This window comes from Nicotiana tabacum, chromosome 24 (genome assembly GCF_000715075.1).
Source record: "Nicotiana tabacum cultivar K326 chromosome 24, ASM71507v2, whole genome shotgun sequence".
NCBI lineage: Eukaryota > Viridiplantae > Streptophyta > Magnoliopsida > Solanales > Solanaceae > Nicotiana > Nicotiana tabacum.
The window spans coordinates 5,072,522-5,144,610 of NC_134103.1; the positions used below are offsets into that span (position 1 = coordinate 5,072,522).

The window sequence follows — 72,089 nt, forward strand, 5'->3', positions numbered from 1 at the left end:
TAATGGTTTTGGAGGTAATTTATGTCAAGTACCGCCAGTAATTCCAAAATCGACAAAAGTAGAGACTGTAAAAGCTAGCTTGCTAGAGTTATACTCCTGGTCTCAAATGAAAAAGATTCAACTGACAAGAAATATAAAGTAAGAACATATCCAGTATTCAATATCTTCTTGCTTCGTGTCGGAAACGAATAAGAGCATCCAATAAAAGACGATTTGGTTCTTCATGAACACTTGGTTATCAATCCTAATGGTAATAGTAGTGCATCTAATAAGAGAAATATTTCTATCATTAGATTAAAACGCAATTTGTGCAAATCGCATGATAGAATTAAATAAGATATCTTAACTAACAAAAATGAATATGTTGATCAACTAAATAAAAGGTTGATTGCAAAATTTTATAGTAACAAAAAAGTTTTTTCTGTTTTTGGCTCAGCAGGAAATGATACCAATAATTACTACCAAGAAGAATACTTAAATACTTTAATACCAGATGGCCTTCTACCATATACGTTTGTTGTCAAGTTTATTATTTCTTACGTATGTTAGTGTCACCGTATATATAATAGACTAAGTTGATCTTCCATTGTATATAGGTTGATTTTGAAAAAAAATATGCATGTTATGCTACTGAAAAACTTAAATACGCCGAATAACTTATGTAATAACATACAAATGGTATATAGAAGTTTTGACAATAGTGTTACACATGCAAAAATTACGATACTGGTCAATGTGCTTCTAAGTATATTCTTATCCCTAAATTCAACTTTCGTCTTCCGAAACTAAGGAATATCCCTTTTAAATTTGTGTGAAAATAATTTTTAGTATGTTTATATTTTACAGCTATAATAAATAAAGCACAAGGACAAATATTCTAAAAATTAGACTGTATTTACCGCAATATATTTTCTTGCACAAACAACAGTATGTTGCACTTTCAAGAGCGGACACAATAACAATGAAATCAAAAAGTAAGAAAATAAGATTGTATTGAGTTTTATATATAATGTAGCGTAAGTTTGACAGAATATTCGTATCCTTTACAATGATAACTGAGCCCACTATTTTATAGCTATGAAGGAAGTCCTAAGATCGTGCCCTTCTTTAATGTCAATTATGAGGGACGTTGATGAAGATGTAACTGTGAACATAAATGCTAAATTTCCTGTAACGGGTAATTGCTCTTAATGTCATGGAATATTCTCTATTAAATGCTACCAGGCGAAGAGCATTTATCACATTTTTATGAGCGTTATTCTTTCCGATGACAAACGAAACAGTTGCCTTCGGTCTTTGGCCATCTCCCCGTCTTGGGTTCCACGTGTCCCTTTTTTAGACGGCCACGTGTCATAGCATATTTTATCCTATACAATTGTTCCTTCATATAAATAAATATTTAAATCATCATGTGCCATTATTAACGTGCAACACACGTTCACAGATACTAGTATAAAGAAAATCACATAAATTGGGTGTAAAATATGAGGACGAGAAAAATAACACGCTATATGAAAGTTAACAGCTTGTTTGGATGGTTGTTACCTATTGTATTGTATCGTATTGTTACTTTAAGTACAATATTTGTTTTGATTGTTACTTAAATTTTATTGTATCATATCGTTAAATTCGTCGTTACATAACGACGAAAAGTGCCAGTTTACGTAATGACGAATTTGGTGTGGTGGCGTCGTTACCTTATTTTTTCTCTCATTTTGCCCTTCTTTATTATTAAATAATTATATTTTATCTTTTACCCTTTTTTTATATAATAATTCTACTCCGCGTCCTATTTTTTTCTAAGTAATGTTGCAAGTTTATTTTTTATATTTTTGGTGCGTGATATCAAGAAACGATGACAAACGATACAATCTATCCAAATATTGTATTCATCAAACAATACAATATAATATAATATAATACGATATAATATGAAACGACACGCAACAACCATCAAAACAAGCGGTAAGGGACGAAAAAGAAAGACGAAAAATCAAGGGGCTAAAACAGTTAGTTTAAGAATTGTTTATTTATTTTTTTGGTTTTTTTATCAAGTGTATGGTATCCACATATATCGTAAATTATGCGGATGAGGGAAAGAAAAGCTATATGAAAGTTGAGGGACGAAAAAAGAAAGACGAAAAATCAAGGGTTCTAAAACAATTAATTTATGTTTATTTATTTATTTGGTTCTTTACCAAGTGTCTGTTATTCGTGTTGAGGTCGAGATTAATCCGGATTCGCTCCGTCCATTATTTGATAATCAAGTTTTTAATTCCTAATGTTTGAACCTAAGATCTATAATTAAGAGAAATGGATTATTTCCATCCCGCCACTAACCTTGACGATAATTTTAAGAATCATCTTTGTGAAAGTTCAAACCAGCAAATCCTAAAGGAGACTAAAATAAAAGCAATAGTGAATAACTCAAACTAGATTGCAAATACAAAGTAAGCAGTAATAAATAGAGCTTCGAATTAGATTAGAAACTAATTCTATTTGAAGATCACGAAAAAACATATTATTGTTAGGACTTCTATATGTCTTCATTAAATACTTGAATAAACTCAATATTTCACTCATCTCTTCGAATAGTAAAAGGAAAAAAGAAAAAAAGAAATAAGCATTAATCAGTTTTGGTTAGTTAGCAGTGCTAATGATACTTTGACCAAAAGAACTTTTATAGCAAATAAATTAAAAGAAGTTTTCCAGAGAATAGTTCAATTATCAAGAAATTATAACATCATGTTACGGTTCACTTGAAGATGAATTTCGAAAATTTTTTAAAAATTTAAAAACTCCAAAAAGCTATTTTTTAAAATTTTCACTTCAAATCACTCACAAAAATTCAAAAACTGTCCAAAATTATATTCATGTCCAAAAACAACTCCAATTTTTACTTGAATTTCTTTTTTCAAAATTTTACAATTCTTATGTCCAAACGCCCCACAAAGAATAGTAGGAATCAAATGTTACTTTACTACCAACTTTATATCCAAAAACATAAAATTATCTTGTCCTTTTCTTTTAAAAAAATGTTTTGAAAAATTATAGTATAAAAAAGTTACACTACATATAAAAATCAAAATATATACGTATTTTGTACAACAACAATAACAACAACAACCCAATATAATCTCACTAGTGGGGTCTATGAAGGGTAGTGTGTACGCAGACCTTACCCCTACCCTGGGGTAGAGAAGTTGTTTCCGATAGATCCTCGGCTTCCTCCCTCCAAGAACTCCTCATCTTGCTCTTGGGTTACTCGAACTCACAACCTATTGGTTGAAAGTGAAGGGTACTCACTACAAAATATATAAAATATATATTTTGTACGTGTATATTAAATATTAAACATAAAATTTTTGGCTATTTTGACTGATTTAATACTTGCGTTTAAACTAATGTAATTCCATGGTCGTTTTTTTTGACTGATTAATACTTGTGTATAAACTAATATAATTTCAAGGAAATTTATTTTGACTGATATTTTCAACCTGTCACTATCCTTATTCTGGTGGTAAGCTTAATTTTCCAAATACCAACCTCAATCACGCACGTGCCTTTCCTTTTCCCCACCCCCACTCATCCAACACATCATTCTGCTGACGTGTCCCACATTGCCACGTGGCCAACTATATATTGCTACCTCTTTATCCGTCCGATTTAACCCCTGGTGGAAACCTATACATACACACATTATATTTATATACATACATACAAAAACAGTCACGCCAAAAATACATGGAAAACAGCAAATTTGCAGATTGTGAAATCTGAATCTGAAAATCACAAAAAAAAGTTCGAGAATTGTGGTAATATAAAGAGTTACCGAAATGGCGACGCCATTAACGACGGGAGGAATACAAGGCGGAGGAGGAGTAGCGGTAATGGCAGGGCCGAGTGTAGGACACGTGGATCAATCAGGACCGTTAAATAATAGACCGGCGACGGGACTTAAAGGTACATCGCCTATACGGATTTTCCTGTTCTTCCATAAAGCTATACGTACGGAGTTGGATGCGTTGCATCGATCGGCGATGGCATTTGCGACGAATCGGAACAGTGAAATTAAGCCTTTTATGGAACGGTGTTACTTTTTGAGGTCGATTTATAAGCATCACTGCAATGCTGAAGATGAGGTTCGTTTATAGTAGTTTTATATACTCAGTTTTTGCAACTCGAATTTTTTTAAATAATTTTGCAAAATTTTATATGCAGGAAGCTTCTGGTGAATAATTTTGAGCAGCTTAGCAAGTATATACTCACAAAAAAAAAATTGAAATTTTATTTTTGGTTTTGAGTTTCTCCTGCTCTGGAAACACTGTGTGGTTTTTGTATCTGGTTATGTTTAGTGAACTGGATTAATTTTAGTTGCATATGTGACATTTCCAATATTTTACTGAGTTAATAGAGGATTAGTGACTTACAAATTCAAATAAATAGGATATAATTTATAACAATAAGATTGAATTATGTTGTAGTTGGTAAAATCTGATGAGACTGAGTGTTTTTGCATCTTTAGTTCAGTTTTAGTGCAAATTGTTCTGCTTGAGTTCATTTCTGGACCGGGATTTTAGTTGATCCACTTTGGTTAGTGTGCTTGTGCTGGTGAGAGGTAGTAGGTACCCGGTAGAATAGGCGAGTTGCACGCAAGTTGCTTCCGGACTCCACCGTCATTAAAAAGATTCCTCTTTGGTTTGTCTGGTGCGTCTGAGGTGGTGGGAAGATGGATAAGTTTTGAGTTTTTTGTAGCTCAAGAGTTCAATTTATTTCATGATCTTATCTGAGATATATAGAAGGTGGTTCGCTTCTTGATTTGCTGCTAGTGCAAGTATTGGTTGTTATGGGAACTAGAAAACAAATATCAAATGTGAAGTAGAAAATGAAAAGAAGATCTTTAAAAACTGCTTTTGCTTCATGCCTTCTTTAGTTGGATATACAATGTAGTTTGTCAGGTCTCCTGCTGGTTATATTATTATTTTTCTGCAGAGTTACTATAACTTGAATCAGTTATATAGCTGTCTGCTTCCTGGCAACTGATTCTCAATTTTGAATTTCTGAAGCTACTAGTGACTGTGAGCATACATATGCAAAGTCGAATTTAAATCTGAATTTTCAGTTCTCCTGCTCTTGAAATGTTTATGATTTTTGTCTGTTTTTGAACTGGAGAAGTTCTTGCGTGAAATTTCCTGATGTTTAAACGTCTTAATTTCATTTTTTTAGTTTATTTTAAAAGTGAGACTTAGTAAATTATAAAAAGATAAATAAATGGTCTGAGAAATTGTAACCAAAAAATTGGATTTGTGTTAACTTAACTAATGCGGCTGGCAGTATCTTAATTTGGCTTTAAATTTCCTTTTCTGTGTTGGGAATTCTTTCTAATCCTCTTTGATCAGTGGGGTGTATGGAGAAGTGGTGCAAAGAGTGCTGGTTTTAGAATTTGTTTGTAGTTCTAGCAATATCTTCATGTTTTTGGGTTGAAATTTTCTTTATTTATTTACAAAAGAAAGGGTTCCAGCATTATGTTTTATAAGAGAGGCAACATTCCATATGTGAAATTGAGAGAAACAAACAATTTTAGGAACTGTTTTTCAGTACAGTTCACAATTGTGCTTCTTGCCCTCTTGGGGTAACACATTTTGCTTCACTTGCGGACTATGAATTTTTGGTCCTGGTAGCTAATTGAATCTCAAGCAACTTTATTTTAACTATCTTTGATCAGTTTATTTTATGGGAACACTTTCCAGTAATGGATGTTAAAAAGTGTTTCTCGGTTTTAATCGTGGAATCTCTTTTGGTGTTTGGACCCCCTATGTTTTCTTTGGATTCAAACCCCATTAAGATCCTCTAAGTTTCTCCATTTCGCCCCACGAGATAAAGAGAAACATTCCCACATTTTACGCCTTAAATTAACTTCAAGGAAATCGTGCACCTAAGGGGATCTATTACTTTCTTGCATGTTGAAACTACATTGTGGATTAATTCAGGGGATTTGTGCCTTCCCTTTTGCACCCCAGCATAGGAATGTAATTTTTTTCTTTTTTCTTTTCCTCCAATGGTATGGCATCTCCTTTTTTGATAAATAAATATTTCATTAGTTACAGAGCAAAAGGGCTACTTTATTACAAAATAGAGCAAACTTGATATACCGCTTCAAACATCATAAGCATATCTTTGTGTGAATGACAGGTTATTTTTCCAGCACTTGATATACGTGTGAAGAATGTAGCACGGACTTACTCCCTTGAGCATGAAGGAGAAGGCGTGCTTTTTGATCATCTGTTTGCGTTACTTGACTCAGATATGCAAAGTGAAGAAAGCTACCGCAGAGAGTTAGCTTCCTGTACAGGAGCTCTTCAAACATCTATTAGCCAGCACATGTCTAAGGAAGAGGAACAGGTATCCTAGCAGAGTTTTACCTTTATCTTATTTGATGGGATGTGTGATATGCCTTGTTTTTCTATGAAATTAATTATTTTGTTGGCGTGAAAGGGAAAGCCCTCGGGATGTAGATCGTATGCATATATCATTATCACTTGATATGATTTATGTTTATTATTATATTTTTAATAACTGAGAAATGCAAGAGCCAATGTCGCACAGTTCGAACTCGGTGAATAATGGGCCTGTCCCTCTACCCTTCTCCGCTTGATTACTAGGCTTTTTGGCGGTAGGGTTCGAACCTATGGAGTGTGCCTAAACCGCATATCATGTGCTGCATCTTACCATTATAGACCAAAGCCTTGGGCGGCAGATGTTTGTTTATATAGTAGTTAGAAATAAAATTGAAGATAAAATTATCTAGTCTTGCTTTTTCAGTTAGACATACAGTTTTAGTGGTTTCTAAAGTTCTAGTTGTTCAGAATATTATAAATTGATTTGGTATCACAATCCCTCTCTCCAGATCCTCATCTCTTTCTCTTCTCTCTCTTCTTCTCATTATTATTCTCTCTTTTCTCCCCTTTTTATTTCTTTCCTTGCCCTTTCTCCCTTCTCCCTTGTGTTGCAACATCAATCTTAGTATCAGAAGCGCCTCCTTTCTTTGTTACTAGTGAGGTTTCTACTCTTTCAAACTCACCATCAAGGAGTGTGGCGGATAGATGGTATCCCTCCACTTTTAACCAGAGATCTCAGATTTCAGCCCTGGGAATGGAGAAACCCCCGGTAGATAGAGCTTCCCCCTTTAATGGACTTACATGGTGAGAATCTTGATTAATCGGGTCGTGGGTACCGAATACCAGATGGTTATACCAAAAAAAAGCTCTCTTTCATTCTTTTCTTTCGATATTCTCCACATGAGTGCGACAGGTATTGCTTCCCATGCTTGTTTTCACGGTGTGATATGCCGAGTCCCCTAACAGAGGAAGGAGGGATGGGTGGGGATTTGGCGGAATTTCAGTTAGTTAAGTTAAACTTTCTAGTGTGAAATTTATCCTTGTTATTTTATTTTCTTGATTAGTAACTTACCCTTGTATTTTATTGTGATGATTGTTTCCTTTGTTATTTATTTGATTGGTTAAAATTGTTCACTTAATAGTTTATGTTTTTCTTCTTCATTTTATTGTCACTTATATTGCTATTTGTTGTTATTGTGCCATTTTGCAGGTCTTGCCGTTGCTTATGGAGAAGTTTTCATTCGAGGAGCAGGCATCATTGGTATGGCAGTTTCTGTGCAGCATCCCCGTGAATATGATGGCTGAATTTCTGCCTTGGCTTTCATCCTCTATTTCGGCCGATGAGTGCAAAGATATGCATAAGTTCTTACACAAAGTAATTCCGGATGAGGAGCTTCTTCAAGAGGTGAGTTAGCTTGCTTATAGATGGTAAAGACCTTTGTTAAGTATAGCATAATTGATAAAATTCCCCTTTCATGAAGATTATGTTTACCTGGATGGATGGAAAAAAGTTGACAAACAAACGCAAGGCTTGCGAAGGGAGTACAAAGCACCATACTTCAGATTCTGTTGTTAGAGGCTTAATCAGTCAGGCGGAGGATGCTCCTTGTCCTTGTGAATCTTCTAGAAGTGAATTTCTAGCCTCAAATTTCAATCTTAAAGAATCCACTTTAAATCGTCCAGTTGATGAGATACTGCATTGGCACAAGGCTATTAGAAAGGAATTGAATGACATTACAGAAGCAGCTAGGGAAATAAAGTTGTCTGGGGATTTTTCTGATTTATCCGCTTTCAACCAGAGGCTTCAATTTATTGCTGAAGTTTGTATCTTCCATAGGTACGTGACATCATTAATATGCATAGCCGTTTGAAGTTTTGGCTTTGAACTAATTTTGATGGATTAAGATAACTGCTAGTGTGCTTGAATCTGGTTCATTCATACTGTTTGCGTAATTTGGCTGCAGCATTGCCGAGGACAAAGTTATATTTCCTGCAATAGATGCAGAAATATCTTTTGCCCAGGAGCATGCTGAAGAAGAAAACGAGTTTGATAAATTTAGATGTTTGATAGAAAGCGTTCAGAGTGCTGGATCCAACTCAACTTCTGTAGAATTCTATTCAAAACTGTGCTCACAAGCTGATCATATAATGGAGACAGTGGAGAGACACTTCTGTAATGAGGAGGCTCAGGTGAGTAATCTTAGAATTGCAAAGATTCTGCAAGTTCAAGGTCTCTGTCTATAAATATCTCCCCAAGTAACATAAAATAATTGTTTCTAAAGTGATGAAAGCAAGCGTGGTGTCTTCTTGCTATCTGAAATACTCAGATGTCCTTGTTGCCGTTGACAACTTAAAAGCCAAGAGTTAATAGTAATTGATCTTGATTATTTGGATTCTGTGTGATTCCAGGTTCTTCCACTTGCACGAAAGCATTTTAGCCCCAAACGGCAGCGGGAACTCCTTTACCAGAGCTTGTGTGTTATGCCACTTAGACTCATCGAATGCGTCTTACCTTGGTTGGTAGGATCATTAAGTGAGGAAGAAGCAAGGTCTTTCCTTCAGAATATGCATATGGCAGGTAAAGCCTAATTTCTACTGTTTGATTTAATTAGAATTTGGTTTCAGTGTCGACAATGATGGAAAGTAGACATGTTTACCCCATCTGATTCAGTTTTCTAATGCAGCACCAGCATCAGACACTGCTTTGGTCACACTTTTCTCAGGTTGGGCATGCAAAGGTCGTCCAGCGGACAATTGTTTTTCTTCAAGTGCAATTGGTTGCTGTCCTGCTAAAGTTTTAGCTGGTAATAAAGAGAACTTAGGTAAATGTTGTGGTATCTGCACTTCTTCAAGAAATGTCAATTGTAGCATGTCACATAGTGAGCAAAGTAATGGTGAAAGGCCAACCAAGCGTGCAAATTTAATGTCAAAGGAGAAATGCTATCGTCATGATCCTTCAGGAGGTTTAGAATTTCGGAAAGGATCCACTGGCAATCAGTCTTGTTGTGTTCCTGCATTAGGCGTCAGTGTAAATAAACTGGGAATAAATTCCCTAGCTGCAGCAAAATCATTGCGCACTTTTAGCCCAAGTGCTCCTTCTCTGAACTCCTGTCTTTTCAACTGGGATACCAGCTTGATTAATGGTGGATACGCAACACGGCCAATTGATAATATTTTTCAATTTCACAAGGCTATTCGAAAGGATTTGGAATTTCTGGACGTTGAATCTGGAAAACTCACTGATTGCGATGAGACTTTCCTGAGAAAATTTTGTGGTCGATTTCGTCTCTTGTGGGGACTGTATAAAGCTCACAGTAATGCAGAGGATGATATAGTATTCCCAGCTTTGGAATCAAAAGAGACGCTTCATAATGTTAGCCATTCTTACACCTTGGACCACAAACAGGAAGAAAAGCTATTCGAGGACATTTCATCTGCACTTGCTGAGCTTTCTCTGCTCCGGGAAACTTTGAATGGTGGGAATTCATTTAAAGGTCCTTGTAGAAACTCTGGTTCTTGTGACTTAAATGAATATTCAAGAAAATACAATGAGCTAGCAACTAAAGTTCAAGCTATGTGCAAATCAATAAAAGTAACCCTGGATCAACATGTTATACGGGAGGAAGTTGAGCTATGGCCGCTGTTTGACCGTCATTTTAGCATTGAAGAACAAGACAAACTAGTTGGTAGGATAATAGGAACAACTGGGGCAGAAGTACTTCAGTCAATGTTGCCCTGGGTAACTTCTGCTCTTACTCAGGAGGAACAAGAATAAGATGATGGAGACATGGAAGCAAGCAACCAAAAACACAATGTTCAGTGAATGGCTCAATGAATGGTGGGAGGGAACGCCAGCTGAAACTTCCCAGACATCAAGCTCAGAGAACAGTGTACGAGGTTGTTGCCATGCTTCTATTACTTATTAGTTTTATTCATGTCCGTTCTCCGCTCTTAAGATGTTGCATAAGATATTTACATTAGACAAGGCTATTATTGGAACTGAATTAGCAGATCTAGAATGACTTTTTCTCAATAATCTTTTTAGCATCTAAAATTATGTCTTTTCAGGGTATGAGTTTCCTGAATCTCTAGAACATAGTGATTCCACTTTTAAACCTGGATGGAAGGACATATTTCGGATGAATCAAAATGAGCTAGAGTCAGAGATACGGAAGGTCTCCCGAGATTCTTCACTTGATCCGAGAAGAAAAGCATATCTTATTCAAAATCTTATGACCAGGTTTGTTTTCAGTGAAGCCATCATCTAAAACCTTTGTGATTGCTATCTTTGTTATTTATTCCATGTAACCTATTGAGCATCTGTTGTTCAGTCGCTGGATAGCTGCTCAGCAGGACTCTGAAGCAAGATCTGTTGAAACTCCAAATGGTCAAGATGAAATTGGATGTTCACCTTCATTTCGTGATCCAGATAAGAAAGTGTTCGGATGTGAACATTATAAAAGAAACTGCAAGCTCCGAGCTGCTTGCTGTGGCAAAATATTTCCATGCAGATTCTGTCATGACAAAGTCAGTGACCATTCTATGGATAGGTAAATCGTTGGCCTCGTATTTGTTTCTAATAAAACTCCATTCCATGTTTAATTTTTCTAGTAATTTGCAGGAAGGCGACAACTGAAATGATGTGTATGAACTGCCTGAAAATACAACCAGTTGGACCTTCTTGCACGACTCCATCCTGTAACGGCCTCTCAATGGCAAAATATTACTGCAGCAGCTGTAAATTTTTTGATGATGAAAGGTGATACTTCAGTGACCCTACTTGTTTGTAGTTGATGACTTGATGTAGTAGGTTGAATCGCATAATGAACACCGAGTTATAGGATTTACACTATTGGAAGATTAGACCAGGCTCTGCTTATTTTTCTTGGTTGTTAAACATCATTAATAAGATATTCTGCTTATCATTACAATTAAAAAGAATGATAGTCTCCTTACAATATTTCCTTTTCTGCAATATATTACTTGCTTCATTTAGGTTTAAAAGAGTGAAAGTTCTCCCTACACTCAATGTTTTAAGAGGCATGCTTAAGCCTGGAAGCTATTTGCAGCACAAGTTGGAGTATCGCCTCGTCTAAGTGGTGTTTCAGTGCAAGCACCAAGGAGCTAAGGCAAATGTGCCTCAGCGTCCACGTGCTTTGTCTTGAAGCGAGCGGCACTAGACAATAAACATAAACGGCAAGTGTTAAGCAATTGTTATGGATGAATATGTTAGCGATCCGGATTAGGAAATTAGAAACTTAGTATAAAGAAAATTAGTCAGTGGATTTGAATCAGAAACTTAAACAACATCGTTACATTTGAATCAGAAATTGTTTTTACTTCAAATACTTATTCAACTGTTTCTCCAATTTTTGTTCATATAATTATCATTTGTGATTATAATTACTTTTTTGCGCATCACAAACATATATCTTAGATGGGCTATGCACTTAAAGTCCCAAAAGATCTTTAGTGCTTTTCTTTGCTTTTCACCTTTGATAACACCGGCAACATTTGAAAATCATTAGATTTTGATGCCTGAATGTAGAGATTCTAGAACTAGATTCTAAATGCTACAACAGGTGTTCTCCAGTCTTCCGTTCAAAATAATGGCCCTTCTATTTATTTTTGAAGTTTTTCTTGAAGCCAGTAATGCATAACTAATTGCTTACACAAATTCTTGCTAAGTCAATTTCCTAAAACATCACACCCTGCCCCTGCATTTGTAAAGGTTTGTTTTGTCAATTTTGAACAAACTCACATGAAAATCATTTCAATACCTGATTCAATATTTCCTAAAGTTCAAGGATGGAGTCTTTTACGTGTTGCAAGATGATAAATACATATCTCTAATAGAGCTTTGATCTTGATTTTCTCTAATTTCTATTATTTCCTACTTCAGGACAGTGTATCATTGCCCGTTCTGCAATTTATGCCGGCTGGGGCAAGGACTAGGTGTTGACTTCTTTCATTGCATGACCTGCAATTGTTGCCTGGGAATGAAACTTGTGGACCACAAATGCAGGGAGAAGGGTCTCGAAACCAACTGTCCAATATGTTGCGACTTTTTATTCACGTCAAGCGAAACTGTCAGGGCTCTGCCCTGCGGGCATTTTATGCATTCAGCATGCTTTCAGGTCTGTTCGTCACTTTTCTGCTGGGTTTTGCTCATACATTTGCTGTCAGAAAGGATATTGTGTTGTTTATTAGAAATCAAGTTTGAACTAAAAGCAATCTCTTTATTTCCTCAGGCATATGCTTGCACACACTACATCTGTCCCATTTGCAGCAAGTCTATGGGAGATATGTCGGTAAGCGATGTTCATCCTTCATTAGATGAATGTTTTTGCAGAATAGTGATGGTTGTTTGTGTAAATTCATAGCATCATATGTAGACACAAGAATATTGTGTATAATTCGTTAAAGTTTTGAAACAGACTATAAAAATATAACATACTGTTTAATTTTCTTTTTCTGGTGTAAAGAATGAACTTCCAGGTTGCATTAACAGTTGCTTTAATTTTTCAGAGGGCTAGAGTATAGTTATATTATCTCTATGTATAGTCAACACTAACTTGGTGTGTTTGTGATCAAACTTATTTGATTTAAATATTTCCTTTCTAGAAAAAGAAACTGCATCAAGCCTATAAAATGGGACAGATGAAGGTGCATGTGTTTGTCAAGCTAACTTTTTCTTACATAAACAGGAGTGCTTGGTTTTTTGTTTGTGAATTCTTCTATTAATCCGCCATATTGTACTCAGTTATAAACCTTGCCTGATCCGCGATGAGTCTTATCTATTTGTTAGAAAAAGAGAAGTATATATATTTTTTTGAAAAATCAATCCTGTAACTGAAGCATGTAACATCATACTCTTATTATGCTACTCTCTTTACCTTGTTTATGAACGTACTCGTGGATGTACTTTTATTTTGACCTGGTGTCTTATTTAATGAAATCGTCTTATTTAATGAAATCTTAGTCATATTAAGAAAGAAAAAGAACGTTGTCTTTGACCATATTCTATAAAGAAGTCACATTGTCTACTCATTTCTTGTGGATTTTAATAGCATGTAGCCCTATATATTTCTTACTTCGAAACCTTTCAATCTTTATGTATCCTTTTTTTTGGTTCCGTTCTATTATATTTTGTGCTCAGATGAAGAATGATCTCAACTTCTGTCTTCTCTTGTAGGTGTATTTTGGGATGCTTGATGCTTTAATGGCTTCTGAGGTGCTACCGGAAGAGTTTAGGAACCGATGCCAAGTAAGGAATCTCAGTTTTATTTCCTTAACAACTTTTATGCGTATTAAATTATTGAAACTTTTACTCAAGATTTTTATATGAAATTTCTCTAGGATATATTGTGTAACGACTGTGGTAAGAGGGGAACTGCACCATTTCATTGGCTATATCACAAGTGTTCATCTTGCGGATCCTACAATACCAGAGTTATAAAGGTGGAAACAAGTCCTAATTGCTCCAGCTAATGTTGAAGACCTGTTGGATTCCCCTCAGAGAATTACGTACTTCTATAAATCAATACATAGGTTTGTAAAATATGAGCACTCACTGTCACCAAAATTTTGTCATTGTTGTACACGATATGCTGTTTCTGCATATTCACGTTACAAGCATGGAGTGTGTTACTGGCCTTTTCCATTCTGTAATGCATAATGCATTCCTACTGCATACTACAGAGCCAGGGACTGTGATATAAAACGAAGAAAAACAGATAGAAGCCACATTTGAGGCTTTTGGCTTGTAAGTACCTATTCTTTTTCTTTTTCCCCTCTTTAAAGAGGCAGCAAGATTCTTTATGGAATGATTTGGCACAGGACAAGGAGGGCCAATTCAGAACCGAATGTTATCATTTGCTTTCGCTGTTGTATCATTCTCTAAGTCCAGTTATTATGATCATGAGTTCTGTGGACAGAACTTGAATATTATAGTACTCTCTGGATCCTGTAGAAATAGAACAAACTCATTCCACAAGTAAAAGGGTTTCTTATTTTATGCATTTTGTTATTCATATAACTCTGGACCAAATCAGTACACAGGTAGATTTGCCTAAATCTGGGAAAAATTCAAGTGGTATTCTATGAATAAGAACATTACTTTCATAAAATATGATACGGTTTAGTTAGGTTTGCTTGACATCTAATGGGTGTGGTGTGATAGTTTGGAAATCAAGAAAAAGAGATGCAAAAAAAGGGGAAGAGATATAGGGAATTCGAAATGACCATGTCTAATAAACAGTGTTCCATTAATCTTTGGAAAAAAAATACTATCACAATTTTTGCGTACAATTTAATTTTCACTCTTAGACGTAAGTAGAAGAGTCGTAACTTCCTTATTAAGGCAGCAATATTTTCAATAATATACAATTAACTAATCAGCTATTAAGTTCTGAAGTTCAACATCAGAAACTGACCCGAAAATCTCATCTTTTGCTAGTAATAAAGAAAAGGAATCTGGAAAAAAAAAAGAAGGAAAGGAATAAATATTTCTGTGTTTTTTTCTTAAAAATAAAGCTGTACCAAAAATCAGGTTGTTTACCCGTAAAACGGTACAGTTAAATTTATACGCGGTTTATAGACAAAACGAATTAATATGATCCTAAAATAATAGAGGAATTCGATAAAAATGCAATACTTAGCTTTGAGATGGAGATGAAATAGCTGAAATAGTAATTCCGGGAGCGTAGGGCTTACGAGCACAACAACAACAATATCAAAGAGCAAGAAGATAAAATTATATTAAGCTTTGAATAGAGTATAGCGTATGTTTGCTAGAAAATTCGTGTCCCTTACAATGATAATAGAACTCACTATTTTTAGCTGCACCTAGGGGACAAGGTCTTAGGATCAGACCCTTCTTTAATGCCAATTATGAGGGCCATTGAAGAATGTGTAGCGACGGGCATGAATGCCATATTCTTTTGTAACGGGTAGTGTACTTAATGCTGTAGAATATTCTTCATTAAATGCTACCGGGTGACAGACATTTATTTCATCTTTATGAGTATCATTCTCTCCGGTGACAAACGAGATCGTTGCCTTCGGTTTCAGCTATCCTCTATCTTCGACTCCACGTGTCACTTTCTCATGCGATCATTTAATATAACATATTTTACCCCATACAGATAGTCCCCATGCTTTCCGGTGGCATAACCTTGTGTCACCGGGAAGTTGGTAGAAATATTTTTTTTGACGGAAAATTTACTAAGCCCCTCTGAAAAGTTTCTGACATTTGATTAGACGCACGTCTCTCTGCATTTAATGCCCCGAACACGCGTCATCCCACGATTTAGCATACCTTTTGCCGATTATTGAGGTAATTATGGCCACGGGTTTAGCCGCCTATACTTTTACTCATACGCATCAACTTCCTTCATTTAACTTCATAATACTCTAAATTTTCTAAGACTTTCTTTACTCAACTCATCCTTCGACTTTAACCTTTCTTTAGCTTCCTTCTTTGAGAGAAAAAAACCACTATCTCATAAACATTGGCCTATTTTTCAAGAAAACCTAGTTCTTCAAAGAACAAAGGCAAAGTTGATGATGATGCTCCCCCTACGGTGAGTACCATCGTCCCAAAGAACCTGATTACTACCAAAGATTTCGAAGAGAAGTACCCTTCTGCTCACCCTCGTACGTGGGCTGTCATCGTATACCCTTCTTCTATCCGTCCTTCCAGTATCTCTACTGTGAAGGACGACTTCCATTGTCAGGATTTGGATATTATCGCTCCCGACCTGGCGGAGTAGATAACTTTACCCAAGAAGGGTTTTACATATTTTTACACGTATCCCTTCACTTTGGGAGCATTTTCTTTAAGCGGGGAGCTTGACTCCGTCATTGTGGAGTTTTGCCTCCGCTATCAGATGTGCTTGGCATAGGTAAGCCCTTCCGTGAGGAGGACAATCGCCTGCCTTCGGCGCCTGTGCCAGGAGACGGGAGAAGAGTTATCCTTAGCTCGAGTGATGAACCTCTATTCCCCCAAAATCTTCCGTGGGGAAATGATTAATTTCAGCAAGCGTGGCCACCATGCACTGCTATCCATCACGGATGATGATAATGACCGTGGGTGGATGGAACAGTTCATTTTAGTCGCCACCAGTGATATCATCCCGGCTTCGGCTCCGTCTCCGTCTTTCCTAGAATTATGGAACCGCATCGTAAGTCTATCATTTGTTTCTTCTTCTGTTAAAGATCATTCCTCGTCATTATTGACTCTTCTTCCTTTACATGTCTCAGTGACTCGGTGGGTTCCCCCTAGGGTTGAGGGTTTAGACCAATGGGTCCAGAATATTTTGGACGTTACTATGCCCGAAACCCGCATATGGAAAGAGCTATCCTTGAAATACGGGTAAAATGCCAAAAATCATGGTAAGTCGAACTCATCTTGTTTTTACCTTCTCATATAAGGAGGTTGTTTGACCATTCTCTTCTATTGAATTCAGGTCTACCCTTGGCTCAGTTGTCGTCCCTGAGGAAGACATTTTGGCTAATCCTGCTGATGCGACGAGGCTACTGTATGAGGCTATTACACAGACAGGCATCTTCGAGCCTGCTTCTGGTGCGAGTGCTTATTCTCGGAGTCCCCGGCTAGAGAGAAAGCAACCAAAAAGAAGGCGTTCCTCTGCAGCCGGGGGAAAGAATAAGAGGGTGAAGAATGCCGCCCCCGAGTCGTCTCCGAAAGTTGTGGGGACGAGCCCCCGACGGCTCGGCCATAGATACCATGGTGATTGACCATGATGGAGAAGCCAGCGAGGAGATGGCTTCTCTACACAGAAGACGACGACCTTCCTCAGCTCAACAGACTGCTCAATCTGTTGAATTAGTTACACCAACCGAGGATGATGTCTCAGCGCTCTGGGGAGAGTTTGAGATGGTGGAAAATGCCAACTCCCGTTTTTGGATCCCAGTCGTTGCGCCCTGTCACGCCCCAAACTCGGGGAGCGCGACCGGCGCTCAACCGAGTGAACCCGGCCGAGCAAGCCTGTTAGATTTTCCTCTACCCAAATTCACCCATGAATAAAGAGGAAATGTATTCCATTAATCAAACACTGAAAAGATTTCATTAACGACCCCCATTTCATTTCCATTAGCAGCTTCATTCATAATTTCCAAAATATTACAAGTTTATAGATATAATGAAAAATAAGTTTGCCAAAATACCAACTCATCTAGTTCGATTCCCAACATCAAACACCACCACAACCTGTTTACGGAGTCTCTACATACAACCGAAGAGTAGTATGGAAGTGCCGGCAACAAGACCCCGGCTATACCTCAAAACACAATGTACAACTCAAATGACATCAAACACGGAATAGAGTAGGGCTCACCAAAACCTGCTGATTAGAGAGTGACTGCTAACGAGGACCAAAGCTGCCTGCTGATGAACCACATGCATCCATTGAAGATGCAGCACCCCTGGCAAAAGGGACGTTAGTACATATGGAATAGTACTAGTATGTAAATCTAACTGTCCTCTTTCAAAATAGAATACCAATGTAAGATAGGGAAAACTATAGAAACAACAATCAACAATCATGGATATCCAAATTCCAAGTTAAAACATAGTAATTTTCAAGATATGAAGATAATATTATTTTTGGTTGGGAGATCTTTAGCACCGATATACCATTGTTTACAATACCAATACCACTGTACTTTTAGCACGGAGTCCGATCACGACCCGATCGGCTAGGCCATCTCACCACAATGCCGTGTGGATCGACATCATCCTTTTCTATCAATCATTTTATCCCAAATAAGGGGAATAATTTTATCACATCAATCTCATCCCAAATAAAGAGAATAATCACAATACACTCCTACACCGGCACATGTAGTTTCGGAGTTAGGTTATTTCAACCTACCCTTCCTCGGTGGCTATCGATACTCCCAATTTTTTTTTTGATTTGCATACAAAGGAAACAGAAGTACAAATTGCATTTTACCTCATAACCTTTCATACCGTATATAGCTTCATTGGTACTTTCAGCTACTTACAACATCATCATTTCATTAGCTTTCTTGGCCATACATATGATTCACCATTCATGGCTTTCATATTCCACACTTTCATTTCTTTCCTTTCATGAATCGTCATCATAAATATCAACATATATAATATTCCGAAAATCACAATGTTAAGTTCATTAGAAATGAAGAATTTAAGCACAATAGATTTCTTTCCAAGAAATAGAGTAAAATGATTGGCAATCGATACGCAAGTTAAAATCATAAATAAGTAACACACCATTTATTCTTGAAATACTTTTCCTCAAAAAGGGCAATACACAATTTCCACTCACGAGTATGTGAGAACACAAAATACATTGAAAATACTCATAAAGCATAGCATTAGTTAAAACAGCCACATTGGGGCATGACTTGAGGACATAAGCTTTTAGGCAAATCTACTTTAGAAGTAATTTTGGAACAGTTGAATCAAGGCTCATTTCATAATCTTTCTCACATCATCTCATTTCATTGGCACCTCTAGCCACAAGTATAACTTTTATTCTTGGCACGGTGGCCACACTTTATATCTTCAACTCACTTCTTTCACTTTCGAGCATCTTTATAAATTACCAACAACAAGGCATTTCCAATCAAGACTTTAGGTACACATATGAGCAATTAAGAATCTTAAGCATATCGAGTTTTTCTCACACAATTTGGCATACTAGCTTTTATTTGGAACACGACTCAAATCTATAACATTTTAATACACAACTCGTAGTTTTAACATATATCTTTCGACATAAGGCTCATTCGGAATAGTCAAGTTTATAAGGAATAACTCGGAACATAGGAATTGGGAACTTGAGCCAACCATGCTTGAAACTTACGCGAACATCATGGAATTTAATTCTAAGAGAGTAGTTTAGCCAACATACCTCGCTTTGAGCTTTCCTTAAATTACTACAATGTTCCGAAAATCCTAGCAACTTCAATTTATTTAGAAACATAACAAAAGTGAATCATAATTAGGAAGATATTCTTGGGTTCACCTTGTTTAAGCATTTCATCAAACACTTGGTGTGCAAATTTGACTACAAGGTTCTTCTATAAGATTTCTTTTACTTCACAACCCAATCTTTTACCCCAAACTCGAAATTGAAGACTAGGGTTAGAATCTTACCACTTGAGTGAAGATCTTGTGAGATTTCCTTGTTGGATTTCAAGATCTTGATGAACAAAGCACTTGAACTTCTTCCTTTCTGTAGAACACTCTCACTTCTCTCTAAAAATATCAGATGAAACCCTTAAAAATGACCCTCAAAGGCTATTTATCAAAATGGGGTCGGGTTATAAAAATCAAAAAAATAAAGCTCCGAAACACAATCTGCGGTCGCATAATGACCGCAGGATGAATATGCGGTCCGCAAATCGGCCACACAATTGGTGCCCATGGGACTGGAAAAATACGGGTTGGGTCTGCGGTGGTTCTGTAGCCCGCAGACCTATTCTGTGATCGCATAATGCACTGCAGACCTGGTCTACGATCGCATAATGCACCGCAGACCTTCCTCTAAACTTTTTCAGCCACTGTTTCACTCTACGGCTATTCTACGGTCCGCAAAGTGATTCTGCGATTGCATAGTGGGCCGCATAAATGTCTTTTTTCTGCCAAAATTTTTCCTTTACTCCCCAGCGCATTGTTCAACCCAAACTTTTCCTCAAACACGTAAGCCTGCTTCGGCACCACGAAACTTAAATTCCTTTGCGAAATTTTACGAGGCCTTACACACCCCGTACTATGAGGCTGAGTACCGGGTCCCTACCGTCTTCGGTTGACGAGCAACCAATACCCAGCAGTCCAGCACTGCGCTTGCCACAACCACTTCTCTTCCTTCAATGCCATAACCTTCATCTCCTTCATCACCGACTCTTCCACCAGCAGCTACTACATCATCTCCACCGGCCGCATCTGTCCGAGAAGAGGTTGTTCTTCTCCCCCAGTCCTCCGTTCAAGGGAATTTAGGGCAAAATTATGCCGACCCCTCAGAAAATCCGCAAAGAAGGAGGAGCGTTACTCTCTCGGTCTCTACCGGGTGCAATCTATTGTCCCGACCGATGAAACTTGCTAACTATCTGAAGCCTTTGGCTTCAGAAAAATATTGGAAAAAGATACAAGCTCTCTCTCGAGAGTGCTTGTTGAACAATGCTATGCATAACGCCGCAGCGGTATATTCTTCACTTCCTTTGTCATCTCTTCTATCTTTGATTTACTAGTATTTTGAGTTTGCCTTTTTTGTTTCGAAGGCCAATTTCCTTGCTTTCGAGGGCCTTCAAATGTTGATTCGGGAAAAGGAGGAACTTACCTCCGAACGGGATCAACTTTTGGTCGAGCGGGACCAAACTATTACTCGTTTCTCAGAATTGGAAGCCAAAGTTGCTGAGGCTGTTGTGTTGGAGGCTCGTTTGCAGCAAAGCAAGCAAGAATTAGAAACCCTTAGCCAAGCAATTGCCCTGCTGAGGGTTCAATTTGAATAGGCTAGGGCCAAATGGGCTGAAGTCCATAGTGTCGTTCTTGCTGCATCCGATCGCGAGGCTGCCTCTGCTGAAAGATTAAATAATTTGGAGGCAGTCTTGAACTCCAAAACTGAAGAGCTTGCTGCTGCTGGGGTGAAATATGCCCTATTCGAGGAGAAGTATAGGAGGACCATTGAGCATAATAGACTTTTTAGCTCTACTGTCTATGATCTCAATGTCAGCCTCCGGTCCATTAGATCTGCACGAAAAAATCTTTTTGCCGAGGTTGACCATCTTAAAGAAGAACTCAAGCGTCGAGCGACTTCCCTCGTTGTTGAAAAAATATATGTTATGTACAGCATGAGGAGAAAAACCTTGGAAGAGGATAAGGCGGGTGTCATCGACTTTGATGCCGAAATCGCTAAAGCCCGTGAGCTGGAGTCAACTACTAAAAGGGGTCTTCCAGCTAGGCCTGATGCTTCTGGTTTTTCTAGTTCCGGTTCTGAATCCTCGGGAACTGAAGAGGAACCGGAAGGCAAAGATGTTGAAGGCCAAAATGATGAAGGTCAAGATATCGAGTCGGCGGCGGATCTACCCACTTCTCCTGGGGGGCGCGAATGCTTCTCTTCCTCCGGGTTCCGGAGATGCAGCAACTTAGCTTTTCATTTCTTTTCCCAAATTTTGTACTTGTTCCATTTTGACATACTTTTTGTAAATAAAAACACCTTTTGCTCAAGCATTGCATGAGTCTTTCTGTGTTCTTTTGTTTGAACATTTATGAAAGTCTAAACTTTGCATTCTTTCTTGTTTAAGTGTTTTGCGCAAGTTTTACTGTTTGCGTCTGATTGTGCAAGGATTTTGGGCATAACCTCTTCCGAAATAAACCCTTTATCGTGAGGGTTTTCATAAGAGAGTGCCCTTTTATATTTACGGTGCTCTTGAAGAGGACGTCTCATGTTCATTACGACACTAGCATTTGAAGTACTTCTTTAACTTTCAAATGACAAAATTAATTCACCGTCCAGACAAGAAACAAGATAGAAATAAAAGGACTTTACTTTATTTCTCCCCTTTTCAAAAGTACATAAGCATTCGTTATGCTAAAAAAAATTATCATTTCTTGTGGCTAACTTGTACAACTTGTTTCTACGGGGCTGGCGGCGCAGTCCCCGGTCCCGATGATACAACTATATTTTCGATTTTCGTATTCCGGTAGATGTGACAGTCATTGTTGCCATACCCTTATATCATTCCCCCCTCCCCAGTGTTCGAATGCGAAGAATGCGAATTGGAAGACTGGAAGTTTTGCACCTTCGAGGATTCCACTAATGAATTGCTAGATAATCTTCAGTTCGGTAACAAACTTCACTTCCCCTTAGGAATTTGTACAATCGAGCCAAATACTATCTAACAATCCCCTAGTGGCTTTTCACTTGTGAACAGTCGGGTAACCTTTGTTCGATAGCAAACTTAACTTTCCGATGGGAACGTTGCTACTGAGCAAAAGATTATCTAACCGGTACTGAGTGGTTCTTTGCTTGTGTGCCTTGCTATTAAAAGGTCTTATTGCTGCTGTTAAAACCTACTTCGTAGTATGCTTTCCATTGCTGCCTCATTAAAAATCTTACTAGAAAAACTCAATTGGGATAAAAACTGGACGAAGTGAAAAAAAGTGCGGCACATACTTTCAGTATAGGTGATATTCATCAGCAATAGTATCTCTTGAGATACACCACGTTCCAGTTTCTTGGCAACTTTTCTCCATATTGATTCTCCAACTCTTATGAACCTTTTCCGGTGACAGCTGAAACACGGTAGGGGCCTTCTCATGTTGGACTGTTACACCCTATATTTTTGTACGTGAAACTACGTCGTAAGTCAATTGATGTAAGCTTGAAAATGAGATCCTCTTTGAAAGTATATAAAGTGATTTAATGATGTTACGTCCCATTTTCGCAAGCCTTTAAGAGTTATCACTCGGGGACAAATGTTTCTAAGGGGACATGTTGTTATACCCCGTACTTTAAACGTCATTGTCATTATAGAATTATCTAATGTAAGCTCAAAAAAGACGAAATCCTTCTACAAGGATAAAAAAGGTTTACCGAAGTCTTAAGTAAGTTAAGATGAATATGAGACTTGTTAATCATGATTTAAATGATTTTAAAGTTATTATATGACTATATATGATGTTTGGATATGAAATATAAAGTTTGAAAAAAATCGGATTTAAGTTGCGGAAAAAATACCGACTAAGGATTTGTCTTGTAATGAAGCTTTTTGAGCAATACATTTCGTAAGCTTTGTGATGTATTTTTGGGACATGTTATATATCAAATTTAAGGTCTTTGATTCTAGTTTCTAACGTATTTAATCATCCGTCGATATGATATCGGAGTAGAGAGATATTCACGTTTTCGCGAGACTGCGCAAGCAGCACCCATGGGACCCACAAAGTCGGGGAAACATTCCAGCTTGTATTCCGTCGTTTTAACTCATTTTTCTGGTCCAAAACAGTTCCTAAATCATACTAAATGCTCTCCAATGTTTCCTCCATGATTCTAGGGTGAGAACCTAAGATGAAAACATGAATCCAACGCTAGAAATCTCGTGGTGCTTGCTAGATCGTAGTTCTTCGTCTTATGGCTGTTTTGGAGGGTTCTTCAAAGGTAAATAACCTCAGATTTCGTATTGTTCTTGTTGATTAAGGTAATAATCAATCCCTCCTTCATATATATTAGATTTTCAAGGTTAACTACAAGTGTTTACACACCAACTTGAACACCAAAAGTTGATACAAGAAGAGAATACAACACCTATAGTGTTGTGGTGTTATTGAGGATAGTTGTGGGTTGTGATTGGCTAAAATTTCATTATTGTTTCTACTGTTTAAGGTGAGTATAAAATCCTACTACATGTACTTGAAGTTGTTTGTGTGTTGGTTTCATTATTTGAGCAAAATACTACAAGAGGAGACTTAAAATAGTTTGAGATGTTATGGGTTTTAATGGACTGTTTTGGAAAGTTGTTTCCATGAACTATAAATGGCTGGAAAATGGGAAAAATAACTTGATTATGATATGTTTTCTGTTTTTATGCATGTCTATATGTTTATCAAGTAAATTGGTGAAAGAAGCATACGGAACTTGAGATTGGAAGTGAAGATTAACTTAAGTCACTTCTATGGTGTTGTATGGCCATTGAGGGCTATTGTGAGCTAAGTTGAGATAGGGATTCGAGTTGTAGCTGCTGTCCAATGTATTAATAACATCTTCTTGATTGTGCCTAAGGTTAATCCTGTATTGGTTGTGTTGTTTGAGTGAAAAACCATAAGATAGCACTTGAAAGAACATGGGATATGGTTGTCTTTTTGGTTGGACTATTTTGTGGCTAAATATATGGTTTGTGGTGGATGAAAATTATGAGAAATAATTTGATAATGTTGTGTCTGCTATTTTAAAGCTTTTTTAGGTGTTAATTAAGTTGATTGAAGAAGAAATATGAAAAACAAGTGATTGACGATAAAAATCAAGGTGCTAGACGTATGTGGCTGTTTTGGAAGGCATTTTATGGATGTTTTGAACTAGAAATAGTATAGTACATATAAGTATGATGTTCTGAAGGTTATAAACTAATTTATGGAATAAGAGTTGGATTCAATTTAAATCTTGTTATGAGTAAAAACGAGCTTGCCGCTCAATATGATTGTTAAGATAATCGGAGAAACTCATATTGGATTATATTGTTGTTGTTGCTATTGTTGGTTATAGTTGTTATTGTTGGGCTGTTGATAACCCTTAGTGGTCTTTGGGATGTATTAAAAATAGGGGAGTTGCTGCCCGATTTTCCTTAAACTATACGACTAGCCAAATACGATGGTACGACATTATATTTTAACGGCAATATCATTTCACTTGTTGTAAATGCAAGAAGATATGTTGAGCTTGGTTGAGTAATAAGGAAGAGATCATACCGGTATGTTAAGTATATCACTTCTTTACTTTTGGCATGATCCATATGATACAAACGAAACAAGCAAACACACAACTTTCATAAATGACTCTATTCTTAGAAGTACTAGGGGTGCCTATGTTCTTGATTCCCCATGTATCCTTTTATTATATCTTCTGTTCATGGGTATCAGAAAAAATACGTAAGTTGCTAAAGTTTATCCGAAGGCATATTAATCTTTTGACATTTTGAGAAATCTTACTGAATTACTTCATTATGCATTTCATTCATTTATACATGTACATTGACCCATGACCAGATGGAGTTATATATGTTTATATTATATGTATATAGGATATGGGAAATGGTTATGGTGTTATATACGCACCACCACCTGATCAGTTGGTATACGTTGATGATTTCGCCCACAGAGGCAAAAATGATATGTTGGTATGCCCTCAGAGGTTTGATGATGTTATGTACGCATATACCTATGCATGGTATGGCATTTATACGCACATGCATGACATTATAAATTTTTTTATGATTCACAGAGCTTTTCAGAATTACAGGTTGAGTTTTTTACTCCATGTTTCTTTCATGTCTTTTATATACTACTATCATGCCTTACATACTCGGTACTTTATTTGTACTAACGTCCCTTTTGCCTGGGGACGCTGCGTTTCATGCCCGTAGGTCCCGATAGACAAGTTGAGAGTCCTCCTAGTAGGTTATCAGCTCAGCGGAAGGTGTTGGTGCACTCCAATTGCTCCGGAGTTGCCTATCTGGTCAGTATAATTTGGACATGTATTTATTGGTATGGCGGGGACATATCTCTAACTTTATGATATTTATGTACTCGGTGAGGCTTGTAGACAGATGTCATGTATATGGATACTTGTATGGCCTTGTCGGCCTATGTTTTGAGTATACAAATGATCATGTCGGCCTTATAGGCCCGTATTCCGCATGCATAAGCTTTTATATTATGTTGGGTCATCCCATGTCGAGTATTCTCTTACGACCTTTCCGGTTCATTTACCCATGATAGTATGATAAGAAAGATACGTTATGTTGGTACTCGGTTGAGTTAGGCACCGGGTGCCCGTCGCGGCCCTACGATTTGGGTCGTGACAAAAGTGATATCAGAGCAGTTATGTCCTAGGGAGTCTACAAGTCGTGTCTAGTAGAGTCTTGTTTATGGGTGTGTTGTGCACCACACTTATAAGCAGAAGGCTACGGTGCATTTAGGACTGTCACTTTTTCTTCTTACTTTAGATCATGTGGTAGAGCTCAGTTGTAAGAATTCAAAATCCTAAATTTTATTTTATTCGTAATACAATGATACCTACATCCAGAAAGACAGTTGGTAAGAGATTGAATGTGGATGTGGAAGAGATGAGTCAGAGGAACTCGATTTTGCATCATGCTTATGATGAGTAAATGTGAGGTCTTCAGCAGATCATGTGTGTACTAAAATGTGTAAGCTTCTTGATAAGAAGCCCTAAGGCAAGAATATCTATCCACCCATGTGGTAAAAAGAAATAAGAGAATCAGAAGGTAGATACAAGTTTCGGCAAGTAAAGGAAGCAAGATGAAGAAGGGCATGAGGTACCTAGTTAATGAAGATTATCAGTATTTGCAATTCAGACAGAGAAATATAAGCATTATGAGTTACTTTCAACAATAATAGAGTTATATACAATTGGCCACACTCATCTTAATTATGCCATATGGGAGCCAGCAGATATAGTTAAGAGAAGGATATGATATCATGATCCAGCTGGAGTTAAAGTAACCCAAAAATGGTGGATGGATTGTTATCATTAGCTAACATTTCCAAAGATAGTGCAAATGTAGTAATAGATCTCCTTGTGAGACACCTAGATGGTGAACTCTAGAATAGTACAGTCAGGTATGAATACTATAATGTTCAGAAATTTCAGAAGATAGGCAGTGGAATCCTAAAAGGGATAAATATTTACCTTAGTATGACTCCAGCCCCGAGTAAATAAAAAAGAGAATGTTAGGCATTACGATGAGCCAGTGAGATGAAGCAAAGGGACGTAAAAGTGAAAGAACGTTTTGTTGAAGTTTTCAGAATAAAGTGATAGACGAAAATATTATCCGGAGAATAAGAAGAGAGTAAATAAAGCATCATGAGTAAGATGTGATATATGGGTGATAACAGTAAATCAAAATATGACACGATGACAGAGTCTATAGTCAAGTGAAGGAAAAGACAAGAAGAGACATACCTTGAAACAATAAAAGAGTATAAGCCATAAAGTCACATCCTTATTTCGAGAAATAAGTTGGTGACTCCAACGTGATTACTAGAAGGAAACGTTAGACCCCAGAGTAATAGAAATTAGTATGAGCTGGTGAACAAGATAAAATGAATATGAATTAAGGACCGAATGATTTGACAATAGCCGGCATCATGAGAATTTCAGAGATCGCGTTCTGACGATAATAGAATGGACAATAGAAGAATAACCTTTAAAGGTCATTCAGGAAGACGATTCCCTAAAGCGAGCACAGTGAGCAAAGTTAAGCTTAAGGGATTAAGTGTGCCAGTTACACTAGGTGTCACCCTCGTGCGTAAGAAATTTAGTTATCCTTGGTACATAAGGGTTACCGCAAGGCGGGTAAGATATCAGTAAAGATGTGAAAAGATGCCAAAGATGAAGAGGTAACTATGGAATAGTAAATAAAGAATGCGATAAAACGGTAAAAGGAATGAGATTACATTTATTCAAATCCTACAGATATGATACGACTCCAGAACATTATACAAGCATGATGCCGGGGAGAGGCAGTAAGGGTTCCGCACCAGATGATACTGATAAATAAGTGGGAATGAACACTCAATACATAAGGAGCCAGTACGAGAGGTAAGTTAAGACAAATGACATAACCTAAGAGGGGTTACGCAGAATATAGATATGAGAATGGACCAACAAGTAGTATGTAGTGGATTCAGGAAGAGTCTAGTTATGGCTAGACCAGAGGATACAAATAAATCAACAGATCATGCAAGATAAACATAGTGAACCCCAACATAGGGAATCCAGTCTCGCAGATACGAGATCGCAATTGTTGAAATTTTTGTTGATAGGAGTTGGGGTAGTTAAAGGTATTGTATAAGTGTTCCAGAAATAAAAGAGAGTGTCACTGGGGAGACATTCAAAATTTTAGTTCAGAAGCAACACTACGAGCACAAGGGCGCGGAGGTATGTAACTAAGGATAATTATAGGCGAGTAAGAACATCAACGATTCCTTCGGGTATGCGATGTAATAAGCTTGTAGCTTTACAGGAGTCAGAGGGTCTCCACTATGTACTACCCCGAAAGACTAGCTGAGGAAATAAGGAAGAAGGCTTCAACCTAAGCATAGTGACATAAAGAAGAAATGGTCTTGTAATAATAGTCTCACTACAATATTGTATACACTCCATAAGAAAGTGGCACCATCGTGTCTAATGAACGGGAAGTAAAAATCAAAGGTGATATTTGAGATCATATGAGTTACAGGAAATTTTAGTATTCGTGGGCAACAAGATAAGCCAAGTATTCATGCAACAAGTGGTAGAACGACCAGGAAAAGTAATTGCTTACATTTAAAGACAACGGAGAAGGCACAAAAGGAAATCTATGGTGCTAGCAATTTAAAAGAAGATTGCGAGTAGTATAAATAGATATGTGTAGGTCGCAAGCTAAAATATGATAGAGCGACAAGGTTTTAGGTAGACAAGAGTAAGGTTATGAAAATATGAGTGAGAAGTTGACGAGAACAGGTAAGGCCTCGAGATTAAGCCTATCAAAACAAGAGAGCTGATGGTTTTAATAAGTTATAGAAAGCTCGGTACAATCTAAAGGAACTCAGAGGAGTCTAAGAATATGAGCAATTAGAAGAGATAAAATACTGCCCTGGTAGCAGAATAAGGGTGTAATGGTGATAGATAAGAGGATGAGGTTTAGGATTTTGAATGAGTAATGATTTTAAGAAAAGGGATTTCATGAATTGCATGGGATTAGAATACCCATATAAGATGAATCACGTCAGGATGCTATGAAATACAGTTATTGAAGTATAGTATCACCCCTAGGTGGATCAAAAAAATCACTTCAGATATTCCCCGATGAGACGTGAGCCCTAATGATAATGTATTACGTAAGAGGTCTCAAGTTATCAGTGGTAGATATAGATCAACATTAAGGTAAATTAACAATAGATGGATAAAAATTCCAAAGTATAAGAGGAAGTTATGATGCCATTCTTTAGATGAACAGTAATAAGGAAGCATTAAAGGACTTAGATTTATACATATGGGATAAGCAGTGATAGAGTAACCTGGAGTGGGGTAGCAGACCTCGGTAATAATAAACTGAAGTAAGTGTTATAGTACGGTATGACCAACCTAGATACACTAAATTCATAATGATAGATAACCAAGGCTAGGAAACAAAATATAATAATAGTGGTACATTCAACAAAGTACCAAGCGAAGAACTTCATTATACCTATAGATGCCCAGAGGGACAACTTGTCGTAGTCCTGTATATGTTCATAAAGTGATGCCTAGAGATTGGCTAAAAACTGGAGGAAAATGAGAGAAGAGCCGCATAGGCGTACATACAAGGACAAAGTCGTATAGACTGCATGATATAAGGTAGCAATAGTTACGAGATTGGAAGAATTCTAACCACGAGTCGTGGCGTGGGAAAGAGGCCTAAAGGGGGGAATGCCCTGGCCTTTGGATTTATTCATAGAACAGTTGCCTAGATGGCAAAGGACAATATTAAAGTATTCATAAGAGCTATAGGTTATGAGAATGATAAGTGCATCAGTCAACATTCAAGGACGAATGTTCCAAAGGGGGGAATGATGTTACACCCCATATTTTTATACGTGAAAGTATGTCGTAAGTCAATTGATGTAAGCTTGAAAATGAGATCCTCTTTGAAAGTATATAAAGTGATTTAATGATGTTACGTCCCATTTTCGCAAGCCTTTAAGAGTTATCATTCGGGGACAAATGTTTCTAAGGGGACATATTGTTACACCAGTACTTCAGACATTACTGCCATTATAGGATTATCTAATATAAGCTCAAAAAGGACGAAATCCTTCTACAAAGATAAGAAAGGTTTACCGAAGTATTGAGTAAGTTAAGATAAATATGCGACTTATTAATCATGATTTAAAAATGAGTTTAAAGTCATGATATGACTATATATAATGTTTGGATATGAAATATAAAGTTTGGGAAAAATCGGATTTAAGTTGCGGAAAAAATACCGACTAAGGATTTACCTTGTAATGAAGCTTTTTGAGCAATACATTTCGTAACCTTTGTGATGTCTTTTTGGCACATGTTATATACCAAATTGAAGGTATTTGAGTCTAGTTTCTAATGTATTTAATCGTCCGTTGATATAATATCGGAGTAGAGAGATATTCATATTTTTGCGAGACTGCGCAAGCAGCACCCATTGGACCCACAAAGTCGGGGAAACATTCCAGCTTGTATTAATGTCAATTCTCCGTCGTTTTAACTCATTTTTCTGGTCCAAAATAGTTCCTGAATCCTACTAAATGCTCTCCAATGGTTCCTCCATGATTCTAGGGTGAGAACCTAAGATGAAAACATGAATCCAACGCTAGAAATCCTGTGGTGCTTGTTAGATCGTAGTTCTTCGTCTTGTGGCTGTTTTGGAGGGTTCTTCAAAGACAAGTAACCTCATATTTCGTGTTGTTCTTGTTGATTAAGGTAATAATCAGTCCCTCCTTTATATATATATATATATATATATTAGATTTTCAAGGCGAACTACAAGTGTTTACACACCAACTTGAACACCAAAAGTTGATTCAAGAAGAGAATACAATACCTATAGTGTTGTGGTGTTATTGAGGATAGTTGTGGGATGTGCTTGGATTAAATTTCATGTTTTTTCTACTGTTTAAAGTGAGTATAAAATCCTACTACATGTACTTGAAGTTGTTTGTGTGTTGACAAGAGGGGACTTAAAATAGTTTGAGATGTTATGGGTTTTAATGGACTGTTTAGGAAAGGTTATTTCCCTGAACTATAAATGGATGAAAATGGGGAAAATAACTTGATTATGATATGTTTTCTGTTATTATGCATGTCTATATGTTTATCAAGTGAATTGGTGAAAGAAGCAGACGAAACTTGAGATTGGAAGTGAAGATTAGCTTAAGTCACTTCTATGGTGTTGTATTGCCATTGAGGGCTATTGTGAGCTAAGTTGAGATAGGATTTAGAGTTGTAGCTGCTGTCCAAGGTATATATAAAATCTTCTTGATTGTGCTAATGTTAACCTTGTGTTGGTTGTGTTGTTTGAGTGAAAAATCATAAGATAGCACTTGAAAGAACATGGGATATGATTGTCTTTTTGGTTGGACTGTTTTGTGGCTAAATATATGATTTGTGGTGGCTGAAAATTGTGAGAAATAATTTTATAATGTTGTGGCTGCTATTGTTAAGCTTTTCTAGGTGTTAATTAAGTTGATTGAAGAAGAAAAGATGAAAAACAAGTGATTGACGATAAAAATTAAGGTGTTAGACGTATGTGGCTGTTTTAGAAGGCATTTTGTGGATGTTTTGAACTAGAAATAGTATAGTACATATAAGTATGATGTTCTGAAGGTTGTAAACTAATATATGGAATAAGATTTGGATTCAATTTATATCTTGTTATGAGTAAAAACGAGCTTGCCGCTCAATATGATTGTTAAGATAATCGGAGAAACTCATATTGGATTATATTGTTGTTGTTGCTATTGTTGGTTATAGTTGTTGTTGTTGGGCCATTGATGACCCTTAGTGGTCTTTGGGATGTATTAAAAATAGGGGAGTTGCTGCCCGATTTTCCTTAAATCATACGACTATCCAAATACAATGGTACGATATTATATTTTAACGACAATATCATTTCACTTGTTGTAGATGCAAGAAGTATTTCAAATACTTCGTACAGTGCCCAATAAATTATTGGGGGTTCTTTTAATGGTTTCAATACCTGCGGGATTATTAACAGTATATTTTTTAGAGAATGTTAATAAATTCTAAAATCCATTTCGTCGTCCAGTAGTGACGACTGTCTTTTTGATTGGTACCGCAGTCGCCCTTTGGTTGGGCTTGAGCTTGGTTGAGTAATAAGGAAGAGATCATACAGGTATGTTAAGACTATCCCTTCTTTTCCTTTGGCATGATCCATATGATACAAACGAAACGAGTAAACACACAACTTTCACAAATGACTCTATTCTTAGAAGTATTATGGGTGCCTATGTTCTTGATTCCTTATGTGTCCTATTATTATATCTTCTATTCATGGGTAACATAAAAATACGTAAGTTGTTAAAGTTTATCCGAAAGTATATTGATCTTTTGACATTCTGAGAAATCTTACTGACTTACTTCATTATGCATTGCACTCATTTATACATGTACATTGACCCATGACCAGATGGCGTTATATATACGTATATTATATGTATATGGGATATGAGAAAAGGTTATGGCATTATATACACACCACCACCTTATCAGCTGGTATACGTTGATGATTTTGCCCGCAGTGGCTGAGATGATATGTTGGGATGCCCTCAGAGGCTTGATGATGTTATGTACACATATACCTATACATGGTATGGCATTTATACGCACATGCATGATATTATAAATTTTTCATGATTCACAGAGCTTTTCAAAATTACAGGTTGAGTTATTTATTCCATGTTTCTTTCATGTCTTTTATATACTACTGACATGCCTTACATACTTGGTACTCGGTTGAGTTAGGCACCGGGTGCCCGTCGCAGCCCTACGGTTTGGGTCGTGACATGGACCTAGCTTCCTTGTGTTAAATTCTGGGGTGTTTGGAGTTACTTTCTTTAGAACCAAGTCTCTTACTTTGAAATAATGGAGGTTGGCTCTTCGATTATAATTTCTTTCTATTCTCTACTTTTGAGGTGCCATCCTTATATGCGTCGAGTCTCTGCGCTCATCGAGCAACTCCAAATTGACTAACATTGCTTCGTTGTTTGCTTCTTTATTTGCCTAGAAGTATCTCAAGGTAGGCTCCCCTGCTTCTACCGGAATCAAGGCTTGTGCTCCGTACACAAGGGAGAAGGGAGTTTCTCCTGTGCTAGATTTGGCCGTTGTTCGATATGCCCATAGTACTCCGGGCAGTTCTTCAATCCATCTTTCTTTAGCTGCTTCCAATCTCTTTTTGAGATTTGTATAATTACTTTGTTCGTTGACTCTACTTGACCATTTACGCTCGGATGATAGGGCGAAGATGTGATCCTTTTGATTTTCAAGTCTTCAAGGAACTTCGTGACTTTTGCGCCTATAAATTGTGGCCCGTTGTCGCAGGCTATCTCTTTTGGTATCCCAAATCTGCAAATTATGTTCTCCCATAAGAAATCCACCACTTCATGTTCAACGATATTCTGATAAGGACCTGTTTTAACCCACTTCGAAAAATAGTCAGTTATTATCAAAAGAAACCTTACCTTTCCAGGGCCCGATGGAAGTAGTCCGATAATATCCACTCCCCGCTTCATGAACGGCCATGGAGACAAAACGGAGTGTAATGGTTCTGCTGGTTGATGTACCAATGATGTGTAGCGTTGACACTTATCGCATTTTCAAACAAAAGCTTTGGCGTCTTGTTCCATTTGGGGCCAGTAATATCCTGCCCTTACCAACTTTAGTACCAAGGAATCTGCACCCGAATAATTTCCACAGATTCTTTCGTGGACTTCTCGCATAACATAGTTCGCTTCGGAGGCTCCCAAGCATCGGGCCAACGGGCCTTGGAAAGATTTCCTGTACAATTGGCCTCCTTTGAAGCTATATCATGTTGCTTTGGCGCGCAGTGCCCGGGATGCCTTAGGATCTCCAAGAAACTTTTCGTGTCGAGGTAATCAATGATCTCATTCCTCCAGTCCCAGATAAAATTAGTCGCATTTACCTTGTAATAGTTATCTGCGTCCAGAACCGAGTGCATAAGTTGTACGATCATATCGGAGTCCGATCCCTTTATTTCCGTTGATGAGCCAAGGTTATCTAGTGCGTTTGCTTGTGCATTTTCCTCCCTTGGGATATGTGTAATCTACCACTCCCAGAACCGAGCAAGCAGAGCCTGGACATTTGCTACGTATTGTTGCATGTATTCCTCTCTGGCTTTGAAGATCCTGTAGACCTGATTCACCACCAGCTAGGAGTTGTATTTGATTTCTATGATCTTGGAATCTAGTCCCCAGGTCAATTCGAGTCCTGCAATCAAAGCTTCATACTCTGCTTCTTTGTTAGTTAGAGAAACCGTTCTTATGGCATGCCTAAGGATTTTTCCCGAAGGCGTGGTCAATATTATGCCAAGCCCGGACCTTTCTACGTTGGAAGCTCCGTCCGTATATAGGGTCCAAACTCCTGATGTCGATTCTGACACCATCACTGCTTATTTGGTAGCTAGAGGTAACAGTCCTGGACTGAAATCGGCCACAAAGTCGGCCAAAACTTGTGACTTAATTGCAGTCCTAGGTCTATATTCTATGTCAAATTCACTCATTTCAACGGCCCACTTGGCCAGCCTACCCGAAAGTTGTGTTTATGAAGGATATTCCACAGGGGAAAGGTGGTCACCACCGCTATCAGGTGACAATGGAAATAGGGTCTTAGCTTCCGAGCGGCGACTACGAGGGCTAAGTCCAACTTCTCCAAATGTGGGTAGCGAGTTTCTGTTCCTATTAAAATTCTACTAAAATAATAAATTGGAGATTGCGTACCTTCGTTCTCACAGACTAAAATGGCGCTTAACGCTACCTCCGGGACTGCTAAGTAGATTAATAATTTTTTGCCTTCCTACGGCTTTGATAATAACGGAGGACTTGACAAGTACCTTTTCAAATCCCTTAGGGCCTACTGAGGTCCATTCGAAGTTGTTCTTCTTCTTGAGTAACGAAAAGAAATGATGGCATTTTCCTGAAGACCGAGAAATGAACCTGCTCAAAGTGGTCAATCTCCCCGTGAGCCTTTGAACTTCTTTTACACTTGATAGCTGGTCCGGGATATCTTCGATGGCTTTTATTTTGTCGGGATTAACCTCAATTCCCCTTTGTGATACCAAGAATCCCAAGAACTTCCCGGAGCTGACCCCGAACGCTCACTTCTCAGGGTTAAGCTTCATGTTATGCTTCCTTAGGATGTCAAAAGTCTCTTGCAAGTGTTTAAGATGATCATCTACATTCAAAGACTTAACAAGCATATCTTCTATATAGAGTGTGTTTGGTATGAAGGAAAATATTTTCCGAAAAATGCTTTTCAATTTTCCCATATTTGATTAGCTTAAATATTTTGTAAAATATTTTCCTCACGAACTCATTTTCCTCCAATTGGAGGAAAATATTTTTCCTATCAAGAGAAGGGAAAATATTTTCCAAAACTCTTTTTCAACCTTCCCCACCCTATTCCCCATCCCCACCAACCCCCCACACCTATCCCACTCCACCCCTAACCCACTCACCCAACCCCCACCCACCCTCACCCCACCTACCCCACCCTCCCCCAACCATGCCCTACCCCTACCCTAAATAGAAATATTATTAAGAATAATTTCTTTTCATGTTGTAGATAGAGTGCTTTCTTTTTTCATTTCAACAAAATGAGTATTTTTTTTCAGGATATAAAAAAAGTATTTTATTTTATTTCAAAAAAAAATACTTTTGTTTCATGATGTAGAAAAAGTTTTTTCTTTCATTTCAACAAAATAATATAGTAAAAAGTATCTTATTTCATTTCAACAAAAAAATACTTTCTTTTGATGATGTTGAAAAAGTATTTTCTTTAATTTCAACAAAAGATGTAGTAAAAAATATCTTCTTTTATTTTAACAAAAAAAGTGCTTTCTGTTCGTGATGTAGAAAATATATTTTCTTTCATTTCAATAAAATAATGTAGTAAAAAGTATTTTCTTTTATTTCAATAAAATGAATATTTTCTTTTCATGATGTAGAAAAAGTATTTTCTTTCATTTTAACAAAACGAATACTTTTTTCATGTTGTAGAAATACTACTTTCTTTTTCAACAAAAAAAAGTACTTTCTTTTTAGTTATGTAACACAAATTTCAATGTTATTTTTGCGTGAAAAAGTAAAGCAGCACAGTAGTCTTTTTTGGATTTGTGTGAACTTTTAAGAATAATTAAATTCTTGAAGAAATTAGAGTCCGAAAAACGTTGGGTATTTAGGGTTTGGGGGGAGGGGAGGGAGAGCACAAAAGCATGGGGATTTGGGGGGGGGGATAAGGAAAGTAGCATAAAAAATTATTTTTCTAAAAAATATTTTCTACTCTATTAAAAAACACTAGAAAATATTTTCCAGAAAAAGTTTTTCACTCACTAACCAAACATGGGAAAATAAGTGATAAAATCACTCATTTTTTAGGAAAACATTTTCCTTCATACCAAACACACCCATAGACTTCCATGATTTTCCCTATTTATTTTTCAAACATTTTGTTTACGAGCCGCTGATAAGTGGCTCCGATGTTCTTTTGTCCGAAGGGCATCACATTATAGTAATATGGGCCGAAGTTCGTTATGAACGAAGTTTTTCCTGATCCTCTGGGTTTATCTTAAATTGGTTGTACCTAGAGTAAGTATCGAGAAAACTCATTAACTCATGCCCGGCTGTTGCATCGATCATTTGATCAATGTTTGGCAATGGGAACAAGTCCTTTGGACACGCCTTATTCAAGTCCTTATAGTCTACGCACATGCGAAATTTATTATTCCTTTTGAAACCACTACTATGTTAGCTAGCCAGTCTGGATACTTTACCTGTCGGATTGAACCGATATCAAGTAGACGAGTTACCTCATATTTGACGAATTATTTTCTAGCCTCGCCAATAGGACGTTTTTTCTATCTTACCGGAGAAATGTTGGGAATCAAGCTTAGCTTGTGCACGGCCACTTCCGATGAGATTCCTGTCATATCCGAATGCGACCACACAAAACAATCAATGTTAGATTTAAGAAATTCAATAAATCTAGACCTTAGTTCAGGGTGTTGTCCTGTCCCCAAGTGGAATTTCCTCTCCAAGAACTTTTCGAACAATGCGGCTTGCTGAAGCTCTTCCGCTGTGGACTTTGTTATGTCCGTCTCTTCTAGTACCTGGAAATATCTTGGCACTTCATAAGATTCCGACATCTCTTCCCCCCGGTTGACTTCACCTGACTTGGGAGCAGGCGTCGGTTCCTATAATTGCTATGCCACATGCTCTTTCCCTTTGCTACTGGAGACCAAAATTGCATTCATCTCCCCTGCCGTCAGTTGGTCACCCCTTATTTGTTTAATTCCCTCGTGAGTTGGGAATTTCAGCAACTAGTGATATGTCGATGGCATAACTTTCATCTCGTGCAATCATGGTCTTCCCATTATAATGTTGTAGCCCATATCACCATCCACCACCTCGAAAAGGGTAGTCTTCATCCGTGGGCAGTAGGATCTCTCCTCGGGTTGTCACATTTGCTAGGTTGAACTCGGTGAGGAGCTTTGTGGTCGGGATGATTCTTCCGGTAAGTTTGGCTTGTTCCAATACCTTCCATTGTATAATGTTGGCCGAACTCCTTGGATCTACCAGAACATGTTTGATTTTAAAATCTAAAACATTTAGAGAAATTACCAACGCGTCATTGTGCGGTAGCAACAATCCATCCGCGTCTTCCTCCGTGAAGGTGATGTCATCTTTAACGACTTCCTGGAGTCTCTTGTTGTGGGTTACTGATACCTTTGTCTTTTTCGTCGCCGAGAAGGTAACCTCGTTAATCTCGTCCCACCGAAAACCATGTTGATCGTCAGGCGCGATGGATCTTCTCCTGCTTTTGAGGGCTCAGCGTTATCACGATTGCGATTGTAATTGTTTTTATCCCGATCGCTTAAGAATTCCCTGAGATGGCCATTTTTCAGTAGCATCGCAACCTCTTAGCGCAAATGCCGACAGTCCCCAGTCCAGTGACTGTTCGTCACGTGGTATTCGCACCATAAATTAGGATCCCTCTAGCTGGGATCGGATCTCATTGGCTTCGAGAACGGTGGTTCTTTAATGTTACTCATAGCCGATACCAACTCCACTACACTAACATTGAAGTTATATTCTGAAAGTCTTGGTTAAGAAGAGTCTCAAGAACTTAACGTTTCCTTGTCTTATAACAACCTATTGCTCCGTCCACGATCAGTTCTTCTATTGGTAACGAATCTATCCGCCGACCGGAAACCTCTGCCGCGTCATTCGGACCGTTCATAGGGCAAAAATCGGCTCCTCGAAGACCGTCGATCTATGTCGAAATCGTCTTTTGATTTCTCTTTGTTATTCTCCCTACCCCGAACCGATGCCGGCAAACCGAGATGATCATCCGCAATCCTTATCTTTGACTCGTACCAGTTGTGAACATCCGCCTAAGTTGTCGCTTGAAACTCAAGCAAGCTTTCTTTCAATTTTCGGAAAGCATCAGAACTTCTCAGATTCAAACCTTTGGTGAATGCTTCAGCCGCACATTTATCCGGGACGGCCGGTAGCATCATCCTTTCCTTCTAGAACCGGGTTACAAATTCCTGTAACAACTCAGACTCTCCTAATTCAATTATGAAAATATCGGCCTTTCGGGCCTGTACCTTTGTGGCTCCGGCATGGGCCTTAATGAAAGAATCTGCGAGCATCTCAAAGGAATATATGGAATGCTCAGGCAAAAATGAATACCACGCCAAGGGTCTCCTTCGAGAGAGTCTCTCCGAATTTCTTCAGCAACACTGATTCAATCTCGTGGGGAGCTAAATCGTTCCCCTTCACAACTGTTGTATAAGTGGTGATATGCTCATAGGGATCTAAAGTCCCATCATATTTCGGTACATCCGGTATTTTAAACCGCTTCGGGATCAATTCTGGTGCCGCGTTTGGTTTGTACGACAATTGAGTATACTTCTCTGAGTCTGGCCCTTTCAGCACCGGTGGTGCACCCGAGAATTGGTCCATGCGGGAGTTCACTTCCCTCATAATCCGTATGAGTTCATTTTTGAAGGGATCGCTCTCGTTGTTATGAGCTCCCCCAGGCCCCATTGAAGCCGACCTCGCCCCTCGAGGTGTTGTTGTTGACCCTCTGCGTTGCTTGATTTACGGGAGAACCAGGCAGAGCTGGACCTCGCCTATTCGCACTATTGTAAGCACCCGATAATGCCTGCTTTAGTTCTGTCATTACCGTATCCTGCCGTGTGAGATGACCTAGAATGGACTCTTACTGCTTCGACGACGTGCTCCTCTTCAACATCATCAGGAGTCGCTTCTCGAACATGTCGCGAGTATTGACTTCCGTGGACCGGTGTGGTCTCGTTCCCCTCGCTGCGGGTATCACTGATTGAATCCTCATATTGAGGGTGATTTCCTTGGGCCTCAAGGTTGTGTGTTGTTAACACCATTATTTGCCATTTTCTATGATTTTTTTCTAAGGACAAATAATCAAACACGTTAGTAAAAGAGGCAAGGACCAACTTAATTACACAACTGTCTAAGCCCCACGGTGCCAGTTGTTTACCCGTAAAATGATACAGTTGAATTTATATATGGTTTATAGACAAGTGAATCAATTTGATCCTAAAATAATAGAGAAATTAGATAAAAATGCAATACTTAGCCTTGAGATGGAGACAAGATAGCAAAAATAGTAATTCCGGGAGCAGGGCTTCCGGGCACAACAACAATAATATCAAAGAGCAAGAAGATAAAATTATATTAAGCTTTGAATGGAGTGTAGCGTATGTTTGCCAGAAAATTCATGTCCCTTATAATGATAATAAAACTCACTATTTATAGTTGCAACTAGGGAACAAGGTCCTAGGATCAAGCCCTCTTTAACGATAATTATGAGGGCCATTGAAGAATGTGTAACAGCGGGCATGGATTCATATTCTTTTGTAAAAGGCATTGTACTTGATGCTGTAGAGTATTCTTCATTAAATGCTACTGGGTGACATGCATTTATTTCATCTTTATGAGTATCATTCTCTCCGGTAACAGACGAGATCGTTGCCTTCAGTTTCAACTATCCTCTATCTTCGACTCCTCGTGTCACTTTCTCATGCGATCATTTAATATAACATATTTTACCCCATACACAAGCGATGAAAGCTATATCAATGAAAAATCACGACACAATGATGATTCACAATAACTTAATTATTGTTATAAGAAATTATGGTGGATGTCTATCTTTCTCCATGATCTTCCTCTCAAATGCTTAATGACATATTTCTTCATTTTTTATGCCTATATAAAGGCATTGTAATAGATGAAAATAACACACAATTGAAGAAGAAATAAAAATCTCTTCTCTCTTTCTCTATATATCTCTTAACTTGTTTTTCCTTGTTCTATATTATTACTTTGAGTTATATTTTATAACACGTTATCAGCACGAGACTATACCGTCTTAAGAAACTCTTTGAGAAGACTAAGGTATAATTTTTCTCCTCTTTTAATTATGACTGATATTATGAAAAGAAAGTTCGTTACCCTTGAAATTTCGGGCAAGAACTATATGGCATGGATATTGGATGCTGAAATCCATTTAGATGCAATGGGTCTTGGAGATGCCATTAAAGATAAAAATAAAGCATCTACCCAAGAATGTGCTAAGGCCTTGATTTTCTTGCGCCATCACCTTGATGAAGGGTTGAAAATAGAATATCTCACTGTCAAAGATCCACTTATTTTGTGGAATAGCTTAAACGAAAGATATGACAACTTAAAGTTGGTCACTCTTTCACAAGTACGATATGATTGGGCTCATTTGAGGCTCCAAGACTTTAAGTCTGTTTCTAAATATAATTCTGCGATGTTCAGAATTACTTCTAAATTAAAACTCTCTGGAGATAGTATCACTCACTATGATATGCTTGAAAAAACGTTCACAACATTTTATGCCTCCAATATGGTCTTGCAACAGCAGTACCGAGAGAAAGGTTTTAAGAAGTACTCAGAGTTGATTTATCTTCTCCTTGTGGCTGAACGAAACAATAACTTGCTTATGAGAAATCACGAAAAGCGACCCACTAGGTCTACACCATTTGCCTAAAGTGGATGAGGTGTATTCTCATTATGCTAAGCGTGGAAAAGGTCGTGTCCCTGTTCGTGGCCGTGGCCGTGGCCAAGGAAGAAATCTTCCTAGTGTTAATCATTTGCCAAGGAAAAATAACTTCCAAAAGTGGACAGAGAAAGGTGAAAAGTCAAAGGCATGGAGTAATAAACTAGGAGTCATTGACTGTTTAATAGTACATACTTATGTAGTTATTTAGGTATTGTCTTAATCTATATTTTGTATGTGACTATTTAAAAATATACCGAAAATTAACCGAACCGTACCGAAACCGAAATCGAAGAGAAACCGAAATGATTGGGACGATTTTGAAAAGTCCAATTTTGGTTACACATAATAGAATAACCAAAAAATTGGTATGGTTTATATTTTATAAAAAATCCGATTGAATCGAACCATTGACACCCCTAGTTAGACATCACAGCCCTGGTAAAGTCCACATCCAAGCTCACCCAAGCTGCTAGGAATGAGAGGGATGAAAATTTCAACAGGTATCTTTACAAATCCCTCAATGTTATTATGAGCATGCTAGGGGTGTCAGATGAGGAGCGCACGCGATTGTGAAGTGATCTCTCTAGTTCTTCCAAGGAGATATTGGGCATAGCACCAGGCAGTCCCGTTCATCCGTCTAAGGATGAAAACACTGACAAGGAATCTGATAATGAGGATGCAGATGATGATGAAGTTAAAGGACCAATGTCTTTGGTACCCTTAGGAGATGATGATGAGCCCAATCCCGCAGCTGGTTGGCATCCTGATGAGGCAGACTACGACTAGCAGAGAGTTCTTTCTTTCTACCTTACTCTATTTTTGAATTTATTATACATCAGGGACTATGCATTGTTTAAGTGTGGGGTGGGGGAATACTCCTTGAATTGTATAAAAATATTTTATCACCTTTTAGCTTAGTTTAAGACTAACATAGTCTAATTAGCTAGATTACATAAAAAAAAAATTGAACTTTTCCCGACGATGAATCTGTTGGACAATTTTCTTGAGGGATTAAAGTCCGATTAAAAATACCAAAAAAAATTTCTTTTATTTTTTTAGGATAGTTAGGTAGTATCCCTTGGTTTTTTTTGGACGCCGGTTCTTTTTCAAGGATGTAGCTCGAACTGGGTGTTTTATTTTATTTTTTTAGGAGTAGGATAAGGGAGAAAATTGAGGTGCTCGGAGATACCTTTTGACATGCTTGGTGTTAGCAAGTTAAGTTAGGGCATGCGCTCTGTCTTCCTGTATATATGATTTGAATTGTAATGCCCAAGTAAATTAAGTAGCCTACTTCTTGACGTTTTTTTCTCAGTTGATTGACTAGTATGCCACCTCGTGCATTGTTGCTTAAAAATTCTCAACTTGATATGCTTGCTTGACCTGAGAGTCACACAGAACCGTCTTGAGTGAGTCAAGTGCCATGTGTGTGTAAGGATTATTGATATTATGTGCTATCCTGTGTAGTCTAGAACTTGTCCCGTGTGTTAATCAACGCGAAATCATTAAGTTGTGCTAGTCTAGGAGATGACGTAGGCATTTTTTGCTTGACCATAAAGGTGCTTGTCACTGACAATAAAATTTTCCCGTTGCTAGCCCTTTGAGCCTATAGACCGTTTCCTTGGCAACCACATTACAAGTCGTACTCCTAGTTGTTCTTAATTTGAGATTGTTGAAACTTTACCTCCTAAGGCACTTAGTCGCTAAAAGAAGTAAGGTGAAAGATTGTGAAGTGACTGTTGAGTGGAACCATGGAAGGGCCCTTAAGGTGCACTAAAATTGTGAATAAAGGTCACTAGCTTATGAACTTCAATGTATGGAGTGTGTGAAAGAAAAAAAAAGGGAGAAAGAAAAATTTTGCAAGAAAAAGCAAACAAAAGTTCAAATAATGTAGAAAGATACACCTCCTAATCCTTCTCACTCGTGCTAGTGAAACCATAGAGGTGCTTGATGGAAAAGAGGGCTATGTTAGTTATGGTGTATGACAAGTGAATGGGTTGAGAAGAAATTGCGCTTGAATTGTGAGTGTAGTGTATTAAAGTGCTTAGGAGGGTTAGTCACTATTCCTAAATGTATCCTACCCGTCCCTTAGCCTATATTACAACCTTAAAGTCCTAATTGATCCTAGATTTGGCTAGCTTAGATTAGTAGAGATGTACACTACGGGCAGGCTTATGGTACGACCACGGGATGCACATGAATTCTTTGTGAGAGTGAGTGAGTGTTGTTCAATTGTGTGATGTCCTTAATTTATGTTCAATGACATATTTGAATTTGTGGACTACTTTGATATTCACTCTTTTGCTTGTGGTGAGGGCACTTGATCTCATGACGGATTGGTGATGTTGTACACTTTCTTGTGTTGGGTGAGTGCGTGATTTGAGGATGCTTAGTGGTAACGAGTCGTCTCTTGAGGTAAGGTGATTGTGTAGAGGTTGCTTGAGTTGATTGAGTTGGTTGAGTAATATTGAGTATACTTGGGCTATTTAACAACGGGAAGAATGTGAAATTTGTATGTTCATGCTTAATTACCGACATCGATCATAGTCAAAAGGTAGGGTGTTTGATTGAGTTAATTATGAAGTCCTCTTTCATAGTTCTAAGTACGCTTTGGGGGTGTTAATATAGTTCCATTGCTCGAGGACGAGCAAGAGTCTAAGTGTGGGGTATTGATAATCGGCTTAATGTATGCATATTTTGATATATATCGCCTCACATTTTGCTCATGTCTCAACGATTTGAGATGTTTAATATGATTATTTGTGCTAAATTTTGGTATTTCTATGTGTAGGGATCATTCAGATACAATTTGGGACGAAAGGGCGCGAATTGGAGCGAAATCGGGACAAAAAGACCAAAAAGTAAAATTTGAGGGCCACAGCCAGCGTGGGGCACTGGTTGTGGCGCAATTTACAGTAGCTAAAATATTTGAGCGACAGGGCAAGCGCCCCACACTGCCCTGGACGCTCAAGACGGGAAAGTAGCCTTTTTCGACTAGGATTCGGTTATTTCGACCCCTAGACGCCCCCAACTCATATAAAAGCCAACCTACATCTATTTTTACAGGAGGGACGTAACTTTGAGAGAGGAATAGAGGCGTCAAACACTCGGGAGAATGGATTTGATCAATTCTTCCATCCTTTTCCTAATACTCATTGATTTTATGTTTGAAAACTTTATTTTTGATGATTGTATGAACATGAGTGGCTAAGAACCCTATTGTTCTAGGGTCAATGGATTAGATGGATCCATACTTACTATATCAAAAATCAGTAATTCAACATTACCCCGACCCCTCAATAGGCTTGCTGGATGGTTAGGAAGATCTTTGGAACTCGAGGTTCCCTAGAGAATATTATACTTGCACAGACACCTCAGAAGAGCCTAATCAGAAAAATATACTTTCATCAAGGGTTGAATGGAAAAGCATCATGTTTAACAATGCTGCACGACCAAAAGCAAAGTTTACAATGTGGTTATTGATGCATAGAAGACTATTGACAACTGATAGATTAAGCAAATGGGGTATACATGTGAATACATAGTGTGCCTTATGTCAAGAGCGGGAAGAAACAAAAGAACACATGTCTGTGCACTGTAGATATGCAAGAGTTGTATGGACAAAAGTATGGCATTGGATACAGTTACATGAGCCTGCGGTGGAAAAGGGCATTTGGCAAATATTTGTCGCATACTAAAATATTTGGTTGAGCTTTATCAAGCATCTCTAAATAATAAAGGCCCTGAAGCTAATTTTCTCTATGACAATAAATTTGACATCACCCACTTGGATGTGGCAGATTTCTTTGAGCACCCTGATGGAAAAATAAACCATTTGATCGGTGATAAATCCGTGGTTAAAGATGATTGAGTAGTTTGATTGTTATTTTTGCCTATTCGTAGTAGCTAATGAATAAACATCATGTAAGTTTTATTGTGCTTAATAATACTGCTTATGTAGTTCTTAAAAATATATGTATTTTCGGAAAAAAAAAATGAAGATTCAATGTTTCACAAATCTCACAAACGAGGGGTAATATCTAATTAATTAGTATTCTAGTCTAAGTGATCTTTTAACGCTTTTGATTTTCCTTTTCATTACTTTAATTCTCTTTAAGAAAAAAGTTTACAAGCACCCTGAAACAATTTTTGTTACTTGACCCTCAATTCCCATATTTTTTTGAAAAAAAAAGAAGAAAAAAAATCTAGTACACCGGGACCTCAATTTTTTCATGTACATAAATAAAATATTAGGAATAAAGAAAAGAGAAGCACCTAAGTATGTTCTTTTCGTACACGGATCAATTATTTTTCATGCAATGTGTAGGAAAATGTAAATAACTTATACATATAAATAGTTTTGTTATAGTTGTATTAGTCATATGTGTAATGTACTTATAATTGTATTATTTTTACTACGTAATTATTTATATCATAATTAGAATTTGCTCGAAATTGCATTAAAAGGTCACTATTGAATCAATGGTTTAACTTTATTTTTTCGCTTTTCTCTGAAAATACTAATATTTATTCATATACTTCTTTTTGTATGTCAAACCATGGGAATCAAATATGGATATCTCTCAAAGCAAACTTGGATCAAAGTTCAATTATAAAAATATTTGCTTAATTGATTCATGTACGACACATACAATATTCAAAGAGAGGAAATATTTTTCTCATTTAAGTATGTGTAAGGCAGATGTTACTGCAATTTCTGGTAGTAGTAATCTAATTGAAGGCTCTGAAAAAGCTAATATAACTCTGCCTAAGGGAACAATACTTATCATATAACATGCAATGTTCTCCTCCAAGTCCAAGAGGAACTTGTTGAGTTTTAAAGATATCTGTCAAAATAGATTTTATATTGAGATAATAGATGAGAATAATATCGAATATCTCATCGTTACCAAGAATGTCTCTGGCCAGAAAAGGGTTATTGAGAAGTTCCCATCTTTATCTTGTGGCCTGTATTGGACAAGAATTAGTACAATTGAGGCACATTCTATCGTAAACCAAAAGGTTACTGATTCCAATACTTTTATACTTTGGCATGATCGATTGGGACATCCTGGATCAATTATGATGAGATGAATTATAGAAAACTCAAATGGGCATCCATTAAAGAATTTAAAGATTCTTTTAAATAATGATTTTTCTTGTACTTCTTGTTATCAATACAAGTTAATTATTAGACCATCACCAACAAAGGTTGGGATTGAGTCCCATGCATTTTTGAAACGTATACAAGGGGATATTTGTGCACCTATTCACCCACCTAGTGGGTCGTTTAAATATTTTATAGTCTTAATAGATGCATCTTCTATATGGTCTCATGTGTGCCTATTAATGGCACAAATAATTCGATTACGAACACAGTTTCCCGATAATCCAATTAAATCTATTCGACTTGATAATGTTGCTGAGTTTTCATCCCAAGCATTTAATGATTATTGCTTATCAATTGAGATAAAAGTGAAACATCTTGTAGCTCATGTTCACACTCAAAATGGTCTTGCAGAGTCTTTGATTAAACGTTTGCAATTGATAGCAAGACCGTTACTCATGAAAACGAGATTACCCACTTCTGTTTGGGGTCATGCCATTTTGCATGCAGCAATGCTAGTTCGTCTTAGACCGACAAATTATCATAAATATTCCCCGTTGCAATTGATTTTGGGTCATAAACCTAATATATCCCATTTAAGAATTTTTGGGTGTGCAGTATATGTGCCTGTAGCACAGCCATATCGCATCAAGATGGGACTCCTACAGAACTCGAAAAGACAATTGATTATTTAAAGAAGGAATTCGAGATGAAAGATCTCGGAAAGACAAAATTATGTCTTGGTTTGCAAATTGAACATTTGGCAAACGGGACTTTTGTTCATCAATCTGCCTACATAGAAAAGGTATTGAAACGGTTTTACATGGATGGAGCACATCCATTAAGTACTCCGATGAGTGTTCGATCACTTGATGCGAATAAGGACTCGTTCCGACCTCAAGAAAAGAATGAAGAACTTCTTGGTCCTGAAGTACCATATATTAGTGCAATTGGTGCACTAATGTATCTTGCTAACACTACGAGACCTGACATAACTTTTTCAGTTAATGTCTTGGCAAGATATAACTCTGCTCCTACAAGGAGACATAATGGAATTAAACACATATTGCGGTATCTAAAAGGGACTACCGATATGGGCTTATTTTATGGCAATGATTGCAGCCCAGATCTTGTTGGTTTATCTAGAGATTTGCTGATTTGTTCACCAAATCTCTACCGACGTCAACCTTCGAGAAAGTAGTGTACAAGATTGGGATGCGAAGGCTCAAGGATGTGAATTGATGCTCTCATCAAGGGGAGTTAATATATGGTGTACTATTTTCCCTTACAAGGTTTTGTTCCGCTGGATTTTTCTTGCAAGGTTTTTAATGAGGCAACCAAAAAGCGTATTTTTAAATATGTGTACTCTTTTTCCTTCACTAGGATTTTTTTTCTAATAAGGTTTTAACGAGGTACATTATCTATGGACATCCAAGGGGGAGTGTTATAAGAAATTATGGTAGATGTCTATCTTCCTCTATGATCTTCCTCTCAAATGCTTAATGACATATTTCTTCATTTTTCATGCCTATATAGAGGCATTGTAATAGATGGAAATAGCACACAATTGAAAAAGAAATAAGAATCTCTTCTCTCTTTCTCTATATATCTCTTAACTTGTTTTTCTTTGTTCTATATTTTTACTTTGAGTTATATTTTATAATAATTTTGTTGATATTAAATAAATTGATCAAAGAATTAGTATGGTGTAAATTGCATGAAATGACAACTTTGACTGTGACATGTCATCTTGATTGATTTGACTATACCGATTGCATTTTTCTAATACCAAATAATTTTCTTTACTAAAGCAAAAGAGATAGCACTTGCTAATAAAGGAAGCAATATTCAACATGATACAATCAACTAAATCATATCCCAAGTTCAATTTGAGAAAATGAATTCTAAATTCGCTTATCTTGCTAGTGTGAAACCAAGAAAAGGCATTACTTATATTTATACTATAATAGAACTTTTGTGCAACGCAAGTCCATTATTTAAATTAGTAGCTATAATATCCTATTTCTCAAAGAGATGGAATTATACTATAATAGAACAGTGCCATATTTTATGTGAAAATAAAAATTTATATAAACAATGCTACATTTTATGTGGGGATTATTTCTTCCTATTTTTGTAACCAAAAGACACTTAATAGAATTTTTGTTCTTTTTTCGTTATACTAGAATTCTTGTTGGACTACCATTTACTTTTATTAATGATGACATGTAAGATACGCCAATTTTTAAAAATAAATGAGGAAAAATCACGCAATAAAAAATGTTATATACTAATAGCTTGTTTCCTCAAGCTTATTTTTGGCTAAAAGTATTTTTTTTATTAAAAGTATTTTTTTACCACTAAGGTATTTGGTGAAGTTTTTAGAAGGAAAAAATGATTTCTAGTAGTTTTTGAGAAAAAAGAATAAAATAATTTCTCTCCAAAATAACTTTTGAGAAAAATATATTTAGATGCACTTTCGAAAAACTTGATCAAATACTAATCGGTGGTCAAAAATTCTTTTTAAATAATTAGCCAAATATAAATGACTTTTCACCAAAAAATATTCACGTCCTCACGTGTATATATTTGTACACTCATAATTTAACTTCTTTTAGTAAAATTTCTGGTACACCTTTCAAAAATGGAGCTTTTTCAAAATTTGAGACGGCAAATCAAAAGCTCCAATTTTAAAACTTTGAGCTAATTATTTGCGCGTACTAGTCTCATCACACAAACTTCTGAAGAAATAATTGAAGGTCGCTGGTGTCGTCCTTGTTCTCCTCAGGTAAATTCCCTAAAACCCTAGCTATATTTCTTCCTCTTTTGTTTTTCTCTATATATTATTTCATCGATTTAGAATCCTTATGTTAGATCTCTTGTAGCTATTATTTTGGAATTGCATTTTTTTTTTGGGTACCTAATCCACCTGATTTTTAATAGAAAAATTTCTTCTTGATATTAATACTTATTGAATACCTTTGGCATTAATCCAATTTCGTGCAAAAATCTTGGTCAATTTCTCTGGAATTTTAATGGGTTTGTGTTTATATTTTCTCTTTGTTTGTAGATTTTGCGGCATCAAGGTTTTATTGATTTTTTGAGAAATTCCAAATTTTAAAAAAGGGAAGTGCGGAAAAGGGTGTAGTAATGAGTGATATAAAAATGGAGGGGACGTCGGCTCCAGCAGTAAGGCGAGACCCGTACGAGGTGTTGTCTGTTTCAAGGGATTCGTCTGATCAGGAGATTAAGACTGCTTATAGAAAGCTTGCTCTCAAGTAAGTTATCCCTAAACACAAATATTCCTAATTTAAATTCATAGTTAGTTTTGTTATAATGGAAGAAAAACATCTATATATGCAATACCTATTAATTACTCTGTTTCATTTATGTGGTTATAAGACATTTGAATCTTAAACATGCCGTAATATTTGTATGGCTATAAAGCTTCTCATAAAGAATAAAATGCACAAGTTTAAAGTTTTCCAAATGTAGAAATGTATCTTTCTTTTGGAAATGGACTAATAAGTAAATAATTTCACATCAATTGAAAATAATTGAGAATATATTTTAGTCATGTTAACACTTTTACTTTACATCCCATAATTTTCTAGGAGTTGTTCATAGATTTATATGTCAGTAGAAAATGTAATGAACTTCTAGTACTTTTTGATTTGTTTTTATTTGGATAACATTGGCCTAAGATAGTTTAAATAGAGTGAAATGATCAATAAGGATTTATATAGCCGACTCCAAGTTGTTTGAGACTAACGCATAGTTGTTATTGGCGTTTAACTGTGTAATTGGAATGAAATAGACCTAAATATAGCATAATAGATACAACAACAACAACAACATACCCAGTATATTCCCAACAGGTGGGGTCTGGGGAGGGTAGTCTGTACGCATACCCTACCCCTACCTAATGAAGGTAGAGATGCTGTATTCTATAGATCCTCGGCTCGGATAGAAGAAGAAGGAGGAGAAGGATACGTAGTACCAAATTGTTAGTTTACAGTTATGTATATAGTGTAGTCTTGTCCCACATTGGAATAGGAGTAGTATGTCTTGTATTGTATTGAACATCCAATATCAATAACATATTTTCTCCCGTGCTTTCTCACATGGTATCAGAGCTTTATCGCTGTGCATAAATTCTAGCGATTCCGGGAAGAGAAATCAGTCAGCAAAAGTCTTTTTCTGGCGACTCTTTTTTAAGGCTGTTTTGCGTCTGCTTCGTCTCCGTCAGTGTTGTGCAAAATCCTTCACTGCCACAAGAGTCGTCACTGTTCGGCGACCAAATCCCAGTGAAAATCTCTGGCAGCAGCCTCCTCACGCGCCTCCACGCGCCACCAGAAGCTCACGCGCGTGAGCTCACGCGTCGGCGCGCACGACCACTTCCGGCAATTTTTTGAAAAACTTCCTTCAGAACAGTTGGGTCGCCTAGTAATTCCGATCCTACCCCTACTGTTTTCATTTCATTCCGACTACTTTGAGTTTTTCCGACAGCTACAGTAAGATTCCGGCAGCTACAATATTTCATTATTCTGTTTCTGTGTTTCCTTACTCTGTTTCAGTGGATTACAATTGATTCTTTCTCTTATTTGGTAATAGTTTGCAACAATGTCTTTGGGATTTGATGCTTTTGGGTCTAGAAACATGAGTTCTGGAAGCTCTAGTGCTATTATTACCTCAGAACTTTTAATGGGAGGTTCAAACTACTTAGCTTGGGCTTCATCTGTCGAGTTGTGGTGTAGAGGCCAAGGTGTTCAAGATCATCTAATCAAACAGTCTAGTGAAGGAGATGAAAAGGCAATAACACTTTGGGCAAAAATCGATGCTCAGTTATGTAGTATCTTGTGGCGATCTATTGATTCCAAGTTGATGCCCTTGTTTCGTCCATTCCAGACATGTTATATGGTTTGGGCAAAGGCACGCACCTTATACACTAATGACATATCTCGCTTCTATGATGTGATATCGCGGATGACAAACTTAAAGAAGCAGGAATTAGATATGTCTACTTACTTGGGTCAAGTACAGGCAGTCATGGAGGAATTTGAGAAGTTGATGCCAGTTTCTGCTAGTGTTGAAAAACAACAAGAGCAGCGACGGAAGATATTTCTCGTTCTTACCCTCGCTGGACTTCCTAATGATCTTGATTCAGTACGCGATCAGATTTTGGCTAGTCCGACTGTCCCGACAGTTGATGAATTATTCTCTCGATTACTCTGTCTTGCTGCAGCACCAAGTCACTAGTGATCTCATCACAGATACTTGATTCCTCTGTTCTTGCATCCCAGACAGTGGATGTTCGGGCATCTCAAACTATGGAGCATAGACGAGGAGGAGGTCGTTTTGGAAGATCTAGACCCAAGTATTCTTATTGTCATAAACTTGGACACACTCGTGAAATGTGCTATTCCTTACATGGTCGTCCACCCAAAAATGCTTACATTGCTCAGACCGAGACTCCAGGTAACCAGGGATTTTCTTTATCTAAAGAAGAATATAATGAGCTCCTTCAGTATCGAGCAAGTAAGCAGACATCTCCACAAGTAGCCTCAGTTGCTCAGACTGATACTTCTGTTACTGGTAATTCGTTTGCTTGTGTTTCCCAGTCTAGCACTCTTGGCCCATGGGTCATGGACTCAGGCGCTTCTGATCACATCTTTGGTAATATATCACTTTTGTCAAATATTGTATATTCACAGTCTCTTCCCACTGTTACTTTAGCCAATGGATGTCAAACTAAGGCAAAAGGAGTTGGACAAGCTAATCCATTGTCTTCTATCACCCTAGATTCCGTTCTTTATGTCCCTGTCTGTCCTTTTAGTCTTGCATCTGTTAGTCGTTTGACTCGTGCCCTCCATTGTGGTATATATTTTATTGACGATTCTTTTATTATGCAGGACCGCAGTACGGGACAGACAATTGGTACAGGACGTGAATCAGAAGGCCTTTACTACCTTAACTCACTCAGTCCTTCCACAACATGTCTAGTTACAGATCCTCCAGATCTAATCCACAGACGTTTAGGACATCCGAGTTTATCCAAACTTCAGAAGATGGTGCCTAGTTTATCTAGATTGTGAGTTGTGTCAGCTTGAGAAACATACCTGAGCCTCCTTTTCGCGTAGTGTTGAGAGTCATGCAGAGTCTGTCTTCTTTTAGTTCATTTTGATATATGGGGTCCTAGTAGAGTCAGTTCAACCTTGGGATTTCGATATTTTGTTAGTTTCATTGATGATTATTGAAGATGTACTTGATTTTTCTTAATGAAAGATCGTTCTGAGTTATTTTTTATATTCCAGAGTTTCTGTGCTGAAATCAAAAACCGATTTGGTGTTTCTATTCGCATTTTTCACAGTGATAATGCCTTAGAATATTTATCTTCTCAATTTCAGGAGTTTATGACTTCTCAAGGAATTATTCATCAGACATCTTGTCCTTATACCCCTCAACAAAATGGAGTTGCTGAGAGAAAAAATATGCACCTTATTGAGACTGCTCGCACACTTCTAATTGAATCTCGTGTTCCGTTGCGTTTTTGGGGCTATGCAGTTCTCACAGCTTGTTATTTGATTAATCGGATGCCTTCATCTCCCATCAAGGATCAGATTCCGCATTCAGTATTGTTTCCCCAGTCACCCTTATACTCTCTTCCATCCCGTGTTTTTGGGAGCACGTGTTTTGTTCATAACTTAGTCCCTGGGAAAGATAAGTTAGCTCCTCGTGCTCTCAAGTGTGTCTTTCTTGGTTATTCTCGTGTTCAGAAGGGATATCGTTGTTATTCTCTAGATCTTCGTAGGTACCTTATGTGAGCTGACGTCATATTTTTTGAGTCTAAACCTTTCTTTGCTTCTGCTGACCACCATGATATATCTGAGGTCTTACCTATACCGACCTTTGAGGAGTTTACTATAGCTCCTCCTCCACCTTCGACCACAAAGGTTTCATCCATACCAACCGTTGAGGAGTCTAGTGTTGTTCCTCCTAGTTCCCCAGCCACAGGAACACCACTTTTGACTTATCATTGTCGTTCGCGCCCTACATCAGGCCCAACTGGTTCTCGTCCTGCACCTGACCCTGCTCCTAGTACACCGATTGCACTTCGTAAAAGGTATACGGACCACACTTAACCCTAATCCTCATTATGTCGGTTTGAGTTATCATCGTCTGTCATCTCCCCATTATGCTTTTATATCTTCTTTGTCCTCGGTTTCCATCCCTAAGTCTACAGGTGAAGCGTTGTCTCATCCAGGATGGCGACAGGCTATGAGTGACGAGATGTCTGCTTTACATACAAGCGGTACTTGGGAGCTTGTTCCTCTTCCCTCAGGTAAATCTACTGTTGGTTGTCGTTGGGTTTATGCAGTCAAAGTTAGTCCCGATGGCCAGATTGATCGACTTAAGGCCCGTCTTGTTGCCAAAGGATATACTCAGATATTTGGGCTCGATTACAGTGATACCTTCTCTCCCGTGGCTAAAGTGGCTTCAGTCCGCCTTTTTCTATCCATGGCTGCGGTTCGTCATTGGCCCCTCTATCAGCTGCACATTAAAAATGCCTTTCTTCACGGTGATCTAAGATATGAGAATACGAAGGGACATATAGCATAATAGATGCAGAAGATTTATATGGCTGACCTAACTAGTTGGAATTAAGGCTTTGGTTGATTGATTGAGTGATGGTATTTAACTGAGGTTTAAGTGTAACCAGTAACTAAACTGAAATTTGGTGTGGATTGTGGTGAGCTGTGTATGCATTTTGTTGGTATTTGTCTTGGTGCTTGTTGGTAAGCACATGGGCATTATTGAATTTCAGTTGGAAGACAAAACTCGTGTAATTTAGTGGTAAAGTAATTAATTAAGTAATCTGAAGATTGATGTATATTGTCATCTGAAGGAAATGTAATATAGATGGGAGGGACTTGCTTGTGTTGTACTTTGTCATATGATATATCAGTCTAGAAGTGGCCAGATGGAAAAAACTAATGGTGATGGGAAGTTAATGTGGTTATAGAGGAAAAAGTAAAAACAACTTATAGGGCTATTTGTTGGGAGTTGGGCAACTTCTCAATTTGATAGTTCTTTTGATGAATAATCGAGCGGAAATTATTGGCAGGTATCATCCTGACAAGAATGCTAGCAATCCCGAAGCTTCAGAACTCTTCAAGGAGGTAGCATACTCGTACAACATTCTATCTGATCCAGAGAAAAGAAGGCAATATGATATGGCCGGCTTTGAGGTACTCACCCCCTGTCCACTGTCAAATATATATATATAGATAGATTTTTTTCTGATCAGGTAAAAATACATTTTTCTCTACTAAGTTGTTCATCGTGAGTAATGACATATCACGAGAAAGTCTATTACTATTTTTCTGTTTTTACAGAGTGAAAATCATGGATAATAGTTCTTTTGTTTGATTTATATCACCTTACATTTGCTTGTTATGTATTGATGTGCATTTCAATGAGGTGACTGATTTTGCAATAGAAAGAAAGAGGTTCAAAGAGAGAACTCTGGATGTTCTTGATTTCAAAAAGGGATAGAAATAAGAGTTTGGGTAGTCTATATTAATAAATGATAGGTTGTAGCTTTGTGGCTTCAATCAAAGCATATTTAGAATGATTGAACACTCATTGTTTGCACTCAAAAGTGAAAACTATACACAGTCCCTTTAGGTGCCGAAAATATAAACTTAGCATATTGTAAAGGTTCAGCAAAATATGGATACTTGAAGGTTGCGGGCAGCAATCTGGATGTTAGAAATGCAACTCGTTTAATTCTCGAAGTTTCCATTCTGTTGTATTTGGGGAATATTCAATAGGTTTACGGTTGAAAGGTCATCCTGTCAGCTGCAGTTATCTGGACTCTTCACTTCTCCTTGACATTTCTAGTCAATGATTGCTTATAGGTCCCCAAATTATCTAAGAAGCATGCTACAATAGAACATGTAACCACAAAGGACACTCTTTGTTCTTAACAGTAGTAGCAGAAGGTGCTTATGTTGGTGTTACAAGAGCCTTCTAATGCCAGTATTTCCAGTTCGAGGTATGGTACATCTTAGTGATGTAGTATTCATGGAACAAGTGTACAAAATTTTATGCTAGAAATAAGCTGTTATAAAATCATAGAGGTAGGTTATATCTTAATTTGTGTACAATAGGCATTTAGAAGCCAGAGTTCCAACTCTCTAATTTTATTAGCAAATCATAGCTGATAAAACCTCTTTAATGTACGACACTCAAGGAATGGCTTTTGCCGACTCTTTTGACATGTTTTGAGTTTTTAGGCTATTGAAGCTGAAGGAATGGATATGGAAATTGATTTGTCCAACCTTGGAACTGTCAACACAATGTTCGCAGCATTGTTTAGGTAAGTCTGCCTCCCGAAATTTGTTTTTTTGGTGGTGTTTTTGATTAGTTTTGTAACATTTATCTTTTTTCCTGGATAGCAAGTTGGGTGTCCCTATCAAAACAACTATTTCTGCTAATGTTCTTGAAGAAGCTTTGAATGGAACTGTCACGGTCCGTCCTCTTCCCATTGGCACATCAGTCAGTGGAAAGGTAGAATTTAATTGTCCTTTCCAGTGGCAAAATTTATCAGCTGTACCGGGGTTTGACATTTGTGGAGCTTCAATGCAGGTAGAAAAGCAAAATGCTCATTTTTTTGGTGTAACAATTAGTGATGAACAAGCAGAGGCAGGGATTGTAGTAAGAGTTACTTCAGCTGCCCAAAGCAAATTCAAGGTACATTTTAGATGTATAGAGTTATATTATAGGTATTTTTATGCACTTTGTAAATGGTACCTATACATGTTCATGCTTTTGTATTTTCTACTCTGTGTTGTGTGTTGAGATACTAAAACTGATTTTCGTGTAATTTTCAGCTACTATATTTTGAACATGATGCAAATGGGGGTTACGGCCTGGCCTTGCAGGTAATGCATTTTACACTTTTGATTATTCGTTGTGTGCTTAGCGAGGATTGTATAGCCAGTTATTGTGTGCTTAAGATATTTCTTGCTCTAGATTTCCATTGAAGAACCTTGATGTATGTTTGGTTAGAGCAAAATTAAACCAAATTGTGAGTGATTTGATGTGGCTAGGGAATAGTAAAGCAGTAAGGTGGAAATAAAACCAACATGAGTTAATTGAATTGTGAAAGATCGAATCAACATCTCCATTTCAAAAAAAAAGGAAGATAGAATCAACACCTTCAATAGGGAGGGACAGGACATATTTAATTACTCATCGACGAAGCTTGTCATACTATTTACCTTAAAAAAAAAATACTATATGCTCGTATAATTTTTTGCAGACATGTTGATCCTGCCCTTAATTTATGATATTTGTAGTCAAACATTCATGAAAAAGGGCTTACGTATCCGTTCTTTACAAAACTGACAAAATTAAATAAGAAAATAGCTTGCCTTCAATTTTGGTAAGCAAATAGTATGTCATTATTCTGTATTTAAGAGAGTTCATGTAATCCAATTTTAATAGGTTTCTGCTGTACATTACGGATCCAAACAAGTGCTATTTTATACCTGGATTCCCCCAATTTTAGATGGGTTATCTTAGGGTTTGCCCCGGTCACTGCCATGCTCTAATACATGGCTACCCTTCCCCGGAAGCTCCGTAAGACTACCTACCTCTAGTCCTTGGATGCAGGGATTTATTAACCAAAAAGGAAGAAGGAAAAACCCACCTAGATGGGGATTTCAGGAGGTTGATACTGGCTTTGAACCCATTTTTTGGATTGTCTAGGGACCATGTCATGGCAGGGAAGGAGTATCTTAAGACCTGCTTGGTTGGGAATTCGAGGAGAAGGTGTGCCTAACGGAGGTGGTAACTGATTGGGCCTTGGAGGCTTGGTAAGTGACGATGGGGCTGAAAGTCTCGGTGATGGAGTTTCTTTTTTCATTTTGCTTCTGAAGTCGATACCTGTGTGCTGGGTGAGGGATTGAGATGGATGTGGGGAAGTTATCTTCTGTTAGAAATGTGGGGTTGAGACTTCTAGCTGCAAATTGCATAATTCGAGGAGGGAGGATATTCTATGAACGTGGTTGGTTGCCGGCACATCGTTGTTTAGAAAGTGGCTTCATTTATGTTGTTCTGTAATCTGGCGTACCTTGCTAGGGTTAGGGTGTTTGTTAGGAAGGGGGAAAGGTACCAGTGTCTGTGATGGTTTGTTGGGGGGACGCTTTGAATTTAACCTGAAATATTGATTAAGGAGATCAAAAGAGGGGGAATGAGGGAGGAGAAGAGAGAGGGTTGAGGAGGGACCTAAAAATGGCAGGTTGGATGGGGGGAGAAATTTGATGCCGGAAAAAATGCCGAAGCTGCCGGGAACATATAAAAATAGCAGGCTGGGCGACTGGTATTTTAAAATAATGCTGATCAGGTGAGGAGGGGAGGATGGGGGGAGGGAGGTTGCCCTTGGATTAGTGAACCGGTCTTCGTTCTTTAAATAATGATGTTGTCCAATTCTAACACTCGTTTCAGAGGGAGTAAAGAGTCTACCGAGCTGGTGATTGAGGAGGCATTTGGTTTGTCGACTTCCTGAACAAGATCAGTGATTTGCTTGTCTGGTGCTCCCTATTTGATAAAATTTAACTGTGTACTGGACACACTGTCAATTTACTTTAGTTGAATGACATTAATGACCTGAGTAGGAAAGTAAACCATTTCTCAAGAGATTAATTTGCTTTTCTTGAACTGAATTCGATATGAAACTGCTATATGCAACGACTACAACTTGTAGAGTTCAACTTATACTGGATTAGTAATCTTAATCGTAAGAATGACGAAGCTCATTGATTTGCTTTGAGGAGGCATTTGGTTTGTCGACTTCCTGAACAAGATCAGTGATTTGCTTGTCTGGTGCTCCCTATTTGATAAAATTTAACTGTGTACTGGACACACTGTCAATTTACTTTAGTTGAATGACATTAATGACCTGAGTAGGAAAGTAAACCATTTCTCAAGAGATTAATTTGCTTTTCTTGAACTGAATTCGATATGAAACTGCTATATGCAACGACTACAACTTGTAGAGTTCAACTTATACTGGATTAGTAATCTTAATCGTAAGAATGACGAAGCTCATTGATATAGACTTGATATCTTTATCATAAGAATGTAAAAGTTTTACCTGCCCAAATACCTCAAAATTCTACCTGCACTCTGGTTTACATCTTGCTATACATGTCTATCTTTGACCTTAGAGTGGCACCATCTTCAGGTCTTTCTTTTCACTTGTAATTTCCAAACATTTGGAATCTTCTGCGTTTATGAGCTTGTAAACTGGAATTTTTAGATGAATATTTATTGTTTTGCGTTTTTGTCTTTGCTCCAAGCAGTTTACTGATTAGTACTATTTCTTAATAAAACTGATCCATCCTCACTATTTACAGGAAGATAGTGAGAAAGCCGGCAAGGTAACCTCCGCGGGGATGTATTTCTTGCACTTTCAAGTGTACAGAATGGATTCAACTGTAAATGCGGTATGTGAATTTCTTCTTAGCGGTTTAATATAATATTATAGCATGCAGTGTTGTCAGCAGTGACAATACTTGTGATGATGTAGTTAGCAATGGCCAAAGACCCTGAAGCTGCTTTCTTTAAGAGGCTGGAGGGCCTTCAACCTTGTGAGGTCTCAGAACTAAAAGCTGGCACTCACATATTTGCTGTTTATGGTCTGAACTTGCTTATTTTTGTTGAATACATTGTCTTTATTTTTGGGAAAAACTATCTAACTGCTACTAATTATGCACTGCTAAAAGAATTTTTTATTTTATGTCTGCAGGAGATAATTTCTTTAAACCTGCTAGTTATACTATTGAGGCTTTGTGCGCCAAGACATACGAGGACACAACTCATAAGCTCCAGGACATTGAGGGTCAGATTTTGAGGAAGAGAAATGAGCTTCGACAGTTTGAAACAGAATATAGAAAGGTTGTTTTTCTGCTCATAGACGATGTTTATCGTGAGATCTGTTAATCTTCATGCATCCTCATTGCACTATTTTCCATGTGACTGCTTACAGGCATTGGCACGGTTCCAGGAAGTGACCAATAGATATAGCCAGGAGAAGCAGTCTGTAAGTTTCTTTCTTACCTAAGTTTCATTACAAAAATAGGCTGTGATTATTTGTTTGTTACACAGTAGGTTTACCTGTCTATTGTTTGTTAGTTATGGTCAAAAGAATCATATGTGAGGTACCTACATTTCTCTGAGTGATGCTATTTTTGTAAAGGTTGATGAGCTGCTTAAACAGAGAGACAGCATCCACTCCTCGTTCACGGTTACAAGGACACTTACTACCATAAGTGGCAGTGGGAGTGGGCATTTCAGTAACGGAAGTAGCAGTAAACTATCTGGCGAAGATTACAAAGGCGATAGCCCAAGTGAAGATGGCAGTTCAGACTCCAAGGAGAAATACTCGAAACGAAAATGGTTTAACCTTAACCTCAAAGGATCTGATAAGAAGTAATCGGACTGGTGGTTATCTGTAATATATAGATCCTATGAATTCCCAATTCCAGCCTCGCCGCCAAGGATGAGGGCTGCCTTCTAGTTTGCTACCTGAAGTAATCTCCTCATGTATTCTTTGTTCAATATTTGGGTATTTCTTGGGCTTCCCCAGACGTTTTCGTTTCCATTTATTTTTTCCAAATTTCATTTTTTGGGCATGTGAAGTCTGATTTCTGTCGAATGACTGCAAGATATAGAAGGTTTTTGTTCCTGTATTTGTACTTCTGATTCTTGTGTTGTATCATAATGTACTAGTCAATGGACTCCAAATTTTTAGTCTTTTGAACAAATCTAAGTCCTTTAGATTTTGTAATTTCAGTGAATGTTTTCCCCCTTATAAAAGTGGGAATGGTATCATCATTTCATATGATTGAAGACAAGTAGGTTCATGATTTTATATCAGTGATTTAGAGTAGACCTCTACTAGGAAACTTAATTAGCATAAACTTCCGATTAAACAAAGGCCAAACTCTTAGATCAATAACTGGAAAATGAAACCTTGATTCTACAAGTTTTAGGCTGAGAGTTTTAGCTCACTGCTAAATCTATTGTGTGGTATTCTACAAGTTCAAGATTCTTTTTTGGGTTCTTGCCCGGTGTCCGATACATGTATTAGTACTCTGACTAATCTGGATTCGAGCTGGGCTTAAACTCGAGATCTCTAATTAAAAATGCAGGTTTCATATCCCCGTGCTAACCAAAAGAATTGAAAAAAGAAAGAAGTTCCTTTTAGGTTGATTTTCTTCCATTAAACATGTACAAATTCTTTTCCTACCAATTTTCTTGAAAAGAGATTATAATTCAAAAATAAATCTAGTCCAATGTCATGTCGGGACCATTCTACTCTTTGAGAATTTTTATTTGCCGTCCTAACTAATAAAATAATAATATGCTCCTTTTAGATAAGCCTATAAATTAAAAAAACAATTACTACATTGTACTTAAGTTCCTTAACCAACCAAAAATAAAATAAAACAAACTTTCAAAAAATTCATTATTGTTTCTATGTCCTAACTCTTTCTTAGTACGCTTTACAATTGTTTTGTTGTGTAGGGTAGATTAGTTGTCTAGGCCTTCGTATTTCCTAGATATATAATATTGTTTCTTAGTGAAAGAGAAATTTGATTATAAAATTAACAATGAATAAATGAATTGTAATTTATATTTTAACTTTCGAAATTAAAACGTCATCTTAGGTTATCTGTCCCGAGGACTATTTGTATATTACTTGGCCAAAGCTTTAGAAAATTATAGAGATGACCTAATGTTACACAACATATACAATAAATAGACTCACTTTGTACTATGATTCTTTAATTTTGTCCCAAACAACACTTACCTTGAATTCTCGTTGGACCAAATGTACTTTGTTGCTTATGCCAATTAAAGAATGGTTGTATTCATTGAACTTGGAGTACTCATATGGCATAGAAAGTAACTCCAAATTAAGGGCTAGTTTGGTACGAGGGGATAAAGGATAATTAATTTTGAAATTAAATTTGAGATGAGTTTATACCATATTTGGTTGGGATAAAATCATGGTATAACTAGTCCCGGGATTAGTTATCCCGGAGATTGCGGTGTTTTTTTTATCCCCATGAGATGGTGAGATAATTAATTCCGGGATAATTAATCCTGAAATAATTAATCATGAGATAACTTGTTTCCCAAACAAATGACTCATAAAAGTTGTTCGTTTTTAATCAAAGCATATTTTTTGAAGGGAAGCACATGTCTATGAGCATATATGTCTATTCATAAACAGAGAGACGGATTCATGATTTCAACTTGATAATCGTTCAAAATTATGAGTTCAAATTTAATATTCATAATATTTTTCGAAATTATAAGCTCAACGTGGTGCATTAATTCGATTGGACATGTTCAAAATTGTGGATCTGTCCTTTTAAAATTCACATAGTATGATCTCCTAGTTATTATTTTTTTTTAACAAATACTTGAATTCTTTTTTTACTTTTGTGGTTCAATTGGATTGCCTACACGTTACCCTTGGACTCCAATAAACTATAATCTAAATAAGAGAGATACAAAAGGATATTACCCTAAAAAGAAAAACAATGAAATGTTAGAAGAGTACAAAAAAGGCAAGAAAAAAGCAAATTGGTGCTATCAATGTGGACAGTCACAAACATGTGTAGTGTTTGAAGTTGTTATAAGAAATTTATAAAAAGAAATAGAGTTAACAAGTAGCATTATATATTAGGATATATTTTAATGAATATGATTAGTTAATTAATTAGTTAAGTCTCAATACATGTGCAAAGGTATCCTAACCGGAGGCGGACTTACTTGTACCGTCAGGGATTACCGAACCCCGTAAATTTCGGCAAAAATCTTATATATGTATACGTGTATAACTTACAAATAATTATATAAAGAACTTGACACCTTGAACACTGAAATATTTTAAGGGACACTGTTAAAAAAATAATGATGCCTCCGTCGCGTAAAAATCGTGAGTCCGCCAATGATCTTAATTAATGTGTTTTTGCATTACATGTTGTGTTTATGTAGTTCACGGGTCTTTCTATTATTGCTATTTTAATTTTTTTTTTAAAAAGGTTTCAATGGAATTGCCATTAACTATATTAAATTAATATAGACACCTAGACTACAAACTAGGCTTAGGCTTCACGTTATTAGAGTATTAATCAATTCTGATTAATTTATTATTTAATTTATTTTATTAAATAATTATAATTGTCACTTCACATGACTTAAAGCTAACTCCACCCATACCTTTATATGTTAAAAGAGTAGGTATATGTCAATTGGAATACATGAATGAACTTATTGCCTCATTCCCACATTGTTTGGATTAATTAAATATGTTTTTTGAACATATCCAAAAAAGGGATTACAACTTGAAAACTAAGCCACAATTAAATAATAAATTAATATTTGGATGTTATCTTTAATCTTTTTTGAATCCTTCCAAAGTAATGGTTGCAAAAGGGAAAGAAAGATGATTAGAAAGTTAATGAATTGCGACGGCCTTAAACTTATTTTAATTATTTCGTTGCATTAAATGATGGATCATGTCTGAAATAATTTCATGTATAATAATTCAGGTAATCAGTTGTAATTGGCTGATTTCTTTGATAAGCACAAGTTGGGTGGGCCATAATTGAGATTTGGTAGATCTTAGAACGATAATATCGCCATAATGACTTCAATTAACAAGAAATAAAGTATAATTAAGGTCCTCTTAGAAGTGTTGTTTAATATATTATATATTAATTAAGATGGTGGAATTAAGCCACTAACAAGAAGGAAAAGAAACACTTTGTTTGAGGACAGTTGTTGATAATTCAATAGGGATTTGACAAAGCTGATTGGACAAGAATGCTATAACACCCTACTCTATGTGCTATTCAAATTCTAAAAACTAAGGGGGGAGGGGGTTGGGTGGATTTTTTTTTTAAATGATTATTTTTACAATCATGATGTTCGGGTCAGTTCCTAATTTCTAGTTTCCAACCGTAGTATTATATTTTTTTGTATATAATATTTGAAACTTATTTACTAAAATTATCTTAATTTTGTATATTACCCGCTCTAAATAGGGATTATTTCAAATTATATATAATCCATCATTAGTGCCTTAAATTAAGGGATTTGGTTACATCTTTTTTCTATTTTCTCTTTACTCGTCTTTCAATAAGACTCCTTCCAACTGTGTATTACTTATTTTAAACCATAATTAGCTTTATTATCTGAGTAGATATTTTTGGTATCTAACAGTTTTTTAGTGTTAGCGTAGTGTTAGGAGATAACTATCTCTTTTCCTTATCAACAAGCTTTTTAGCTTGTTATGATGGTAACCGGAGAGGTTTGAAATGAGTTGGATAAAAATCCTTCTAGACAATGAGCAGTAAAGAGTTTTTAGTATTCAGGTGTTTGACTCTCCACCATTGACAGTCATTAAAAAGCTTTGAAGCTTTGAATTCGAATTTGGGTTTTCAAAAACTATTATTTGTTTGGATTGGGTGTTGTTGCAAACAATTGGGAATATTGTTTGGAGTTTATATCTCAATTTTGAGGGTGTTTGGTGAAGATTAGACTTGATTTTGGCTGAATTTCAGATTGAAACTCGAAGAAGAAGAAGAAGAAGAAGAAGAAGAAGAAGAAGAAGAAGAAGAAGAAGAAGAAGAAGAAGAAGAAGAAGAAGAAGAAGAAGAAGACATGACATACATTATATTGCAGTTATATATATATATTTTTTTATTTGTATGTTGTATGAAAGTTAAAAAATAGTTGTATAATGTATGAATCGTTGTATAAAATTTGTATTTAAGTTATCAATACAATCTTTTTACATAAAGCTATTGATATGTGTCAAAATTTGTCCAAAGATTTTACTAGATTAATAACTATCGTGCGGGGCTAGTAAAGTATTCTGCTTCACTTGATTGGTTAACTTACCCAATACACTAATCTATCACAAATTAACGAAACCTATTTAAATCAGCACTAAAATGGATACATCGTACTTACAATTAATATTATACAATTTGATGGTACAACAACATACAAATTTAAAAACAAATTTCGTATAAATTTAATGCAAATTTGAATATCTACAACAACATACATACTACAAATAAATTTCATACAACTCATTATATAATATACACTTATTTATAACTTATCTACACCTTTCATACATTATTTTTACCCAGTTAATATACATATATAACATCATACAACTTAAATACAATTTTCATACAAATTTTATACAATATGTCTTTTTGTATATTTTGTATCTGATTTGTATATATTTTGTATGTGGTGTGTGTTTCTTCTCTAAAATTCCAATCAAAACTTTCCCTCTTAATACAATTTTAATACATTCAATAACTTTATGTAAAACGATTGTATTAATAACTTAAATACAAATTTTATACAACGATTCATACATTATACAACTATTTTTTAACTTTCATACAACATTCAAATGGTCTAAGAATACCCTTCGTTATACTATTGGGTTATCTATACCCCTACAGTCATACTTTAGGTTCAAATATACCCCTCATTTAAACGGAGGGACACGTGTCATCGTTCTGTTGGTCAATTCTAAATATCTCCTAATTAATTAAAAAGACCCATTACCCATACCCGAAAAATAATTTTTAAAGCAATTTTTTTTTTTGTAAAAACTGAAAAAAACTAAAAATAAATTTTTACTAAAAACTAAAAAACGAAAATATTTTTTTTCCATTTTTTACAAAAAAAATGCATTAAAAAAACTGAAATATATTTTCTAAAATAATATTTTTGTAAAAACTGAAGAAAAAAAACTGAAAAGTAATTTTCTAAAGCAATTAAAAACTGAAAAAAACTGAAATATTTTTAACTAAAAACTGAAAAAAGTAAATATTTGTTTTTTCAGTTTTTACAAAAACATTGCTTTAGAAAGTTGTTTTTTAGTTTTTTTTTCAGTTTTTACAAAAATATTATTTTAGAAAATATTTTTCAGCTTTTTTAAAACAATTTTTTTGTAAAAACTGGAAAAAAAAAATTTCATTTTTTTTTTGTTTTTAGTAAAAACAATTCAGTTTTTTTCCAGGTTTTACAAAAACAATTGCTTTAGAAAATTGATTTTCAGCTTTTGTTTTTCAGTTTTTACAAAAACATTGTTTTAGAAAATATTTTTCGGTTTTTTCTAAAGCAGTTTTTTCGTAAAAACTGAAAAAAAAATATTTTCATTTTTTTTTTCCAGTTTTTAGTTAAAATAATTTCACTTTTTTTAGTTTTTACAAAAAAAAAATTGCTTTAAAAAATTATTTTTCGGGTATGGGTAATGTGCCTTTTAATTAATTAGGAGATATTTAGAATTGACCAACAGAACGATGACACATGTCCCTCCGTTTAAATGAGGGGTATATTTGAACCCAAAGTATGTCTGCAAGGGTATAGATAACCCAATAGTATAACGAGGGGTATTCTTAGACTAGTTTCGAAAGTAGAGGGGTATATTTGGCTCTTTGCCGAAAAAATATATATAACCACGATATAATACAATTTACATACATTTATACTATAACTTTACTACAATTTCGTAAATATATTGTATGTCATGTCTTCTTCTTCTTCTTCTTCTTCTTCTTCTTCTTCTTCTTCTTCTTCTTCTTCTTCTTCTTCTTCTTCAAGTTTCAATCTGAAATTCAGCCAAAATCAAGTCTAATCTTCACCAAACACCCTCAAAATTGAGATATAAACCCCAAATAATATTCTCAAATTGTTTGCAATAACACCCAATCCAAATAAATAATAATTTTTGAAAACCCAAATTCGAATTCAAAGTTTCAAAGCTTTTTAATGGCTGTCAATGGTGGAGAGTCAAACACCTTCAAAATTTATTGATTGACAATTTCAATTTGAACACCAATTGTGCAACATGAAAGGAAAATGCTAAGTTAAAACTCTATAGTAAAATGATTGAAATCCATTGATGAATTTCATTAATATATATATATATATATATATATATATATATATATATATATATATATATATAACATGGAAGGATAAAAAATAGAGGACATCAGAGGAAGAAAAATTGGAAAAAGAACAGCGCATGAGAGAGAGAGAGAGAGATGGAGAGAGAGAGAGAGAGAGAGAGAGAGAGAGAGAGAGAGAGAGAGAGAGAGAGAGAGAGAGAGAGAGAGCAGGATGGAGAGAGAATAAGGATGAGAAATAATTGATTCTTTATTCAATTCCTAATATAAATGGGTACTCATTTAATTCCTAAAGTGTATATAATTGGTAAATTGTATATGCATATGTAATTAAATTGAAACTTGAGTAGGGAGGGTAATAAAGTTTCAAATAATGTATGGGAAGAAAAAATCCCTTTAGAGAATGAATTGTTTGGTTTACATAATAGTTATATCAGGATTATAATGCATGGCTTATTTATGAGGTGAGTTAGGATTATTATGCAATAAATAATAATACAAGAGATGTTATATTATGGATTTAGTACTCATTTTGAGGAAAATTTTATCTTTAAATATACATATTTTTATTCCACATTCGATTTCACATAAAATAGTACATAAAATCATGCATAACCTATTGCATATATTATTTAATATTGCCAACCTAACACTGCATTAATTATGCTAAAATTATTTTTCATATATAGTCACCCTACGCAGGTGCGAGCTAGCCTATCAACTATAGATTCAGCCGAACTCAGTAGTTTTGGTGTAAACCCCGTATTTATCTTAAGAAATTTATTAAATATGTTCTAATTATTAATTCAGAAACTAGTAACTTAAAATGATTAGAAATAAAAACTCATATGATTCAAATTTTGACTCCGCTTCTTGTCCCTGCAACCCTACTATGCATTAATTAAGGGTGAATTAACCCTTTTACAATTCTTGCCAACTAAATAAGTACAAGAAAGAAGTTTCAAGTGGTCTCCTTTGGTAGAGTAGATTAGTAGTGTCCATTTCTAGTATAGGCAGGCCAAAACTTGTAAAATACTTGAAAGGTGTTATTTTTTCAAACCAAACTCTCAATCATGTCCAAAAATTCAACCAAAAGTACTATTACAACTGAAGTTCACAGAAATGGACAATCACACCTATGGTTAGTTGAAATTTGTAGATTTTCATAGGTATATTTTCCGACGTGATGGCTCTTAGTGCAGTTTGATTAATTAAGGGTGTCTGCTCCTTAAAATGAATCTGGCCAAAAATTGGCAAAGATGACATGATTTGTAACTAAGTTTGATTTCCTTTAAATAGGCTTTTATGGTTGGTTTTTCAAACTAGTACTAGTATATGCTTTAATTATTTGATCCCTTCCAACTTGTCTTCATCATCATTAGTCTAACTAGTTTAACTTATATACACTGACAATATAAAATTATATATATATATATATAAATAAATTAATATGTATAAATTAAACTTGTTCGAAAAATAACTGACTGAGAAGAAGTAGTTTAGTTTCACCAAATTATTTTCGACTGATTGGATGAATAGGGAAAAATCGCCAAAAATGAAAAGCTAATTTTATTTTTTACAACTGTAGTGTCTGGATCAGTTTGTACTAATTTCATGGGTCTTACCAGTACCAGTATCGGGTAACTTTGTCCACATAAACTTAAACAAATGAGAAAAAATCAACTTATATTCTTTACCTCTGCATGCCAGGATTTGAGCATAAGATCATCTCATGATTCTTAATCCTTAATTTCATCGATTATTCCCTTGAGTGCAAAGCTAGCTTACAAAATCCTAAAGAAATGTCCAACCTATATGTGCTTAGCCACTTGTAATTTGATTTTCTTAGAAAGCTTACAAAACCCATTTGTAAGATTTTGTGCTTAGCCATTTGTTGCAAAGTCTCAACAACTTATAGTGCTATAATTAAGTTCTAATCTCTTTTTTGAGTGTGACTCTTTCCTAAATTTAAATTGAGGATCACTTCACCAATAACATGTCCTATTTTCCTTTACAAGTCAGACCAATTTCTTCTTGGCTTATTTTCTGTATTTTCTAACCTTTCCAATAAATAAGAGAAGAAACGAAAGTGAAAACCATTGGATCAATATGTAAAGCTATATCTATTAAAAAATATAGGCAGTTAGGTTTAGTGTTGTAAAATATTTGTCAAGCTTTATTATGGGATCCTGATCTAACTCCTATATCTAGAAACAATAATTTCAGGTTATAAACAAATCTCATAATCACCATTAGAATAATGACACTACATCTATAATGCTTGAACTTTTTTGCCTCCTTACCCCCCCCTCCCAAAACCCCACACCCCACATACACACTTTATGATAGTTATATAAGTCATGATTAAGTTGACTTATGAAAATTTTATTCATGTACTAGCTAGATAGGAATCATAGTTTTACCTAAAAGAAAAGCTAAATTAAGTTGTTTATTACTAGGAAAATGTCTAGCCATAGCCTATGGATATCAAATCACATCCCTGTTCCTTAAAACTGACCATTCATTAACTTTAGTTTTACACAAGTAATTATGATTAATTATGATAAGAATCTAACGGTCGAAAAGAAAATAAGCTTTCATTCAAAGATTATTTCAAGTATTAAAATGAGCACATTATGCATGGCATATCAAAGTCACTTGTGTAAGGGAAAATCTGAAAGTGAGGCCACATAAAAAGTCATGAGTTCTGAATTTGCCTAAATTCACAATTTATCTTTGTGACTGACTTTGCAGTTAAATATATATCCATAGTTAATGGATGTTTTAATACAACAATAGGAGTTATTGAGTTCGTCAGAATATGTACCTCATATTCTAGATCCGCCTCTAAGTGGGGGTCAAGAGGAGCGAGAGAGGTGGGGTAACGGGGCCGGATTTAGAAGTTTGTATATGAGTTCGACTGAATCCAATAACTTTTGCTCAAACAAAGTATTTATCCTAAATAATTTATTAAATATGTACAAACATTAAATTTAGATTCCAGTTATTAGCACTTGAAGTCGGTGTTCTAAAATTCAAAACCTATAAAATTAAAATTCAAGTTCCATTTCTCATAGGAGACATGGTGGGTCACATTTGGAGTTGAGGTGAAGACTTTGTAAGAGCTTTTGATTGAAACATTTATGAAATATAAAAGCATTAAATCATCAAAAGAAGTTAAATATTGGTTCTTATTTTAAGTGAAACTGAGCTATCTAATTTGCTTTCCTCTTTCTACCTCTCAAGTCTTATGTAGTTAGTAAGATTCGGAGAGATCTCCAGCCATCAAGAAAAGCATAAACTAAAGAAAAAAAGGAACCTTATAGTCCCTTTAAAAAAAAATAGCCGGTAATATATAATATATAATATATGTGGCTAGAAAATATAATTATTTTTGCTTGAACGGTCAAATATCTATAACTAGAGGCGTATGTAGTGTTATAGTATTGGATTCATCTGAATATGAACTCGGTACTTTCGACACGAAGTATAAATTTACTAAAATTGCAATATATAGTGAGTCTGAACTCGTAACTTTAAAAATATAATAGATTCAGATATGAAGAATCCTAAAAGCTAAACCTATAAAATTAAAATCTGAATCCGCGTCTGTCCTAATTATAACTTGCCAAGAAAAAAGGCAAACAAAAACTATGGATTTCATCGTCAATCACGCAAACGCCATAAGCTTTAAAATTAATTATTATCAACACGTAATATAACGTGGAGTCCAAACTTAGAAGTTGTAACACCTGAAAACATTAAACTCGATGTGAAGCATAAGAATGAAGTAAAGGATAGAAATGGTTTTGACAGAATGAGGGGAACACGTGGGCCACAAAGAAAGGTGAGATTGGATCCGATTCAAATAGACGTGCATGAATCTAAGATTAGATACTGTTCATATATATATATATATATATATAACCGTTGGATGTATAATTATTGACTTATCCACGTATTCCACGCGGCGGCGGATTGTCCGCTAACTCTTAAATATTTTTTTTAAAAATAATTATTAATTTAAAACCTAATAACTTTAAATAATTAAAATTTTGAATCGTCACTAATTCTACGTATGTATTATTTCAGACAAGGATACCAAGTTACGTGTTCATTGCATGCATTGTGGGATTCTTTTGACTTTCTTTCACCTCATTTTCCTGGTGTCGGCTCCCGTGATTAAGCCAATGCAGCTCCTCTAAGTTGAAAGAGAAACTTCCAAGGTCTTTCCTGGTTTTTACACGGTGTTCGAAATTCGTATTAGTATCCAATTATATTTGGATATATGTCGGAAAATTTTATATTTGGAGAGGATAGGACAAATATATAAAAGTAACCGTACGAAAAGATTAAAGTGAATCAACATATAGTATATATATATATAAAAAAAAATTTCGTGAAACTCCGTCACTAGTAAAATACTTTTTAATAAAGACGATTTCATGCCTAAAGCTCAAAATTAATTCTGAGACCTAAGATGAATAAATACTTATCGTTCTACCTTAATTCTTGTCGGCGAATCTTCCAATAAGGTCGTTTTTGGATATTTCAGTTTTACACAAATTTAATGTACAAAATTTTGGCGTACTATAATTAGATGGACCACATAAGGGTATAGGTATAGGTACGGGTATATGCATATTATATTAGATGAACTAGGTTATCATAATGTCTTAGGTAAAATTGAGTCTAATGTTATATATATATATATATATATACCTCGGCCGTATCTTTGGGGTGCAGTAGCTTTCTTATATTTCAATATAGTATAGCCTTATTTCAATTTTTTCTTTGAACTCATAATATATACTAGTATGACCGGATGCTAGTCAGGGGCGGCTCAATAAATATAGAGGCCTAAAGCAAAAATTCAATGAGAGACCTTTTTTTTATATAAAAGAAAAAATTCATATATAATTTCATTTAAATTCTGTATTTCTAATTTTTCACATGCAAAGTTATTAATAATTTTATCTAATCCATTTAATTTCTCTTGAGATATACACGTTGTGGTACTGTATTAAAGTTTTAACCTTTTTTGAGTTATGAATTAATAATCGAACCCTTTCTCAATTTATGGTCTAGAGAGTGATTCCCAAAAAGATATTATTTCTCAATTTATGATCAACAATTTAATCATACTTTTTTACTATAAAAATTTATACTTTCTCATTTAAAGCACTAAATATTCTTCTAAAAATAAATTAGTATATAACTTATTAGAAAAATTTGAGGCTCCAAAAATTATGAGACCCAAAACAGCTACTTTAGCAGCCTTACCCTTGGGCCGGCACATGCTAGCTCTCTGTAAATTACTTCAATATAGTACTGCAAAGTTTTCAAAATATTAATTCCTAAGGGACCCTAACATTTAGTAATAGTAGTTGTTTTTTTCCTTTGTCTTTTCCATGCCTAGTGTATATTTTAAAGGAAAAAAGTACTAGTAGTAATTTCTTTAGATATCTCAACTTTCGGGTAATTTCAAGAAGCAGCTGGCATTTCTGTTAGGTACTAGTTAGGCAACTTTTACAAGAATCATATTGTAATATCTTGTCCCCTAATCAATGTCATGGATTTAGATATATTTTAAGGGTCGTTTGGTAGGGTGCATACGAATTCTATTAAATAGGGTGTATTAGTATGTAATGATGAGATTAAAAATACTAGAATTAATTATGATGAGATTATTTTTTAGTGATTGTTTGATTTAGTGTATTAAAAATAAAATGCATTGCATAATTTTTTATTTTTTTTGTTTACAAAAATATCCTCCACATATGTTATATATGTTTATTCATGTATTAAAAATCATGGTATTGATAATATCATAGTTTGCAATGTATAAGAATAGTACGAAATAGAGTGTTAATACCAAAACTAATACATATATTATTTTCTCCAATACATTCTACCAAACGACCCT

The 72,089-nt window shown here is 36.1% G+C and overlaps 2 protein-coding genes across 2 annotated transcripts; both read left to right on the forward strand.

The window, feature by feature from the left end:
* Positions 1-3,836: 3,836 nt before the first annotated feature.
* LOC107810935 (RING finger and CHY zinc finger domain-containing protein 1-like) lies at positions 3,837-13,889 on the forward strand. The gene is given in 15 exon segments (NM_001325868.1): positions 3,837-4,142; positions 6,193-6,402; positions 7,609-7,803; positions 7,880-8,235; positions 8,363-8,588; positions 8,808-8,976; positions 9,083-10,166; positions 10,168-10,295; positions 10,467-10,638; positions 10,730-10,948; positions 11,020-11,157; positions 12,301-12,535; positions 12,650-12,709; positions 13,594-13,665; positions 13,758-13,889. Coding segments are annotated over 15 exon segments (3,702 nt in total).
* A 34,863-nt stretch (positions 13,890-48,752) lies between these two features.
* LOC107805518 (chaperone protein dnaJ 15) lies at positions 48,753-59,991 on the forward strand. Its single transcript, XM_075248042.1, has 12 exons — positions 48,753-48,921; positions 49,204-49,411; positions 54,259-54,382; positions 55,433-55,515; positions 55,595-55,706; positions 55,785-55,889; positions 56,030-56,080; positions 58,559-58,648; positions 58,732-58,840; positions 58,951-59,099; positions 59,191-59,244; positions 59,401-59,991. The coding sequence occupies exons 2-12, from the start codon at positions 49,284-49,286 to the stop codon at positions 59,635-59,637; spliced, it is 1,242 nt and encodes a 413-aa protein (XP_075104143.1). The 5' UTR covers positions 48,753-48,921; positions 49,204-49,283; the 3' UTR covers positions 59,638-59,991.
* The last annotated feature ends 12,098 nt before the right edge of the window (positions 59,992-72,089 follow it).

What these genes read in the sequence shown, in the direction of transcription:
- LOC107805518 (XM_075248042.1), top strand. Translation starts at nt 49,284, where the DNA reads ATGAGTGATATAAAAATGGAGGGGACGTCGGCTCCAGCAGTAAGGCGA. An exon ending in ATGATATGGCCGGCTTTGAG is followed by an intron (nt 54,383 to 55,432) that starts GTACTCACCCCC and finishes TTGAGTTTTTAG; the next exon opens with GCTATTGAAGCTGAAGGAAT. An exon ending in TTGAAACAGAATATAGAAAG is followed by an intron (nt 59,100 to 59,190) that starts GTTGTTTTTCTG and finishes GACTGCTTACAG; the next exon opens with GCATTGGCACGGTTCCAGGA.